We start from the raw sequence: 60,948 nt of genomic DNA, 5'->3' as shown, positions 1-60,948 counted from the left end.
GTATGTTATACATATCATATACTGCATTCTTACAATAAAGTACGCGAGAGAAAAAATGTTATGAAGAAATTCTTAAGGAAGAAAAAATACATTTACAGCACTGCACTGTAAAAAAAGTATAGAAGAGACTGTCTTTTTCCCACCGGATGTTTTTTCCTGCTTTATCAAATATTAGTTGCCCAAAGAGCTGAGGGTCCATTTCTGGGCTCTCTATTCTGTTCCATTGGTCTATGTGTCTATGAAGAAATACAAATGGCTAACAGACACATGAAAAAATGTTCAAAATCATTAGCCATCAAGGAAATTCAAATCAAAACCACACTGAGATACCACCTTACGCCAGTTAGAATGGCAAAAATAGACAAGGCAAGAAACAACAATTGTTGGAGAGGATGTGGAGAAAGGGGATCCCTCCTACATTGTTGGTGGGAATGCAAGTTGGTACAGCCACTCTGGAAAACCGTGTGGAGGTCCCTTAAAAAGTTAAAAATTGAGCTACCCTATGATCCAGCCATTGCACTACTGGGTGTTTACCCCAAAGATACAGACGTAGTGAAGAGAAGGGCCATATGCACCCCAATGTTCATAGCAGCATTGTCCACAATAGCTAAATCGTGGAAGGAGCCGAGATGCCCTGCAACAGATGACTGGATTAAGAAGTTGTGGTCCATATATACAATGGAATATTACTCAGCAATCAGAAAGAACGAGTTCTCAACATTTGCTACAACATGGACGGCACTGGAGGAGATAATGCTAAGTGAAATAAGTCAAGCAGAGAAAGACAACTATCATATGATTTCTCTCATCTATGGAACATAAGAACTAGAATGATCAGTAGGGGAAGAAAGGGATAAAGAAAGGGGGGGTAATCAGAAGGGGGAATGAAACATGAGAGACTATGGACTATGAGAAACAAACTGAGGGCTACAGAGGGGAGGGGGGTGGGGGAATGGGATAGACCGGTGATGGGTAGTAAGGAGGGCACATATTGCATGGTGCACTGGGTGTTATACACAACTAATGAATCATCGAGCCTTACATCGAAAACCGGGGATGTACTGTATGGTGACTAACATAATATAATAAAAAATCATTATTAAAAAAAAAAAAAACACCAAAAAAAAAAAAAAGTATAAATGGACCCATGCAGTTCAAACCTGTGTTACTCAAAGGTCACTTGTATAAATCAGAGCATCCCTGGGACATGTTAGAACAAACATTCTACAAACCATTACGTAAGCACGCCCAAAGTCATGGTCGACTTTTTCACCTCATTCAAGAAGTGGGATATGTGCTGATCTGTAGGGCCTCACAGTGGCTGGTCAGCCTGTCTAGGGCCCATGGGTAGCAGAGCAGGTCAGACTGTGCTCAGAATCAGGGCCAGGCTCCCGAACTCCTGATTTCTTGAAAAGCTCTTGTAATGTCCACAACATGGCACTATTCTGGTTCTTCTCTCCTGCTTGACATCTCTAGTCCCCAGCAGGATCCATTCCCATTCTTGTTCCCAAAGGACTATGATGGTTCTCCTGCCCCAACGCTCCCAAGGAAAAGGACTCCTTTTTACAGACAACATTTGGGGGGGGTGCTCCCCGTTATAGCAGTTGTACTTTCAGTACCTGATCAAGAAAATACATAATGACAAAGGTATGAGTTCAGTAATATTTTAAGTGATTTTGTATTTTATTAACAGCAACAAGCCTATGTACACTTGAAAAATGCCATTAAAAAGAAAACCACAGGCACAAAATGGAGTCACTTATGTTAGGCCATGTCACCAAACCAGGGCTTAAATACCTAACCTAATTGCAGTTTCAACCTCCCACAGAAATGTAGCCTTAACTGGTCTATCAGGAATTTTCTGGTCAGCACCAATAAGGTAACCAGTCCTTTGGGCCCTCTCCATCCCCCAAAGGAAGATGAGGTAATCCAACTAAGACCCTATTTTCCCCAAAGGAAGGTGACCTCACTCAAAATAATCCTTTTTTTCTGTTTATGATTTCCTTGTCCTCCCTTTAAAAACCTTTCCCTTTCTGTGGCCCTTTGGAGCCCCTCTACTTGCTAGATGAGATGTTGCTCAATTCATGAATCATTGAATAATGCCAATTAGATCTTTACGATTTACTCCAGTGAATCTGGTTAACAATACAGTTATATATGAGTCACACATTATGTGTTCTATAGGGTTATTAACAACATATGCAATCAAATGATTGAACTATCTCATCACAAGAGGTATACAAAATTGCTTTCAATTGTTGCCTTCGATCAATCCCTGTCAAATTTCCCACATTTCCCCTTAACCATATTTTGGGCAGAATGGATAACTTCCCAATGCCTAGAGGTTATTCAAAGTCCAGCCTGTTCAATCTCAAATACAAGGTAAACACTTGCCCACTCCCATTGCCCTCTGGGGTTATGACTTAGGACCTTAAGAGGAAGGGTGGGGTGTGGCTGCCTCTTGATTACCCCCCCCCCCAACCTGCATTAGGATCTTGCTTCTCTGATGTTGGGTCATGGAGAATGAAGTAGGGGAAAGAGCAAAGATTTCTCTACCTAAAGGGCCCACTGCTTGTAGTTTCCTTTCAGGCCAACAGTAATTGGTTTTTAAAGAATTTCAGGTATATGTTGTTTACAACAACGTTCACCCATTTTAAGAATATAATTCAATGAGTTTTGACAAATGTAGTCCTGTAAACACCACAATTATGATATAGAACATTCCCACCACCCCCAGAGTTCACCTTGTGTTCCTTTGCAGAGACTTCCCCCAACCCCCCAATCCACAACCCCTGACTGCTGATCTGCTTTCTGTCACTATAGTTTCGTCTTTAGAATTTCTTTGATAATGAAAGTATGTAGCCTTTTGGTATCTGCCTTCTTCCACCTAGCCTATCAAATTTCAGATTCATCCATGGTCTTGCATGTATCAGTAGTTAGTTCCTGTTTTTGCTGAAGAATATCCCATTGTATGGATTTATGTTTACCTGTTCACTAATTGATAACATTTAGATTGTTTCTAGATTTCACTATTAATATTGCTTCTGTGAACAGTTTAGTATAAGTCTAGTGTGGATGTTTTCATCTCTATTGGGTAAATGAGGAGTAGGATTTTTGGTGGGTTGAACGGTAAGCGTATGACAACTTTATAAGAAACCACCAACATGTTTCCAAACTATACTGTTTTGCACTCTTACCCGCCGTGTATTAGAATTCTAGGGTCTCTGCATCTTCATCGACACTTGATGTTGCCCGTCTTTTTAATTTTGGCCATTTGAGTGGATGTGTAGTGATTTAGTGAGTGATGTCTCACTGTGGCTTTGTGTTTCCCTAATGATCCTTCATGTGTTTATTTGCCATCTGTACAAATTCTTTGTTGGAATATCTGTTCTATTTGTAGTTTTATTACAGGGTTAAGTTCTTTATGTATTCTGTATAGAATCCTTTTTCAGATACGTGTTTTGATTTCCTCCCAGTCTGTGGCTTGCCTTTCATTTTCTTAATGGGTCTTTTAAAAAAATAATTTTCTTCGGGTTTATTGCTGTTTAATTTGCGTAAGTAACACTCACCCTTTTTGGGTTTTGAGTTCTACAAAATCTACCACGACAATCAAGATATGGAATATTCCCATCACCTTCCCCAAACTCCCCTATACTCTCTTCCGGCAGGTCCGGTTCTACAGCCCTTTAATAAGTTCTGCTTATATATCCGGTATTGTCTTTACTGTGTGGCATACCAAACACCTCTGGGTCACCTTTGTGCCCTGACTCATAAATTCTAGGGTAACAGGAAAAGGTCCATTAAACATCCTGTTACACACAGCTCTAATAAAAAACAGTAATAATAACACCCACACGCTCGTATGGTGCTTGCTAGGCACCAATCTCATTCTCTTATACTAATTCATTTGATCTTCACAACAGCCTACCCTGTGGATACAATCCCTTACCCCTCCTTCCAGCTGAGGAGACTGAGGCACAGAAGAGGTAAGGTATACTGGCCAAGCACTCAGGGCTAGTGAGCCACAAAGCTGCAGTCAGACTCGGAGTCTGGCTCAAGTCCACAATGCCAGGGCACCACTTGTGCTGCCGTCCACGTGGGAGACAGAAACAAAGCCGAAGTTTCTGCAAGACGGTACGAATCTCAGCTGGTCTCTCCACTTCCGCAGCGACGGTGGAGGAGGAGGAGCCCCGCGCATCCTGACCCCCAGGCGCTCGGCCCACTTCCCTCTCCGCAGCCCGCTCACCTCCCGCCCTCTGCCCAGTACCCCAATCGAAGGACGCACGCGCCCATCCTATGGCGGGTGCTTAGACCCCTTCCCCCGCCGCGGATCCACAGCCTTCCCCTGCGGAATAGAGAAGGAGGGCACAGCGACCGCGCCGGCCTCTCCCGCCGCCTGGAACCCTGGCATTTCCCGGACCGGGGGCAGGTTCCCGACGACGTCAGCCACACTAGCCTACAGGCCGCCGCCGCCGCCGAGCCCGGGGCTCGTCCCAGAGCAGGGGCTGCGCATGCGTGTGGCGTGCGTGGCGGCGCGTGCACGGACGCGCGGCGGGCGGCGGGCGGCTGGCAGCGCCTGCGCGCGGGGCGCGGCCGGAGGCTGGCGGCGCTACCGCCGCAGGTGTTGTGCTGTGAGCTCGGCGGGGGCTTGCCCTTGCGGGCGCGGGACCGTAAACAGCAACTTTTCCCCAAGTTCTGGCAGAGACCAGTTCCAGTCAGTCAAGTGTGGGAACTGAACACCGGGCTCCGCGGCGAGGGAGCCGCAAAGGGGCGGACTTGAGTCCGCAGGAGCGCCAGTGGCCCCCGTGCGGTACAGCTGGGGCCCCCTCCTAAGCCGCCCGCGGTTTCTTACCGCCCTCCGTCGTTTAACTGTTGGTAAATAAGGTTTCTAATCACAGGGTCGAGGGCTCAGCTCTTCCCGACACCGTGGCTTTGGGCTTTGGGCCAGGCACGTCATATTCCTGAGCTCTTTATTCCCATTGTTAAAATGAGGAGGGTGCGCCGCTCTTCAACATCGCAAGTTATTAAATTGAAGGAAACGGGATGGCCACTTGACTGACTCATGCACGCGCTTGCATTGGAGTCAAACCCCGTGTCTGGCCTGGCTCACCTGCAGAGATCCCGTGAGGGACGGAATAGCCTGGAATTTGTGGTGACAGGAGTAATGTTGAAAGTGCGGTAGAGGACAGGGTGGAGGCTGGGTGTGACTTACGCAGGGGAGGGGGAGAGTCAGCGCAGGTTTCACCTAGGAGATGATCTCTGAACTGAGCCTGGAAGGATGAGTGGGGTGCTCCTGGCACAGGGGATGCCTGACAGCTTGCATAAGCAGGCTATCGATGTGTCTAGAGAGTTCTGGGAATAGCTGCGAGGTAAGTGTTGGGTGTGTGGGGAGTCAGTAGGTGGGCCGGAAGGGGAAAAGTGAGGGGAAAGCGTGGAGGGCCTTTAAAACCCCTGCAGGCTGGGAAGGGGAGACTACAGAGGGTCTTTAGGCATGGAACTGACATCAGATGTGTGTTTCTGTAAAGTAATTCTGGCAGGAACCAGACAGGAATTGTAATTATACAAAGGGGATGTTGGAGGAAGGAAGTTAATCTCATAGTCCTGGGAGTAATAAGGGCCTGAGCCTGGGAGCACAGTGGGAATGGAGACAGAAGCAGGATATCAGGGAGATTTTGAAGATAATAATTGACAGGCTTCGATTGCTCCCTGTTACAGCCTACTCTAGGATAACTCCAGGGTCTGGAAAACCAGGGAGGAGTGAGTCATTAAGATATCTGAATTTCTACCAAGTGCAGACTTTTGCCAGGCAATTCAGCATCCAAGATAAAAAAAATAAAGACCTAGTCTCTGCCTTCTAGGTCCTCATAGCTGAATAGAGAAGATAGATATATAATTAGCTGATTATATCTTTATCCATGTGGTGTAGAGCATTACAGATGTCCCTACCTGAGCCTGAGGTGGGGGTGAGGGCAGGGAGGGCTTCTTGGAGGACGGAGGCCTGCGCTTCTGGGAAACGGGAGTTACTAAGCAGCGTGGACATCCAAAGTACAGAAGATGCATGGGTGGGAAGGCCAGGCCATTTGTGATATGCTTAGAGCACTAGGTGCAGATGCTGGAATATAAAACTAGATAAAATAGTGGAACTAGATGCTGGAGTGTGAGATGGGAGGCTGAGCTTGAGTTTTATTCTCTGTAGACTGGGGAGCCATCACAAGGCCGCATTCTCTTGGGATAGCTTGCCCTGGGTGCATTGTGGAGAACAGCTATAAAGGGGAGAAGCATGCGGGGAGGGGCTGTTGCAGGAAGTGCCAGTGAGTTGGAGTGGGGGCTGAAGCTGGGCATGGTGGGGCATGCAGGGAGAAGATTGGTATGGAGGCCGTGGAGTGGGAACTGGAGGTTGGGGGAGGCTCATGGGGCCCTGGGAAGGAGGACTAGAGATACCCAGTGGCAGTTTACTAGCTAAGTGGAATGGCAGTTCACTTAACCTTGGTAAGCTTGTCTTCTCATATGCCAGATGGGAATGGCAGTACCCACTTCATGATGTTGGGGTGATTCACTTGACAAATATTTACTGAGCACTTTCCAGTGTTCTAGGTGTCCAGGATACAGCTGGCCTACTGCAGTGTAAAATACACAGGAAATACATACAGATTAAGTTCAAAAGAGAGGGCATACTTAGAGGTGCAGATTTGGCTACCATCCACCTTTAGCTCCCAGAAAAGAGGCAGATGAGCACTGAGTAAACAAGATTCCCCCAGTTGCAGGGCAAGATGGAGGCTGGCCCCCGGGAGGAACTGAGTGCTGGTCTATGTCTGAATGGTCTTGGCAAGGCCAACTTTAAAAGGATGGTTTGGGACTGGATGATCTCTAAGCTCTTGCCTTGTGTCGTAACTTCTGGTGATCACTTGTGTGCCTCCATTTCTGTGTGTGGAGGAGCTGACTCTGAGTTTAGTTACATGGAACCAAGATCGTAGAGGTCTGCTGGGAGGACCCTGGGCCTGTGGAGCTCTGCCAGGGGCCTGCCTTTCTCTCAAAACATATCAGGTGTTTTCCAAGGATCGTGTATTTGCTAGGTGCCTCAGAGGGGACTATTGACTTTTATCACCACTCTTCAGAGTAGGCTAATTGTTGTTCTGCTTTATAGTTGAGAAAATTAAGGCATAAAGAGATCGGGTACACTGCCAGAGGCTAGACAGTTACCTGAAGGACTTTTTCTTGTCCTTGACCATCTGAGCTGTGTCCCAGACGTATTTCAAAGCTCTGGTCAGGTCAATGTAAATAATACATCAGTGTGATGTTTAAAATGAAGTAGCAGCAATAATTTATCCTATGTTAATTTATAAATAAAGTTGGAGTTTTTATTCATAATTATTAACCAAATTTAAAATCTTCAAAAGCTAATAAAATAGTGGTTAATATTTATTGAGTGCTTCAGAAACATAGTACAATTGACCCATGAACAATGCCGGGGGTATGGGCACCAACCCCCCCATAGTTGAAAATCTGCATATAACTTCAGACTCTCCCAAAATGTAACCACTAATAGCCTACCATTGACATGAACACTTAACACATATTTTGTATGTTATATGTATTATATACTGTACTCGTGTAATAAAATTAGCGGAAAGAAAATGTTAAGAAAAACATAAGTAAGGGGCGCCTGGGCTAAGCGTCTGCCTTCAGCTTGGGTCATGATCCTGGAGTCTCGGGATCGCGCCGCACATGGGCTCCCTGCTCATCAGGGAGTCTGCTTCTCCCTCTGCCTCTCCCCCTGCTTGTGTTCTCCCTCTCCCTCAAATAAATAAAATCTTTAAAAAGCATAAGGAAGAGAAATACATTTATGGTACTTTCCTACATTTATCAAAAAAATCTGTGTGTCAGTGGACCTAATGCAGTTCATACTTGTGTTGTTCAGGGGTCGTGTGGACATAGGTACTTCATATGTATTTTCTCATGTAGTCTTCACAACATCCTCATGAGCTAGTTGTGATCATTACCACCATTTTTACTGACAGTAAAGTTGGAGTAAGGTTGGAGTGAGGTGGAGTAAAGTTGCAGTAAGCTTACAGTGAGGTTAGAGTGAGGCAGAGTAAGGTGGAGTAAGGTTGGAGTAAGGTTAGAGTAAGGTTCGTAAGGTTGGAGCGAAGCAGAATAAGGTTGAAGTAAGGTGGAGAGAGGTGGAGTAAGGTTGGAATAAGGTTAGAGTAAGGTTCGTAAGGTTGGAGCGAAGCAGAATAAGGTTGAAGTAAGGTGGAGAGAGGTGGAGTAAGGTTGGAGTAAGGTTAGAGTAAGGTTCGTAAGGTTGGAGTGAAGCGGAATAAGGTTGAAGTAAGGTGGAGAGAGGTGGAGTAAGGTTGGAGTAAGGTTAGAGTAAGGTTCGTAAGGTTGGAGCGAAGCAGAATAAGGTTGAAGTAAGGTGGAGAGAGGTGGAGTAAGGTTGGAATAAGGTTAGAGTAAGGTTCGTAAGGTTGGAGCGAAGCAGAATAAGGTTGAAGTAAGGTGGAGAGAGGTGGAGTAAGGTTGGAATAAGGTTAGAGTAAGGTTCGTAAGGTTGGAGCGAAGCGGAATAAGGTTGAAGTAAGGTGGAGAGAGGTGGAGTAAGGTTGGAGTAAGGTTAGAGTAAGGTTCGTAAGGTTGGAGCGAAGCAGAATAAGGTTGAAGTAAGGTGGAGAGAGGTGGAGTAAGGTTGGAGTAAGGTTAGAGTAAGGTTCGTAAGGTTGGAGCGAAGCGGAATAAGGTTGAAGTAAGGTGGAGAGAGGTGGAGTAAGGTTGGAGTAAGGTTAGAGTAAGGTTCGTAAGGTTGGAGCGAAGCGGAATAAGGTTGAAGTAAGGTGGAGAGAGGTGGAGTAAGGTTGGAGTAAGGTTAGAGTAAGGTTCGTAAGGTTGGAGTGAAGCGGAATAAGGTTGAAGTAAGGTGGAGAGAGGTGGAGTAAGGTTGGATGAAGATGGAGCAAGGTTGGAGTTGAGGTGGAGTAAAGTGGAGTAAGGTTGGAATGAGGTTGGAATAAGGGTGGAGTGAGGTATATTAATGTTGGAATGAGGTAGGGTAAGGTTGGAGCGAGGTGGAGCAACGTATACAGTAAGGTTAGAGTATGGTGGAGTAGGGTCTACAGTAAGGTTAGAGTAAGGTGGAGTGGGTTGGAGTGAGGTGGAGAAAGGTAGAGTAAGTTGGAGCGAGGTGGAGCAAGGTTGGAGTGAAGTGGAGGAAGGTTACAATAAGGTTGGGATGAGATAGAGTGGGGTGGAGTACAGTTGGGTTAAGTTTGGAGTAAGGTAGAATAAGGTTGGAGTGAGGTGGAATAATGGAGTGAGGTAGAATGAGGTAGAGTAACTGGCCCAAGGCATTCGGTCAGTGAGAGGCAGAACCAGCTATTGAACTCAGGATGTTAGGCCTAGAACCTCAGCTCTTGACCACTAAGCATATCATTCCTGATGTGATTTGTCTTTGAGATCTTAGTAGGAACACTGGTAATTCAGTAGCCAAAATTGTTTTATTTTTTGCAAGATCTTTGTACACCTTCTTATCCTTCTTTGTTGTTCAAGCTAAATAAGAGGCAGCTTTTCTCCTCACTTAACTGAAATGGGAATTTGCTGGAGGACTTGAGGGTGTGCACAAATTGTGCAGCTTTGGGTTTGCCGAAACTGAGGCAGTAAGTAGCATTGGTCTCTGCCCATGGGAAGGAAACACAACTGAGCCGGCGTCCCAGGGTGGGCCTCAGTGTGGTCGGTTCAACGAATGGTGTTAGTGTGAAAACTCACAAAGATTTGGTATATGCGTAGAAGATAACTTTCTGAAATTCCATTTTTTTTCTGAAACATAAGGTCCGGTGACTCGAACACCTCTGAATTTCTCAGCCACTGGCTTAATCTGGGAAGGCTGAGGGCCACCTGCCTTCATTACCATCTCTGACCATGTGGCTATCATCTGGCCTTCCAGACTCTCAGGTATAATGGTAGAACTGGAGCCCAGGGGCAGCTGGGGAATGGGGTCCAGGGCAGCACTCAGAGGAGGGTGTTGAGGGAGTGGAAGGGCTGGAGGTGAGCTGGGGTAGGGGTGCGGGGGCGGTGGGATGGCACAGGAGAAGCACAAACTGGGCTTCTTTGCGGTGTTCTGGGTAGTGTCCTGCTCGGTATATCTGGCTAACAGACTCAGTGGGATGCGGCCATGGAATCTGGGTTGGTAAGTGGATAAGGCATTGGTGCTAATCATCTTTGAATTTATTATTGGACTTAAAAAACCACTTTCACATGCTTTTAAATATTGACTATTAAAAAAAATCTTGTTACTGGGGTGCCTGGATGGCTCAGTTGGTTAAGTGTCTGCCTTCGACTCAGGTCATGATCCTGGGGTCCTGGGATTGAGCCCCGCTTCGGGCTCCCTGCCCAGTGGGAAGTCTGCTTCTCTCTGCCCCTCTGCTCCTCTCCTCACTCATGATGTCTCTCAAATAAATAAAATCGTTTAAAAAAATCTTGTTACTCAAGCCTCTTTTTCCCTCAGACAATTACGTGCCTTTGGCATATGGGATTTTTGCCTGAGCTGATGATGAAGAAGATGTGTGCCATGAGCCCGTACTGCCTCCAAAGTGATGGCTGCCAAAACTAACAGCTGTGAAATTATTTGTGACTGTTACGGATAAACATATTTGTCCCTACTCATTATATGATCCGTAAGTGCTAGCAGTTCCGATCTGTAAAACCGTGATTTATTCTCCCCAGTGTATTTCTTAGTTTGGAAGTGGACACAGAAACCATGGCATCGTTTGTTTTCTTTGGGACCCGAGTTAGGAGTTTGGGCCCCATTATCAGGCAGGCCTTGGCTCCTCAGTCTCTGCAAGATCGGGCTTTCCTGTTTTTGTCATTCTCAGTTTACTTCGTAGGCATGCTTTTGTGTGGGGAAGAAAAATACCCGCGAAGGAAGCTTCTCAGAGGGCGACCAGGTGCACAGTTCAGCCAAGTAGGTGACTCGATGGGACGCGTCTCTTTGTGTTTGTTCGGGCCGGGAAGGGTGTGACAGCGCACTGGGAGATATTCGGCTCACAGCCAAATAACTTTTCCACCTGAGGTACGAGGCCGCTCTTCCGAGGGGTCCAGCCTCAGCTGCTTGAGAAACTTGAGTGTGTGGGAAGCAAACAGCGTACTGCGTGCGTGATGGCCGCGCACCGTGTGCGTGATGGCCGCGCACCGTGTGCGTGATGGCCGCGCACCGTGTGCGTGATGGCCGCGCACCGTGTGCGTGATGGCCGCGCACCGTGTGTGCTCCGAGCAGATACCCGGGGCTGCTCTGCGTGCGCGTGCATGTGCAGACGTGTCACTGTGGACGTACTGAAGTTTCCGTGAGTAGGACAAGAAAAAGAACAAAGAAGCAAAAAGGTGTGAGGGGTGGAGAGAGAAATGGCAGCACGTTGATAGTTAGCGAAGCTGAATGGCGGCCACACGGAGATTCCTTACACTCTTCTCTCTGTATGTATTTGAAAATTACAAACTAAAAAGTTTAAAAGTATGTGCAGTATTTACATCATTTGTGTAAATGTCTGGTCCATACGGTACTTGTGGCACCCCGGGTTTTGCTGCAAATGCTGCGATGGGTGTTTGGGTCAGTGAGAATTCTCTACTTTCATGCTGCTCAGAGCTGATGGGGGACAGATATGAATCTAACATCACTTAAATACTGAATATCAAACAGGTATTCTTTGAAGCACAGAGATGGGGTATGAGGAAAAAGTTGAATAATGGAAACTGCTAGGGGGAGGGAGGACTACTTCACAGAAGGTCTGACCAAGCCAAGGTCTGAAGCATGACTAGGAATCAACTGAATGGCAAGGAGAAAGGGAGAAGAAAGTTCTAGAAGGTGGGACTGGCCAGGGACATGAGGCAAGTCAGGGTGATGGAGCCCAGGGTGATGGTGGCTGGGAGGTGGGCCGAGGCATGTCGCTTGGCCTTGTTGAGGAATTGCACTTGGTCCCGGGAGGGACGGAGAGCCAATGACGAGCTGAAGCAGCCCGTAGCTGTGGCCCCACCTCCCCTTCTCAGACACCATATTGGCTGCAGCACAGAGAGGGAGTGGAGGGCAGAAGTTGACGTGCAGGTGAGACACCGAGGCTGTCTGTGGTGAGGTGGAGGTGCGGCCAAAGGTGTGTCTAAGAGCTAGAATCTAAGCTGGTGACCGTGTAGCTGTGGGTCAGGAGAGGGAGGGTCAGCATGATGGTGGTAGGCTGCCATGTGCTGAGATGCGACACTGGAAGAGAAGGCCTGCTGTGGAGGAGAAGTCCTGTGTTGGGTCTAGTGGAGGTGGAGAGAGATATTGCTAAGGCCATTGGTCGCATGTGTTGGAGCTCAGGGCCAAGATGTGGCAGAGGGAAGAAGCTGGCAACTTCTCGCATGTGTATGTTACTGGGAGCCAGAGCTGCTCGGGGAGAGGCACTGGTGGCAGGAAACCAGGACAGGACAGGAGTGCCCAACTCCAGCCCAGCTTGGGTTTTTTCCTTTTTAAAATTAAACAAGTTGTACTTAAGCATGCTCATCATAAAAATGTTAAACCATAGCAAGTATGTCCAGATACACACCCTTACAGACCCTGTATAGTTATGCACGGGTACGTACGTCTGTGCACACACGGCTTTCTATTTTACCTGTTTGCCCACACCACCAACTCAGCAGCTTGTTTGCTTCGAATTTATTTCTCCTGATTTTTCTGTATTATAAAGTCTCCCCCTAAAACCCTGTCTTCCAGAGGGCATTGCTGTTAACATATTCCTTCAGCTTTTTCTCCTAGGCCTATGTGGTGTCTTCTTATACAGACGCATCATTATTTATTTAATGGTTCCTCTGTTGAAGGACACTTAGGCTGTCTACAGATACTTGCTATTAAAAATAGTGCTGCAGTGAAGGTCCTTGAGGGCATGTCTTCATTTGTGTGCATTTGGGAGTATTTTGGTAGGCTGGAGTCCTCCAGGTAGAATCACTGGGTCAAAGAGCACGCACACTTCAGAGTTTTAACAGATGTTGCCTGATTGCCCCAGCAGGCCTATTCCCCTCCCCCGCCCCACACGTGCTTTAACCAGCATTGGATTTTACCTTTCTGAGTTTTTTCCTAGTCTGTTGGGTGAAAAAGCTCATTTTATCGAAAAGCTCATTTTATTACTTTAATTTACATGCCATCTATTACTTGGAAATTTAAGCATCTCTTAAAATGTTCACTGGTTGCATTCAATTTTCATTAGAAAATTGTATCTTTTGCCTATTTTTCTTTGGGATTACTTTCCTTTTTTTTAGTGAGCTGCAACAGTTCTTTATATAATATGGATATTAATTCTTAATACTTCAACTCTAAGGATGCACCCAACTTAACAGCAGTCTGAGAAAATTCCCTTCTTCTGTGTCACCCCCAGCACCCTGTGTCTGTTGTCACCAGGCCCCACTTGCTCTCCTCTGAATCTTCTTGACAACTCTGTTTTTGGTCCTTTAAATTTGGGGACACATTACAGAGCATCCCCGGCAGTGTACCCATGGGGTAAGGCAACCTGCTTAGGGGCTTATGCCGAGGATAGAGCCCTGGTCTCTGCTTCTACAGCAGCCTTTGGATGATGGGATGGTGGGTGTCAGGCCCAGAAGACCTCCCAGGTCAGACTTCATCTGGGCTATCATGGGTGAGCATCTTGGGACCCATCTTCATTACTGTCACAAGCTTCACCCCTGCTTGTGCTGTTGGTTCAGTTTTCCAGGTGACCAGTGGGGAAAAGAGTGACTATCCACGTCATAAAGATATTCAGTTTGAAAATGCAGGATGCAATTCTCAAGAACGCTTCCAGTGCTCGGTGCTGTGGGCCCCTGGCCAATCCGTTGAAATTAGATGCAGGTTGTGCCATATGATGGTTTCAGGAGGGTGTGAGCCATTGCTAGAAGCTTCTTAGCGTGGGGTGTTGTGCTTGTTGGTTCCATAGAAGGGAGACCAGAATTGCAGTGATTTTCTTGACTATTTGCTCTCTTAAGTTTCTCTGGAGGGTTCTGACATTCATTTTCACTCATTCACATCTTAGGGTGAATTATTTTAATTCAGGTACTTTCTTCTTAACACCTTGAAGAAATCAGCTTAATGTGCTTGGAAGTCCCCAGTCACCTTAGTTTTGGTAATTGGCTTCAGAATGTACTGAGAACCCTGATTCCCTGGCATGTCAAGTGCTGTGCTTGGGAAGCCCTGTGGGAAATATGAGCAAAGTCAGACAAATCTGTTGTCCAGGGACTTTCTCTCCAGTTGTATTCAAGATAAGACATAACTGTACAGTCCCTCTCTGTGCACACCCACTGCAATGACAGTGACTGTGGCCTATGCGACCTGCTGCTCCTCCACTCCCACTGGCCACCTTGGTCCCCAGCAAAATGGCATGTTCCTGCCTCAGGGCCTTTGCATGGACTGTCCCTGCTATCTGCAATGGGCCCTGTCCCCACTTACTTCTCCCGGGTCGCTCAGATGCTCCTTTCTCAGTTCCTAGCACAGGACCTGGTGATCAGTAGGTACATGGTAAGTACCTGCTAGAAGAAGAAGTGAGCAGCTCTAGAATGAATGTGGAAAGTGGGGCCCCACTGGAAGAGTCCCTGGTCTCACTGGGCCTCGGGTTTCTGTCATCAAGAGACCTGTTTCGCTCCTTCATGCACTTGGCAGTTCTGACATTACTGGAGTCCAGGAGAAAGGGGGCCCTGAGAATCAGCCTCTGCCCCCCTGGGGCTCCTCAGAGGGTATGAACCTGTGCATGGGGCTGGAGGCCAACTTCCCTCCACTGCAGAGCCCAGCTCTGTACCCCGAGGATGGCCTGTGTCACTGCCCTCCTTGGGCTGGTTTCTTGGCACCTGTTGGCTGCCAGGCTATGGAGAGGGCCAGAGCTGGGTTCTTCCTGTCTTCTACCTGGGGCTCCAAGGGCCCAGTTGGGTGGAGTCCCTCTTTATCCTTTGGGAAAATAGTAAACTGTGGTTAGGATGTGGTTAGTGATTAGTCAGGCCTGTTTAAAGGCAGATGTCCATGTCTCCTAGATGCAAGCCACGGTCTGTCCAGGGCCTGCAAGTCCAACTACCCAGCCCAGCCTGGTCTGGCCCGGCCACACTGTGGCCTCACAGAACACCCGGCCCCCCAGGACCACCCTCACTCAGCTCTGCTTTCAACTCTGCCCACATTTTGTGCTCCCCACAACTCCCCCCCACCCCCATAGAACACCTGCTCCCCGATGCTCTTCATGACAGAAGAGGACCTGGTACAGTGTAGTTTCACAATAAATACACATCAAGTGAACAAATATACAGAGTTCATTTTAAGACATCTGGCTGAGCTCAGCTACATTAGGGTTGAGTCATTTCTGCTGAGATGATCGCTCTTTAGATTTTGTCTAGAGAGCATTATGAACATTGGATATTTAGAAATATTTAGATATTTTCTCCAAGGAGGAAAAAAGGGAGGAAGCTTCTTTTTAAAAACAACTTTGTTATAGAAAAAATAAATATATGCACAGGCAGAATAGCATATTGACTGCCCATGACCCAGCCCCGGCCCTAACAGGTCCCAGTTGACACCCATCCTGTTTCATCCAGCCCCCCGTCCCCACTCCTGGATTAATTAGAAGCAAACCACAGATATGCCGTCCTTAAGTATTTCAGTTTGTGTCCAAAAGGAGGCTTCCAGAAGGAAAGCCTGAGGGAGAGATGAACTGCTATTCTCATATTCCGCTGGCCCAGTAGGATGGTGCCCAGCACGCTGTGTGACCCACCCTGAGTGGGTGTGTGTGCTGTTTGCATGACATCCAAAAGAGGCAAGCCTGGCTTTAGCCACTGCACAGGTGTCCCCATGATCATTTCCTTCCTGTGCTGGTCAGGGACACCATCACCAGCTCAAAAACTCTGAGGGGTTTTCCTTTTTTCCATTTCCTTTCATGGTTTTAAAACAGGAAGAGCGGTACCTCGATCTGATAACTTCATTTACTATCAGAGTTGGTGCCACATATTTATAAGAAAGTGTGGTCAGAGTCATGAATATCATTAATTTGAGAAATGCTAATGTTCCAGTAGGATAGGAAGAAACAGATTTTGTTCTTTTTTTTTTTTAAGATTTTATTTATTTATTCAACAGAGATAGAGACAGCCAGCGAGAGAGGGAACACAAGCAAGGGGAGTGGGAGAGGAAGAAGCAGGCTCACAGCGGAGGAGCCTGATGTGGGGCTCGATCCCATAACGCCAGGATCACGCCCTGAGCCGAAGGCAGACACTTAACCACTGTGCCACCCAGGCGCCCCCAGATTTTGTTCTTAGGTTATGTACAAGTTGTTTTCTGCCACATTGCTAAACGTGGATTCTTACATGAATGATGAAGAGAAATGTAACTCTCATATTTCTACACATTGAATCACTTCAGTGGAATGTCAATAATTGTTAAAAATTGTGGTGCTGTGGGGCGCCTGGGTGGCTCAGTTGTTAAGCGTCTGCTTTCGGCTCAGTGCATGATCCCAGGGTCCTGGGATCGAGCCCTGCATCGGGCTCCCTGCTCAGTGGGAAGCCTGCTTCTTCCTCTACCACTCCCCCTGCTTGTGTTCCCTCTCTCACTGGCTGTCTCTCTCTCTCTCTCTCTGTCAAATAAATAAATTAAAAAATCTTTTAAAAAAATTGTGTTGAATGGAAGAAAAAATGTGGCTTTGGATATGACATCATTTTTTTCTTTCAGCTTCTGATGCTCAAAATAAAACATCTCTCAGCAAAACCAAGATAAGGAGTGTTTAAAAAAACCAGAATGTTACTCAACAACAAAAAACCAAGCAGCCCGATTGAAAAATAGATAAAGACTTGAACAGGCCTCCCTCCAAAGAAGACATACAAGTGTCCAATAAGCACATGGAAAATGCTCATCACTAGTCATTAGGGAAATGCAAATCAAAACTATGATGAGATTATCACCTCACACCCCTTTAGAATGGCTACTATCAAAACAAAAAAATAACAAGTGTTCAGAGGATGTGGAGAAATTGGAACCCTTGTGCATTGCTGGTGGAAATGTAACATGGAAAACAGTTTGGCAGTTCCTTGAAAAGTTAGACATGGATTACCATATGACCCAGCCATTCCACTCTTAGGTATTTACTGAAAAGAATTGAAAGCAGGACTCAAATAGATAAATGATAGCAGCATCATTTACAATAGCCAAAAGGTGGAAACAACCCAAATATCCATCAGCAGATGAATGGATGAACAAAATGTGGTTTATACGTATGATGGAATTCAGCCATAAAAGAGGAAGGAAATTCTGACACTTGCCACAACATGGATAAACCTTGAATGCATTATGCTAAGTGAACTAGAGTAGTCAAATTCATAGAGACAGAAAGTAGAATGGTGGTTGTCAGGGGCTGGGGGAAGAGGGGGTGGGGATTTATTGTTTAAACGGTAGAGAGTTTCAGTTTGGGAAGATGAGAAATTTCTGGATATGGATGGTGGTGATGGTTGCCCGATAACATATATATATTTAATGCCACTGGATATACACTTTAAAAAAAGGCAAAGTGGTGGAGTAAGATAGATCATGCAAATGTGAATTTTATGGGACTACTGGAGTGGTTATAGTAATATCTGACAAAGTAGATTTCAGAGCAAGGACCATTACTAGAGAAGAGAGACAGATTTCATACCTGTAAGGGGTCAACTCACCAAGAAGACATAATTATTTTAAATATATATATATACCCAATATAGAGCTTCAAAATACATGAAGCAAAAACTGACCAAACTACAAGGATGAGTAGAGAAATGCACACTCATGGTGAGCGATTTCAACACTTTCAGTAAATGATAGAACAAGTAGGCAGAAAACCAGTTTAAGGATACAGAATACAGACTACCTGAGCAACCATTTTAAACAATTTGACTTAATTGACATAGTATGTTCTCTGACCGTAACAAAAATTAGAGATCAATAACAGAAGGACACAAAACCATAAATACCTGGAAATTAATACATTTTCAAATAACCCATAAGTTAAAGAAGTCACAAAGTAGATTAGAAGATATTTTGAATTGAATGATGATGAAAAAATAATAAAATTTGTGCCGCTAAAGCAGTATTTAGAGGGAAACAACTTTAAACTTTTGTAGTGGGTAGAAAGAAATGTCTTAGAAACCATGATCTAAGCCTCATATTTAAGAAGCTTAATAGAGAGAGAGAGAGAGAGCAAATTAAACCCAAAATAGAAGAAAATAGTAAAGAACCAAAACCAGTGAAACAAAACAGACAAACAGTAGGTAAAAAATCAGTGAAATCAATAGCTGGTTCTTTAAAAGAACAATACAACTGAGAAACCTCTAGTTAGATTGATTAAGGAGAAAAGAGAGAAACACAAGTTAGCAATATAGGCAATGACACAGGAAAAAAAGATTCCACAAACACTAAAAGGGAAATAGGAGAACATTATAAACAACCTATACTAATCCAAAAACTTGGATAAAACAATCTACCTTACATACTCCAATTATCAAAATGGACTCAAGAGGAATGAAATAATCTGAGTAGCCCTACAGGAACTAAAGAAATTAAATTTGTATTAAAAAAACCTTCCCACAAGGAAAACTCCAAACCCATGTGGCTTCAATGGCGAGCTTTACCCAACATTTATGGAAGAAATAGTGCCAATCTTACCCATAATCTTTGAGAGAACAAAGGAAGAGGGAATACTCTCCAACTCACATCACGAAGCCAGCACCTCCCTAATACCAAAACCTGACAAAGATATCAGAAGAAATCTACTGGCTGGTATCTCTCAGTAAATAGACATTAAAATTCTTTCAAAATATTAGCCAGTTGAATCCAGCAACATAAAAAAGACTATAAACCATGGACAAGTGGAGTTTATCCCAGTAATGCAAGAGTGATTTAACATTAAAAAATCAATGTGATTTACTATATTAGCAAACTAAAAAAAAAAAAAAAGATCATCCCAATAGTTGCAAAGTGGGGAGGGCATTGGCAGAATCCAATACCTGTTCATGATAAAAAATAAAATAAAAAAATCTCTCAGTAAACCAAGAAGGGAAGAGAATTTCATAACCTCATACAGGACAAATACTAAAAACCTAGAACTAATATCATAGGACAGAAAGAATACTTCCTCCTGAAGTCAGTAACAAGACAAGGGTGTCTGTTCTTGCTATTTTTATTCAACACTTTAGTGGCAATGCTAGCCAGCTGAATAAGACAAGAAAAAGAAAAGCATATAAATTGGAAAGGAGTAAAACTATCTTTATTCACAGACAACATATCCATCTTAGACAGGATGTGATCATGTACCATGAAAACTCCAAGGACTCCACAAAAAAAAGCTACTAGAATTAATAAGTGAATTTAGCATAGTCACAGGATACAAAATTAATACTCAAGAATCAGTTGTTTCTTCAAATGCTGGCAATAAGCAACTGAAGTTGAAATTTTAAGAAATACCATTTACAATACCATCAAAAACCACAAACATTTAGGGAGAAATATAACAGAAGGTATGCAAGAGAGGAATGCTAAAAATTACAAAACATTACTGAGAGAAATTTAAAAAGACTTAAATAAATGGAAAGATATGCCAAGTTCATGAATGAGAAAACTTACTATTGTTAAATTTCTAACTTCCCCCATATTAATCGGTAGATTCAATGCAACCCCAAATAAAAATCCCAGCAGCTTTTATGTAAAAAATGTCAAGTTCATTCTAAAATGTATGGGGAAATGCAAAGAACTGAAGCCAAAATTTGTTAATCAAAATAATTTTGAAAATTAAAAACAGGGGCGCCTGGGTGGCACAGCGGGTTATGGGATCGAGCCCCACATCAGGCTCCTCCGCTATGAGCCTGCTTCTTCCTCTCCCACTCCCCCTGCTTGTGTTCCCTCTCTCGCTGGCTGTCTCTATCTCTGTCAAATAAATAAATAAAATCTTAAAAAAAAAAAAGGAGTTGTAAAACTTACACTATCTTATTTCAAAACTCACTACAAAGTTATAATCATCAAGGCAGTGTGGTACTGGCATTAAGGTAGACATATAGATCAGTGAAACAGAAAAGTCCAGAAATAAACTCACAGATACATAGTCAATTGATTTTGACAAAGTTGCCAAGGGAATCCAATGGGGGAAAGGATAGTTTTTTCCAACAATTGGTGCTGGGACTATTGGATATCCACATGGGAGGAAATGAACCTTGATCCTTGTCTGATAAAATATACAAAAATTAACCAAATGGATTGTAAACCTAAATGTAAAAGTTAACATTATAAAACTTAAGAAAACATGGAAGACAGTATTTGCCACCTTGGCAGATTTCTTAGGAAATGAAAAAGCATAAACCATAAAGGAAAAAATGATTAATTGAACTTTATCAAAATGAAAAACTTCTTTTAAAAGCACCTTTAAGAAAAGGAAAAGATGAGCCAAAAACTATATTTGACAAAGGGCTTTTATAAAGAATATACATGAGGAACTTGTAACACAAAAGTCAGAAGACAAAGAAAACTTCATTATGAATTAAAAGATTTGAGCAGATGTTTTACAGAAGCTATACCAGTGGCCAATGAGCACATGAAAAGATGTTTAATATCTCTAGTTATAAGGGAAATATAAATTAAAATCACAACAAGGGGGCGCCTGGGTGGCTCAGTCGTTGGGCGTCTGCCTTCGGCTCAGGGAGTGATCCCAGGACCCTGGGATCAAGCCCCGCATTGGGCTCCCTTCTCTCCTGGGAGCCTGCTTCTTCCTCTCCCACTCCCCCTGCTTGTGTTCCCTCTCTCACTGGCTGCCTCTCTCTCTCTGTCTAATAAATAAATAAAATCTTTTAAAAAATCACAACGAGGCAGCACTAGACATCCATTGGAATGACCAAAATTTAAAAGACCAACCATATCAAGTGTTGCCAAGGAGATATACATTACTGTTGAGAGTGAAAAATGGTATGATTGGAAAAGCGGGGCAGTTTTCTCATCTCTTAAACATTTATGTGCTGTTTACAACCCAGTGATTCCACTGCTAGATAATACACAATAGAAAACATATGCAAAGATTCAGACAGGAATGTTCACAAGCAGTTTTGTTTAATAATAGCCCAAAACTGAAAACAATTTAAATGTCCATCAACATATGATAAACAATTGTGGCATAGTCATGCAGTGGAATGCTGAGAGCAATAAACCATAGAAGATGCCACAGATGGATGAATCTCACAGACATTATGTTGAGTAAAAGAAGTCAGACCAAAAAAAACGTACAGGCGGTGTGGTTCCATTTATAGAAACCTCTAGAAAGGACAAATCTAAACTGGAAGGACAGGAAACAGGTCAGTGGTTCCCCTGGGCCTGGTGTGGAGGGTGAGGGGATTGACCAGAAAGAGTCACAAGGGAACTTTTTGGGTGTTGGGAATGTTCTGTCTTGATTGTGACAGTGGCTACTTACACAGGCATGCACACTTGTCAGAACTCATTAAACTCACTTACTAAGTGCATTTTATTGTGTGTAGATGATACCTTGATAAAGCTGATTCACAAAAATCCTTCATGTAACTGAGGTTAAAAAAAAACTACTGATGTACAGTATACCTACTCTATATTTTCTTTTTAAGATTGTATTTATTTATTTGACAGAGCTCACAAGTAGGCAGAGCAGCAGGCAGAGGGAGAGGAAGAAGGGCTTGATCCCAGGACCCTGGGATCATGACCTGAGCCGAAGGCAGATGCTTAACTGACTGAGCCACCCAGGCGCCCCCCTACACTGAATTTTCTAAAATAACCACAGTTTATATTAAAAAGAAGAAGAAGAAGAAGAAGAAGAAGAAGAAGAAGAAGAAGAAGAAGAAGAAGAAGAAGAAGAATGGTTCATAAAGATTGCTACCATTTTTAAAGGATCTATTTACCCATATGCTTGTCCATGTCGATCAGTGCACACAATCTTCTTGTAAAGACCCATGGTTGCCCCTGGTGTTGGGGGATAAGTGGAGTAGGAGAGACACTTGAAATTTTCATCATGTGCATTGGTTTCCTAACAGAAACCAAAACTTGTGATCGATCTGTAATTGATCACACCAGAAAAGGTGCCATGCAGCCTGGGACTGGCCAATAAATGACCTGGAAATAGTATTAAGGAAACCAAAGTGCTGGATAGTACAGTCCTAGATTTCTAGTCTGAATGATGAAGGTGAGTCTTCCCAGGAGTAGCCTCCTGTGCCCCCGAGAGCCAGGGGCAGTGTGTGTCCTGGCACCGCCACCAACAGGCCGTGTGGCCCTGGCCAACCCCGTGTTGCTCCCATCCACACTTTCTGAAACACACCCAAGTCACAGCAAAAATCCAATTTGTTTGAGGATGAGGGTTTATTTAACATAAGAGTGTTCACATAAGCCGAGGCTGTGTGTCTCCCCAGTCAAGATGCTGCATTTGTCCCCTTACGTTGTTGACTGCAATGCAGTAGTCCCAGTGGATGGTCGCTCGGTAAAATCCAAAATAATCTAAAATATGTTTCCCAGGGGGTGGGGGAATGGGATAGGCTGGTGATGGGTAGTAAGGAGGGCACGTATTGCATGGTGCACTGGGTGTTATACGCAACTAATGAATCATGGAACGTTACATAAAAAACTAGGGATGTACTGTATGGTGACTAACATAATATAATAAAAGATAAAAATAAAAAAATAAAATAAAATAATCTAAAATAAAATCCAAGAAACGAAACTTTGGTGACTTCAAGAATACAGTTGAACTTATTTTAGGGAATGGGATGTAAGGAAAAGCTCACAGATTTAGAACCGCATATAAGTTTTTTTAAACCTTAAACTCATTAAGTAATAGATTGATGAGGTAGACATGCATGTGACTGCAAAGCTTTGTTACTGGTCAAGTCCATGAACTTCTCTAGGATAATCCCTGCTCCAAAGGAAGAGAATACATTTACCTAAAGTTCTGATTTTTAAAAATTTTCAGGTCAAATTTATTGAAGTACAATTGACATACAATAAAATGCATTTGTTTTAAATGAACCGGTCATTGTTACCACTATCACCATCCAAATCTGCAACATTCCCATTCCCTTGGGAAGTTTCCCGGTGCCCCAGTCTCCCTGAGCCTCCACATTCACAGCCCCAGGCAAACACCTGTTATCAAATTTGTGACACCGGGGATTAGATTTATCTTCTTTGAGCATTTCACGTAAGCGGAGTCATCCAGTGTGCACTTGCCTAGCACCTTTCTCACCCGATGTTCTTCAGATTTGTCCATGCCGCCGCAGGTATTCCTTCTGGTTGTTGAGTAGTACCGTAGTCCTCAAACAATTTTTAAAAATCATTGCCTGCTTCCTCATTACCTGCTAATAACAACTGGAAAAGTGATGAATGAGAGCTTCCTGGAAAATTAAATCAGCATGCAGAGCGGTCACCTGTCCAGTTTACCAAGCCAGAAACCTAGGGATTATTTTTGGTTCCTCCTTCCATTTTCCAAATCCAAGAACCGCCATGTCCAGTCAATTTTAATCTCCTGATCTCTCTCAAATCGATCTTGTCAGCCACTGTTATAAGCAAGCCTTCATTTCTCACCCGTATTACTGCAGAAACCCATTTTGCTTTGGTCTTGCACCCCACCCACCCGTTCTCCATCTTTAAACCAGAATGAATTCAACTGCTCTAGGGACCTCATATAAGTGGAATCATACGGTGTTTGTCCTTTTGTGTCTAATTTATTTCATTTAGCATGTTTTCAAAGTTCATCCACATTATAGCATGTGTCAGAATTTTCATTTATCTGCCTATCTATCTATCTATCTATCTATCTATCTATCTATCATCTATCTATCTATCTATCATCTATCTATCTATCTATCTATCTATCTATCTATCTATCATCTCCCTATCATCTATCTATCTACCTATTTGAGATAGCTAGCAGGGGGAAGGGCAGAGAGAGAAGAAGACTCTCCATTGAACAGGGAGCCAGACACAGGGCTCGATCCCAGGACCCCAGGATCATGACCTGAGCTAAAGGCAGGCACTTAACTGGCTGAGCCACCCAGACACCCCAGAACTTTTTTAATGGCTGACTAATATTATGTTGTATGGATAGACTACATTTTGTTAATCCACCTACTGATGGATGCTTCAGTTCTTTCCACCTTTTGGTTATTACAAATAATGCTGCTATGAACATTGGGGTACAAGCATTTGTTTGCGTCCTTTCAATTCTTTTGCATGTACACCTAGGAGTGGAATTGCTGGGTCATGTGGTAAATTCTATGTTTGACTTTTTGAGGAACCACCAAACTGTTTTTCACAGCGGTTAAACAATTTTACATTCCCACCAGTAGTCCAGGAGGGTTCCAATCTCTCCAAAATTTCTGATCTGGTGAAAAACAATTTCAGGAAACTTAAGCACTCTGTGCCTCAGTTTCCCCAATTCTAAAATGCAGGAGATGATATTATCATCCTAGTATGGTAGTGAAATTTAAATGACCAAATGTATGTAAATGACTTAGGGCTTGCAAACGTGAATGGTATAATAAATGCTAGCTGGTATCATCGCTGTTGTCACTGTTAGTGAGGATCAGATTGCCTGAAATCTGCAAACTTTGCAATCCACCCGCCTTCCCTGGGTCTCCTAGGGCTCCATAGAGACTGTAGTAGAAGGGCAGCACAGTGGGCCAGGGGCCGGAAGCTGGGGTTGAGTCAGACGAACCCCTGGAGATGTGCACAATGAACAGACATCATGGAAGGGGCCACGTAGCGCAGGGGAGTGGCAGCACATCCCTTCCTCTGATGGAGCAGGAAGGGGAGGCTCACAGAGGCTGAGTGGTCCTGGCTCCTGCCCTTCTCTTTTCACACATGCTTTAGGAAGCACAGCAGGCAGTAAGGCGCATTGCTTCTCATGGATGTTAGGTGTGTGCAGAGAGCCTGATGGGATCAACTTAATAGTGAGAGCAAGCCCGAGATGATGCTGCAGGTGTCCCTGACCGCGACCTGAGCATGGGATTCACACACCTGGTTTTAATCAGGATTGTTTTCAGCAATTTGGTGACTGTGGTCAAAGTATATGCATGTTCTCTCAAGATCTCTTGAACAAGACAGTGGCCCAGTGTGAATGCTCTATGTTACTTGGTGCTGTCACCCAACTGTTACTGCTATTCCCCTGGGCTTGTCTACAGTGAAGATCTGTAGCCCTCAAACGGCAAACTTCCAACACTATAGCAGTATAAATTTTCACGTTTTAAAAAATCGGCATTTACAAGGCAAAAATACGTGTGTTATGTTGTGGGGGGTCTGACCAATACTTTTGCATATCTTCACCCCTAATGCATCTGCTGTGCATTTCAGCTCCCCCTGAGGCCACGGACAACACAGGCTCTGACCCTCTGGGTACACAGGAAGTCTGCCAAGAAGGGCTCTGCTCTCACCCTTGTGGGAGACGGTGGGTCACTTCCTGGTTCTTTCCTATTATTTTGTTAAGTTTGAATAGGACTGATGACTGGGTGTTAGGTATTTTTTCTAAAACCTTTTGAATTATTAAAGTTTATTACAGCACTTGAAAAAAATGGAAAAAGTTCATGTCACTCATATTCCCACCATCATAGCATAATAGTTGCCTTTATCTCTCCAGGCTTTCTTCTAGTCTTTTCTCTTATCGACCCATATTTGACATTGTTGTAATCACCATATGTGGGCAATTTAGGTTCTCTCTGCTCAGCTTTGCTCATAAATATCTTTTTCATGTCACTTTATTTATTTTTAATATCTGTATGATAATCTCTAGGGTTAATATATCATCATTTATTTAGACATTCCTCTATAATTGGCATACAATTTTCCCTAATCTGCCATGATCATGAATTTTATTTTATTTACCTATCCTTGGTTTTATGCAGTGTGTAAAAAATATAGACTTAGGTTTAAATTGTTAAAACCTTAATTAAAATGAGCCCCAGACTCAATTGCATTCAAATGACTGACATGATTCTACTGATATCTATTTTGAATAATGAAAATCATTTTTCATAATTTATCCTTTGGAACCTGTGTTTTTTATTTTTATTTATTTTTAAAGTAGGTTCCAGGGCCAGCATGGAACCCAAGGTGGGGCTTGAACTCACGACGCTGGGATCAAGACCTGAGTGAGCTGAGATCAAGAGTCGGACTCTCAACCGACTGAGTCACCCAGGCGCCCCTGGAACTTTTCTAAGTAGGTCAGGTCACAGAATTCTAGCCTGGGTGTGGCCATCCTCCTTCATCCCTCTTTATATCAGACTTCTAGAGAGAGCCACCAGGAAAGCGTGCCTCCCTCCCGCAGCATCATTTTGGAAAGACAGCACCCCTTTAGTGAGGGCCACTCTCAGGGCTGGACACATGGCTCTCTGGGGCGGTGTCTGCATGAAGCTGGTCAAGCACAGGTGCATGACTGGACTGTCCCGGTGACGGACACACTGAAGTAAAGTCAACAGGAGGGGGTAACTGTAGTGCATGTATCCTGCCCCCCTAAGCAACTGGAAACCTGGACATTTTCAGACATTGAAAAGCAGGCAGCACAGAGCTGTGATCCCTGAGAAAAGAAAAGGAAGAAAGGTATGTGCTAATGTTGCCCTGGATTTCTGCCTGGGGCTACTTTGTGGACCACGGCTCGGGGAACAAGGACCTAAGTTAAGTCATGTCTGGTGGCTTAGCTGGCTTTAGGAACAGGAGTGTAGGGACTCAGTGGTGATTTGTGCGACAGAGTCCCGGAGAGAAGGGAATTCTTCAGGGAAGGAGCTCCAGAAATCCTCACAGGGTGCTCTGAGCGTTTGTGAGTCCCTGAGCTGCCCGTGTGTGGTGTGAGATGCCATGAAGATGGACCAAGAGCAAATGCCAGCGAGCTGCAAGGAGGCCAATCCCAAGAGCTCAGCCACAGCGGACAGCTAACTCTCAGTGACCCGCAGACACACCGTAGAGACTCCGCCTTAGTAGTGGGCTGAACAAGCCCTAGGGTGAGTGTACATTCAGCCTCCCTAACAAAGCTTAAAAATAAGCCTTGTAAGGGTCAAGCTAATAATCGCAAGGGTCTTAAATGCCCGCCTAAAGAGGCACAGAAGAAAGGAAAACTATAGATCAAGGTCCTTTGTGAACACAGATGTGAAATCCTCAATAAGATATCATCGAGTCTTAACTCAGCCATGTATAAAAATGATAATACATCATGGTCAGTAGAGTTTATCCCAGGAATAAAAGGTTGGTTCAACATTTGAAAGTCAATCAACATAATTCTTCGTATCAACAGACTCAAGAAGGAAACTTTTATGATCATCTCGATAGATCTAGAAAGAGCATTTAACAAAATTCAACATCCATTTGTGATTTTAAAAGAAACTCAGCAAGCCAGGATTAAAAGAAATTTTCCTTAATCTGGTAAAAGCATCTAGCAAGCCCCTGCGCCTAACCCCATGCTTAAAGGGGAAAGACTGGATGCTCTTCCTCATGATCAGGAACAAGGTAAGGATGTCTGACCTCACTGTTTCTATTCACCATTGTACTGGAGGTCCTGGGAAATGCAAAGGCAAGAAAAAGAAATCAAAGGTGCACAGATTGGAAAGGAAGAAATAAAAACATCTTTACTTGCAGATGACATGATTTTCTATGCAGAAGACCCAATGGACTCTATGCAAAAGCTAAGACTAACAAATAAATTTAGCTGTGTACTAGCAACAACCATCAAAAGTTGAAATTAAAAATGTTTTAATTTATAATAACACCAGAAAACACAGAAAACATGAAATACTTAGGAATAAATCCCACAACATAGGTGCAAAAACTTTTTGCTGCAAGCTACAAAATACTGGTGAAAGAAATCAAAGAATTCCTTGAATAAATGGAATGATATATTGTGTTCATGGGTTGGAAAAGTCTGTTCTCCAAAACTGATGTAGAGATTAAACTCAGTCCCAATCAAAATCTTAGCAGGCTTTTTTGTAGAAATTGGCAAGCCAATTCTAAAATTCACACTGAAAGACAACTTCAGCGGAGAACAACTCTTTCATGGGTTTGCATGGGTCTTTCCAAGGACACACAGCATCTGATCTCGAGACTTACTACAAAGCTACAGTCATTAAGACGGGGCAGCACTGCAGAAGGGATGGGCACACACGTCAATGGAACAGAACACAGAGTCCAGAAATAGCCCCATACAGATATGGTCAATTGATTTTTGACAAAGCACAAAGTCAGTTCAGTGGAGAATGGATTGTTTTGGTTTGAAAATCCTTGCAGGACATCTAAAGGGCAGTCAGAAGGATATATGGTCTGAAACTCAGGGAGGGCTTCTGGGTTCCAGAGACATAATTTGGGAGTCCTTGAGTTAGAGGTAGAAGGGAAAGTTGTGGGAAGGTGGGAAATGCCCAAGTGGGTCGAAAGATGGAGGAGAATGCCAGGGATGGCCTTCTGAGTCTAGGATGGGACAGCGACAGGACCATGAGACACCCAAGGCAGAGACTCACAGGCCTTTATTTAATGCTGAACATATGGGAAGGGGGGAGAGCTCCCACAAAGCACATGCAGGATGAGAGCAGTGGGGGCAGAAGCAGGTGCCCCAGAGATAAAGAAGGGGAAAACGGGTGAGCAAGAACCATCTGAACAATGTGAGTGTCTACAAGTCCAAGCAGCGCCTGCTGCACACCAGCCTGGTGTCACCTGCTCTGCAGGGAAAGAACCAGCAGCCACGGGGTTTTCATTCCTAGTGGCCTTTAAAACAACACCACCACCACCATCCAAAGGGCTTTCTAGGTGCCAGACAGTAGTCTAAAAGCTTCATGAATATTGAATCACTTTGCCCTCGCAACTCTCTGAAGCAGGTATCATTATCCCCATTTTGCAGATGTGGGAACTGAAACCACATTCTGCACAGTGACGCTAGGCTTGGAGCCCATGCCCTTCCATACCGTGCTTCGCCGCTCTTGGGGTGATGAAAACAATGGCTCAGGAGGCCCCTGAAGGTTTGCACCTTGTGCCTGGTCCTCATAACACCCTGCAAGGCCACACACCTGCTACAGGTAGTCCAAGGCCGGGCCTGGGCCAGCCTCGCCGTGCTGCCCACACCCAGCACGGATGGGTCCGTCTTGCTCCCACGGGGCGGAGTACGGGAAGGGCCAATGAACCCTGGTCTCGGGTTTCTGGCCCTGGCTCCCAGCTGCCTGTTTCTCTGCTGCTCAGAAGCAGATGCCCCCCAGTGTCGCTGGAGGACAGCCCTTGGGGACTGGACCCTGGCACCGTGTTCCGCCTTCTGCACTCTGACTCTAGCACCAAACTCGCACGGTTTCCTCCACGGACAGGTTTTGAAGCGGCTAGGTCCAACGGAGTGGCTCAAGGAAATGAAGTATAGGTTTGAATTTCAAAGAAAAAAAAAAAAGAAGCTTGCATTTAAAATGCTGAGGCACATTTATGGGAATGGCTTACTCTTCAAACTGAAAGAAACCCGGAGTTATTTCCAAATTACTTTGAAGAGTGGTGAGCCTTCGAAACGTGTGCACGCGAAGTCTTCCAGGGCGTGCTAAAGGCAAGTCTTTGGGGTTTTCTGCTGGCTCTTCATTTCAAAGTCACCTGGTGTTTTTGGTCTTCGGTACCTTTTGTAACTTCCTCTGAATAAGAGGAAATATGGTTGCCATTTGTGTTTAATTTATTTAAACAAATCAAAGCACTGATCTCTACTTCCTGCCTGTGTAATGGTTGAGCCGCAGGCTTCAAAGGGCAGAGTAACTATGTTCTTGAGTGATTGGGCGTCTGTTGTATTATTTTATAAACAGTTCAAAGTTTCGTATTGTATAGAAGCAAGGGGTACAACATCGAGATATTATTTTCTGTGTGAGTAGCGGCAGAGAACTCTGGGTGACCTTTACATTTATCTTGCGCTAGTTCATAGATTAAATTTAGAGTTTGGTGGAATATATATTTATATAAAGACTCAGAGTTTATTTTTCCTGTTTTCTCTAACACTGCTTAACTTGTTCTCTGAAATGTTTATCGCAAATGGCAGGTTGTTGCAAAGAGCAGTGGAAAGAAAACTAAATACTTACTCATCGCTTGGTTTTCTTGCAGGTTCATTGGGTTTAGGAAACTCCACCTAGATGAGCAGCTTGTTTCAGGGGGGCCTTTCCCCAGACCCGAATTCCTAGGCCTGGGGGCCTGGGGGTTTCGGAATCCCTCGATCCGGGGGATGCACAGGGCAGATGGCCGTCACACAGGTTGTTAGGGCAAAGATGTTAGCATGCCTGCATGCCAAAGCAAGTTCATTTATTTAAAAACAAAACCCCAAACAATAGCTCCCAAGGCTCTGCTGGGGCCTCTCAGCCTCCCTGTCCAGCCCGTGCGACTATGCCCTCTGCCCTGGGCCATGACGGCCATTCGTGTATTTTGCTGCTGGTTGGCATGACGGGCCAGGCACAGAGGAAGATTTGTACGCACATGGCCACCACAGTGCTGCGTGGGCTCAAGCAAGAAGCCCTTCTCTCCTGCTGGGAGGAGCATGGGTGAGAGACTAGGGGTGGGGTCACTCGAGGCCAGCCAAACGCTAATCAGTGCCTGGGGTGCAGGGCACACACAGGTCATGCCCCTGGGCTGGCCGTGGATCAGAGGAGGGGCCCAGCATCACGGTCTGAGGGAGCCATAAAGGGGCCTCCCAGAAAGAGCCCCTGGATGTGCGGGCTCAGCTGAGTGTGTGTGTCACACGCCATTCAGGAGCACGGCTTGCACGGCATCTTTGGCGGGGGGCGGGGGGGGCTGCCATCTGAACTAACGTGAGCTGGAGAGAGGCCATGAGGACCCTGGGTGAAAGTAGCAAGCCCCACGCTCTGCTCAGGGACCTGAGGGGCTGGCGGTGTCCTGGTCCCAGGCAGGGGCAGGCCTGACAGGAAGCGGCTTGGCAGGCTGCGTCGGGTGCTGGGCACTCTAATCTTTTGCCTGTCTTCACTCGGAGGCTGTGAGCGCTCCAATTCCGTTTTCATTTCTTTGGAAGTGCTGATAAGATGGGAACAGAATAAATCAAACGCCAAGTTACATGTTTCCTGGCTTAGGAAGCAAAAAAACTAAGCATAACCTTGGAAATGCTCCCAGACAGTATTTGTTTAAAATTTTCCCCCCAAGTTGATTTTTCCTTCTTGTTTTTTATTGTGGCAAAATATACATAACATTAAATTGACCGTTTTCACCATTTCTAAGGGCACAACTCAGCATTAAGCACATTCACATTGCTGTGTGGCCATCCCACCAGCCACCTCAAGTTTTGCACACTCCCCAGCAAAAACGCTGCCCCCTTGCACATGAACTCCCTGATCCCATGCTTCTCTCCCACCCAGGTACCCAGGGGCTGCAGCTGAGCTGCCATCTCTGCAGGCATGCATGGGGTACAGGGTGGCCCCATGTCCTGGCCCCAAACTCCTCCTGGTGTGGGCTGGCCCTGGGTGGAGCTGAGAACAGCTGTCCCTGTCTTAAGGAAGGGGATCTGTCAGATGTCAGTCATCTTTTTCTTTTGTAAGATTTTATTTATTTATTTGAGAGAGAGACAGAGCACAAGCAGGGGGAGCAGCAGAAGGAGAGGGACCAGCAGACTCCCTGCTGAGTGGGGAGCCCAACACCAGACTCAATCCCAGGATCCCGAGATCATGACCTGAGCCGAAGTCAGAACCTTGATCGACTGAGCCACTCAGGTGCCCCGTTAGTCATCTTTATAGTGGTCCTAGCTGACCTGGATGGAGCGCCTGCGTCCCCAGGCACTGTCCTAAGCCCACTCCATGCAGTTCTTTGTCCTGCAGCTGCCTTCGGTCTCGTCCTTACCGAGCGGATGGAGCAGGAAGCCAGTTCCATTAACCCACACCCTTGACTGCGGGGTGAAGGAGAGGGAGAGGCTCTCTGAGGCCGGGCTGGGGTTTTATTTTATTCTGTGTTAGTCCCAATCCCCACAATGACCCACAGCGACCGTAGATATTTCATTGCCATTTTGCGTCTGAGAAAACAGGCACAGAGAAATTAAATCTGAGGGTGTTTCTTCCAGACCAGGAGAAGGGTCCGTGCCTGGTGATTCCCGCACAAGCTGGGGGCTGGCAGCTGCCACGCGGTCCCAGGTCACACTGCCCCTTGCTGCAGGTGTGTGTGGCTGGATGGCAGGAAGGGAGCGGAGGCCGGGGCTGTGGGCTGGCTGTGCAGAGGCCAGCGAGCCCTGTGCCATGGACGGTGCCCGAGTCTCTCTGGGCCTTTGTCCCTCTGTGTCCTTGGGGCTGGGATGCCACCTGCATCAAGGCCCAGGGTGTGTGCTCAGAGCAGCTTCCCCTCCGGGGAGAGTGACTGACCTGTGTCATTTCTGGGTTAACTTTCTAGTGCAAAGGTCCACTGCAGGCCTTCAGGGACATGAATCAGTACGTGTGTTTTGCGAACGGCTTCGGGAAAGGGAAAGAGTGATGCCGAAGATCTTGGGCGGGGTCGGAGCAGCTGACTCTCTGAGTGACTGAGTGACAACGTCAGCTCTGGGCGCAGGTCCAGGCCGCGGCGTGCGTGGGCTTTGACCCTCTGGCCCTGCTGTCTCTGTGTTTATCCACTTTGCTTCCTCTGCAGCTGATGTCATTGTGACTTCATATTTTGCCCTAGGCTGATCCCCGGGGAGAGGGGTGCTGAGGGCCACCTGCAGGACACCTGCCAGCTGAAGCCCCCCGCCCTGCCCCTCCACCCTCCCACCCTGCAGTGGCTCAGGAGCTCAAAATGGTCACCGCATTGTTAAACGGTTGGAAAAAATTAAAAGAAGATCTCACGACCCCGGCAAATTATATGGAATTGCAGCGTCAGTGTCCATGCTAGTGTCCACGACTGTCAATCAACACGATCACGCATTTGTTTAGGAATCGTCTGTGACGCTTTCTCACTCCAATTAGGGACTGTGTGGCCTGAAAGCCAAAAATATTTCCTCTCTGGCCTTTGCCAAAGTTTGCCAAGCCCAGGCACGGAGTCCTCCTTCCTGCGATGACAGAAATTCAGGTTGGTAGTAAGCATTTCACATGGTCAGCTCAAACTCTGGCTCTTAATGAAAGTGGAAAAAGTGGAAAGTGTGCGGAAGGTCAACCTGCATGATTCCCAGAGAGAGAGCCACGTCATGGGTGCTCCGACGGTCCCTACCTCTAGCTGCTTGGGGCCTGAGACCAATTAGGGGTCACCTGACCTCACTGAGAGGAGCGGGCTGTGCTGCAGGCCCCCGGCAGGCAGTGGCCAGAGCTCATGGGATGCTCTTCAAGGGAGACTTCCCCGTGTTGCCAGGGCAACTCCAAAAGAACGTCGTGGCCGACTTACCTGTGTGTGTGCGCGTTGCTTGTGTGTGACGACAGCCCTTCCGTGTGATGATTTCTCCGGGCCTTTCACAGCACTGTCTGCTCCTACGTTAGCAGTTCTAGATTTGCTGGGAAGCCACTTCTTGAGATGGCAGGAAGAGCTGAGGAACCACTGAGGGACTGGCCAGGCACTGAGCTAGGCAGCCCCTGGTGACTTGCACCTCGTCTGAAAGCGGGACTCCCGCAGAAGGGCCTGGGCCACATGGCATTTCAGCACCCCTCAAGGTTCACATAAAAATCGAGGATGAGGACAAGGTGGGCTTTACAAAGACTCTTTGCCCCCTCTCACTGTGCAGCTTTTTAAAAAATTGTGATAAAATACACATAACATAAAATTTCCCATCTTATCCATTTTCCCCCTTTGATAAATGTTTATTGAGTGCCTACTGAATACCAAGTAGAACGCCAGGTGTCAGAGATACAACAACAAAACAATCGTGACAGATTTCCCGGTCGACCATAAATTAATTAGCAAATGCTTACCCTTAAAGTTGGAGGGGAAGGTCCAGGGTAAATGTAATCGTTCAAGCTCAGAATGTCTGAAATCTCACATGTAAGAAAAAAGTCATGACTCAAGCTTCTTACTTCACAGGGAGACCAGGCTGGTTGTACAATTATCTCCTCAGTAGAAGAGTCTTCTTCGAAGTCAAGTTAGTAATGTATTAAAATGTATTATGTATTAAAAGTAATGTATTAAAGGGCACACTTGTACGGGATCCAGCCAGAAATGCAGTCAGACTCTCAAGCGTCACCGTCCCTCTTCCTGAACGCTATTCCGTTAAAATACTCTTTCTTCAGAAATGTTTCATACACTCTTTGCCGCATCTCTACGGGAACGAAGACCGTTCTCAGCAATCAGACTGTCGGAGGAGTTAAGATGGCGGAGGAGTAGGAGACCCCTTTTTCAGCCGGTCCTCCGAGTCGAGCTGGATAGGCCCCAGACCAGCCTAAACAACCACGGAACCAGCCTGAGACGCAGGAAGACGCATCTGGATCTCTACAAATGAACATCTCCAGCGCTGAGTATTGAGGTACGAAGCGGGGAGCCATGAAACTGTGCACAGATATCGGAAGATAAACGGAAGGGGGAGGGAGCCGCCGTGTTCGGGCGCCGGGAAGCGGTAGCCACTTGCACGGGGGAGCGGGCGGGGCTCGCGGACGGCACCCGCAAAACAGCAGACTGAGACCGTGAGCCGGGTGCGCGCGCCACCAGGCATCTCGCGGAACACCGGAATCCCGGTGCGCTCACTGGATCCAGAATGAGACCGGGAGATCCGGGAGCGCGCGCGGGGCGGCTGGCGGCATTAGAAACACAAAGGACAGAGACGCGCCGGCCCTGGAAGTGAGGGCTGGGACGCCGGGTGTGGGGCGCACATCCCGGGACGCTAGGGTTGAGCAGCACCAACAGTAACGGAGTTAAAGTGGCCAGAACATTAGTAGAGAACGGGCCGCAATCCCTCTGTTCTGAGACAGAGGCTGAAATTCGGCCGCTGCTGCTCTGACTCTCAGAAGAGGCACAGCAGACCGCCAGGGAAAGCCGCCAGAGAACAAAAGCCTGGAAATACCGGCTCAGGGAGTGCCCATCCCCATCCTCCCTCGCAGGGGACGCCGAGACTCTACCCAAACAGGGCTGCCTGAGTATCGGCGCGGCAGGCCCCTCCCCCAGAAGGCAGAAGGCAGGCTGAAAAATCAAGAAGCCCACAACCCGGGTGCCTGGGTGGCGCAGTCATTGAGCGCCTGTCTTCGGCTTAGGGCGTGATCCCGGCGTTCCGGAAAGGAGTCCCTCCTCGGGCTCCTCCGCTGGGAGCCTGCTTCTTCCTCTCCCACTCCCCTGCTTCTGTTCCCTCTCTCGCTGGTTGGCTGCCACATAAATAAATAAATAAAATCTTTAAAGAAGAAGCCCACATCCCTAAGATCCCTATAAAACAAGGGGCACGGCCTGGGACCCAGTCAATAATTTGGGCTCTGGAAACCCTGCAACCTCTCTTCATCAGAATGACAAGAAGGAGAAGCCCCCCCCAGCAAAGAAAAGACAGTGAGTCTGTGGCCTCTGCCACAGAAATAATGGATATGGATGTAACCAAATTATCAGAAATGGAATTCAGAGTAACGATGGTCAAAATGATGAGTAGAATTGAAAAAACTATTAACGAAAAGGTTACTGAGAATATAGAATCCCTAAGGACAGAAATGAGAGCGAATCTGACAGAAATTAAAAATTCTATGAGCCAAATGCAGGCAAAACTAGAGGCTCTGACGGCCAGGGTCGCAGAAGCAGAGGAACGGGTTAGTGAATTGGAGGATGGGTTAATAGAGGAAAAAATGAAAATAGAAGATGGTCTTAAAAAAATCCACGCCCACGAATGTAGGTTACGGGAGATTACTGACTCAATGAAACGATCCAATGTTAGAATCATCGGCATCCCCGAGGGGGTGGAGAAAAACAGAGGTCTAGAAGAGATATTTGAACAAATTGTAGCTGAAAACTTCCCTAATCTAGCAAGGGAAACAAACATTCGTGTCCAAGAGGCAGAGAGGACCCCTCCCAAGCTCAACCATGACAAACCTACGCCACGTCACGTCATAGTGCAATTCGCAAATAATAGATGCAAGGATACAGTATTGAAAGCGGCCAGGGCAAAGAAATTTCTCACGTACCAAGGCAAAAGCATCAGAATTACGTCAGACCTGTCTACACAGACCTGGAATGAGAGAAAGGGTTGGGGGAGCATATTTAAAGCTCTTTCAGAGAAAAACATGCAGCCAAGGATCCTTTATCCAGCAAGGCTGTCATTCAGAATTGATGGAGAAATAAAGACATTTCAGAATCGCCAGTCACTAACCAATTTTGTAACCACGAAACCAGCCCTACAGGAGATATTACGGGGGGTTCTATAAAAGTAAAAAGGCCCCAAGAATGATACAGAACAGAAAGTCACAGCCAATACAAACTAAGACTTTACTGGCAACATGGCAACATTAAAATCATATCTCTCAGTAATCAGTCTTAATGTAAATGGTTTGAACCATCGCATAAAACGCCACAGGGTTGCAGATTGGATAAAAAGAAATGACCCATCCATTTGCTGTCTACAAGAGACTCATTTCAAACCCAAAGATGCATTCAGACTGAGAGTAAGGGGATGGAGTACCATCTTTCACGCAAATGGACCTCAAAAGAAAGCTGGGGTAGCAATTCTCATATCAGATAAATTGGATTTTAAACTACAGACTATAGTTAGAGATGCAGAAGGGCACTATATTATTCTTAAGGGAAGTATTCAACAAGTGGATATGACAATTATAAATATATATGCCCCCAACAGGGGAGCAGCAAGATACACAAGCCAACTCTTAACCAGAATAAAGAGACATATAAATAAAAATACATTAATAGTAGGGGACCTCAACACTCCACTATCAGAAATAGACAGAACACCCTGGCAAAAACTAAGCAAAGAATCAAAGGCTTTGAATGCCATACTCGACGAGTTGGACCTCATAGATATATATAGAACACTACACCCCAGAACCAAAGAATACTCATTCTATTCTAATGCCCATGGAACATTCTCAAGAATAGACCATGTTCTGGGACACAAAACAGGTCTCAACCGATACCAAAAGATTGAAATTATCCCCTGCATATTCTCAGACCACAACGCTCTGAAATTGGAACTCAACCACAAGGAAAAATTTGGAAGAAACTCAAACACTTGGAGACTAAGAACCATCCTGCTCAGGAATGACTCGATAAACCAGGAAATCAAAAATCAAATTAAACAATTTATGGAGACCAATGAGAATGAAAATACAACAGTCCAAAACCTATGGGATACTGCAAAGGCAGTCCTAAGGGGGAAATACATAGCCATCCAAGCCTCACTCAAAAGAATAGAAAAATCTAAAATGCAGTTTTTATATTCTCACCTCAAGAAGCTGGAACAGCAACAGAGGGACAGGCCTAATCCACGCACGAGGAAGCAGTTGACCAAAATTAGAGCTGAAATCAATCAAGCAGAAACCAGAAGTACAGTAGAGCAGATCAACAGGACTAGAAGCTGGTTCTTGGAGAGAATCAATAAAATTGACAGACCACTGGCAAGACTTATCCAAAAGAAAAGAGAAAGGACCCAGATTATTAAAATTATGAATGAAAAAGGAGAGGTCACGACGAGCACCATTGAAATTGGAAGGATTATTAGAAATTTTTATCAACAGCTATATGCCAATAAACTAAGCAATCTGGAAGAGATGGAATCCTTCCTGGAAACCTATAAACTACCAAGATTGAAACCGGAAGAAATTGATTCCTTAAACAGGCCAATTAATTATGAAGAAATTGAGTCAGTGATAAACAACCTTCCAAATAACAAAACTCCAGGCCCGGACGGTTTTCCTGGGGAATTCTACCAAACATTCAAAGAAGAAATAATACCTATTCTCCTAAAGCTATTTCAAAAAATAGAAACAGAAGGAAAGCTACCAAACTCATTCTATTACCTTGATCCCCAAACCAGGCAAAGACCCCATCAAAAAGGAGAATTACAGACCGATTTCCCAAATGAATATGGACGCCAAAATTCTCAACAAGATACTTGCTAATAGAATCCAACAGTACATTAAAAGGATTATCCATCACGATCAAGTGGGATTCATACCTGGGATGCAAGCGTGGTTCAATATTTGCAAATCAATCAGCGTGATACATCATATCAACAAGAAAAGACTCAGGAACCATATGATCCTCTCAACCGATGCCGAAAAAGCATTTGACAAAATACAGCATCCTTTCCTGATTAAAACCCTTCAGAGTGTAGGAATAGAAGGTACATTTCTCAATATCATAAAAGCCATCTATGAAAAGCCTACTGCAAATATTATTCTCAATGGGGAAAAGCTGGAAGCCTTTCCCTTAAGATCAGGAACTCGACAAGGATGCCCACTCTCGCCACTATTATTCAACATAGTACTAGAAGTCCTTGCAACAGCAATCAGACGACAAAAAGGGATCAAAGGTATTCAAATTGGCAAAGAAGAAGTCAAAATGTCTCTCTTTGCAGATGACATGATACTCTATATGGAAAACCCAAAAGAAGCCACTCCCAAACTATTAGAAGTTATAGAGCAATTCAGTAACGTGGCAGGATACAAAATAAATGCTCAGAAATCAGTTGCATTTCTATACACGAATAACGAGACCGAAGAAAGAGAAATTAGGGAATCCATCCCATTTACAATAGCACCAAAAACCATACGTTACCTTGGAATTAACTTAACCAGAGACGTAAAGGACCTATATTCTAGAAACTATAAATCACTCTTGAAAGACATTGAGGAAGACATAAAAAGATGGAAAGATATTCCATGCTCATGGATCGGAAGAATTAACATAGTTAAAATGTCCATGCTACCCAGAGCAATCTACACTTTCAATGCTATCCCGATCAAAATACCAAGGACATTTTTCAAAGAACTGGAACAAACAGTCTTAAATTTGTATGGAAACAGAAAAGGCCCCGAATCTCCAAGGAACTGTTGAAAAGGAAAAACAAAGCTGGGGGCATCACAATGCCGGATTTCGAGCTGTACTACAAAGCTGTGATCACAAAGACAGCATGGTACTGGCACAAAAACAGACACATAGACCAATGGAACAGAATAGAGAGCCCAGAAATGGACCCTCGGCTCTTTGGGCAAATAATATTTGATAAAGCAGGAAAAAACATCCGGTGGGAAAAAGACAGTCTCTTCAATAAATGGTGCTGGGAAAATTGGACAGCTACATGCAAGAGAATGAAACTTGACCACTATCTCACACCATACACAAAAATAAACTCCAAATGGATGAAAGACCTCGATGTGAGACAGGAATCCATCAAAATCCTAGAGGAGAACATAGGCAACAACCTCTACGACATCGGCCAAAGCAACCTTTTTCATGATACATCCCCAAAGGCAAGAGAAACAAAAGATAAAATGAATTTATGGGACTTCATCAAGATTAAAAGTTTCTGCACATCCAAGGAAACAGTCAGAAAAACTAAGAGGCAGCCCACGGAATGGGAGAATATATTTGCAAATGACACTACAGATAAAGGACTGGTATCCAAGATCTACAAAGAACTTCTCAAACTCAATACACGAGAAACAAATAAACAAATCAAAAAATGGGCAGAAGATATGAACAGACACTTTTCCAATGAAGACATACAAATGGCTAACAGACACATGAAAAAATGTTCAAAATCATTAGCCATCAAGGAAATTCAAATCAAAACACACTGAGATACCACCTTACGCCAGTTAGAATGGCAAAAATAGACAAGGCAAGAAACAACAATTGTTGGAGAGGATGTGGAGAAAGGGGATCCCTCCTACATTGTTGGTGGGAATGCAAGTTGGTACAGCCACTCTGGAAAACAGTGTGGAGGTCCCTTAAAAAGTTAAAAATTGAGCTACCCTATGATCCAGCCATTGCACTACTGGGTATTTACCCCAAAGATACAGACGTAGTGAAGAGAAGGGCCATATGCACCCCAATGTTCATAGCAGCAATGTCCACAATAGCTAAATTGTGGAAGGAGCCGAGATGCCCTTCAACAGATGACTGGATTAAGAAGTTGTGGTCCATATATACAATGGAATATTACTCAGCTATCAGAAAGAACGAGTTCTCAACATTTGCTACAACATGGACAGCACTGGAGGAGATAATGCTAAGTGAAATAAGTCAAGCAGAGAAAGACAACTATCATATGATTTCTCTCATCTATGGAACATAAGAACTAGGATGATCGGTAGGGGAAGAAAGGGATAAAGAAAGGGGGGGTAATCAGAAGGGGGAATGAAACATGAGAGACTATGGACTATGAGAAACAAACTGAGGACTTCAGAGGGGAGGGGGGTGGGGGAATGGGATAGACCGGTGATGGGTAGTAAGGAGGGCCCGTATTGCATGGTGCACTGGGTGTTATACACAACTAATGAATCATCAAGCCTTACATCGGAAACCGGGGATGTACTGTATGGTGACTAACATAATATAATAAAAAATCATTTAAAAAAAAAAAAAGCAATCAGACTGTCGACATTCCAGAAAATGTCGGAATCATTCTGAAGGGACACGCTGTTATTTTCAAGGGCCCCGGAGGAACCCTGTGAAGGGACTTTAATCACATCAATGTAGAACTCAGTCTCCTTGGAACAATGTAGAACTCAGTCTCCTTGGAAAGAAAAAGAAAGAGGCTCCGAGCTGACAAATGGTGGAGAGCTAGAACAGACCCGGCTACCGTTCGCACCGTCTGTCCGTGGTCATGTCCAGACCACAGTTGAGGGCGTTCCCCTGGGCTTCCGTCACAAGACGAGCTCTGTGTATGCTCAGTTCCCCATCAGTGTTGTTATTCTGGAGAATGGTTCTCTTGTTGAAATCTGAAATTTCTTGGGTGAAAAATATATCGGCAGGGGTTCAAATGAAGCCAGGTGTTGCTTGTCTGTATCTCAAGTCCAGAAAGTGGAGTTAATTCTTGAAGGAAATGACATAGAACTTGTATCAAACTCAGCTGCTTTGATTTAGCAAGCCACAACCACTAAAAACAAGGATTTCGGAAAATTTGGGGATGGTGTCTATGTTTCTGAAAAAGGAACAGTTCAGCAGGCTGAGGAATAAGATCTAAGCTGTCCAGCTACAGAAACAGCAAGATGCCGGTTGGTTTTTCAGACTTATTTTCGATATTCTAAAGATTCAATAAAAGCTGTACTGATTAGGAGTTTTTTCTTTCTTTCTTTTTTTTTTTTAAAGATTTTATTTATTTATTCGACAGAGATAGAGACAGCCAGCGAGAGAGGGAACACAAGCAGGGGGAGTGGGAGAGGAAGAAGCAGGCTCATAGCGGAAGAGCCTGATGTGGGGCTCGATCCCATAACGCCGGGATCACGCCCTGAGCCGAAGGCAGACGCTTAACCGCTGTGCCACCCAGGCGCCCCAGGGGCTTTTTCTTAAACCAATAATCGTTTCGAACTATTTGGCAATTAAACCATTCAGAAGTTAATAGTAGTGTGCTCAAAACAGTGACAAGGAATAGAACAGGGGATTTTCCTAGTAAAACTTCATAGGAGAAAAAAAAAATGTTGCACGCACCTGAATACCAGAGTTCATTAGGGTCTCTCGTTGGCCTCAGGACTAGCTGTCCATACTGTTTACAGACATGTTTGCCATCACTGTGGTTTTGTTTGTTGGGTTTGGGGTTCTTGTTTGTATTTTTCTCCATTTTTGTATTACGGTAAAATACACATAGCATGAAATTCACCATCTTACCCATTTTTGAGTGTCCAGTTCAGGGCATTAAGCACATTCACATTGGTGCACAACCATCACCACCATCCATCTCCAGAACTTTGTCATCTGCCCAGACTGAGACTCTGTCCCCATTAAACACTAACTCCCCAGGTCCCTCCCCAGCCCCTGGCAACCACCATTCTCTGAATCTGACTGCTCCAGTCACCTCCCATAAGTAGAATCATACAGCATTTGCCCTTTTGTGATTGGCTTCTCTCACTTCGTATAATGTCCTCAATTTCGTCTCCTTTGTAGCAAGCATCAGAAACTCCTTCCCTTTTAAGGCTGAAAAATATACCATCATATGTACATTGTGCCTATCATATGGCCACATGTTGCTTCTTCATTCATCCATTGATGGACACTTGGGTTGCGTCCACCTCTCGGCTATTGTGAATAATGATGCTATGAACATGGGTGTGCAAATATCTTTCTGAGACCCTGCTTTCAATTCTTTGGGGTTTATACCAAGAACTATGATTGCTGGCTCCTAGGGTAGTTCTATTTTTAATTTTGGAGGAAGCTTCGTACTGTTTTCCACAGCGGCTACGCCATTTTGCACACTCCCCTCAACAGCGCACCAGGGTGGCAGTGTCTCCAAACCCTCACCAATACTTGCTATTTCTGTTTTTGTAATATTTTTTTTGGTGGCCATCCTAATGGGCGTGGGTGGGTTTGTTTTGTTTTGTTTTGTTTTGAAATAAGGCATCATTTTCATCCAATGGAACACACAGAGCTTGTTTCGCATTAGAGCAGTTCGAGCAGGTGAACACCCTCATGAAACCCGCATCCCATCAAGAGAGAGAACATTTCCAGCACTCCCGGAAAATTCCCTCTCCACCTTTCCCGTCAGCCCCTCCCACCCCGCCAACAGAGAGCTGTCGCCAGGGAAGGGTTGTGCCCCTCCTCGCACTTAATGTAGCAGGACTCCCACAGTGGGGACCGGGGCGGGTTTTGTCGACCCAAGCTCGCCTCCCTGTGCCCGCTGGGGTCAGGGCCTCGCTCTGCGCCGGGAAGAAGATGCCATTGTGCCGTCAGGGGCCAGGAGAGGGTCTTTGTTTGCAGCGTGCAGAGCTCCCTCCGGCACAGGGCCGTGTCCCAGCCCCTGGCCTCTCCTGGAGCAGAGCTGTGTTTGCCTTCGGAGGACTCAGCACAGGATGCACCGTCCTCTGCGAGATGACAGGAGAGTGATGTCAGCCCAGGTGCTTCCCGGCAGGGCTGGGGGGAAGGTTTTCCGAAGACAGGGCTGGGACACTGAGCCCGGGGCTTGTCAGCGATGCTTACAATAGCTTTTCCCCAAATATGCTCAACTTTGAAAACAGTGCAGTTTTCAGGTTCCTGAAAAGCTGCCGTCCTGTGAGTCCAGGCCGCTGCCCCAGGGTGAGCTGGGTCTCACCTTCACCATGGATTTGCTGAGTGACAGTGGACAAGTCTTTTGCTCTTTCAGAACTTTGCTTTTTCATTGATTTTTCAACAAACGATTATTTCTGGCAGGCACTTGTGACACGGAACTGAGCAGGGCAGATAGGGGGGCGAGAGGCGTGAACAGATGATAGCGTGGTGACGGCCACGTTCAGATCGGGGTGGTCAGGGAAGGTCCCACGGAGTCTCGGGGCTCAGGACGCAGCCATCTCCAGCGTGATGCGTGAGCAGGCAGACCTCTCTGCACAGCCAACAGCTAGCTCAGGGACAGCACTGGGACAGAAAGGGGGGCTGCCAGCCCTGCACTCACTGCTCCTGGGGGAGGGCGGGCAGTGGTGGACACCCAGTGGCCTGGGATAGAGCTCGTGGGGGCAGTGATATTACCCAGAAGCACAACTGTCTTTTTAAGCCTCAGCAGCTGGGACCCCAGGGCCTTTGGTAGTATGGCGGGAAGAGATTAAAATTTCTATTTCAGTTCTCTTCCCTAAAATCAACTTTTCTAACACTGGTTTTGATGACTTTGCCGGGTTTTATGGCTCCTTTTACCTGAAAGATGCCAGGTGGGACTCGTGTGGGGCCCCCCCGGGGGGGAGGAGGCACGGTGTCCATGGTGTGCCAAGATCTGAGGCGGCAGGGGGCCTTCCTTGTTGGTGAACTTTGTCCCCACTCGCTGGCTTCACAGGGACACGCTGCCCCTTTCACTCCGTCACATACACGTCCCCTCTGTACCCAGGCCTCAGCCTGGCTGTGTGGTCGTCTTATGGCCCCGGAGGGTGGCTGGCGACCGCTTCATGCATTCCTCAGAGATCTCATTTCCAAAGCAAGGGTCAGTAAGTGGACACGCTAAAGCACATGACAATGGGGGGCAATGCTGGAAACAGTGGGCTTTCAAGGCTCCACTTTAAATCTTGGGCATCTCCCACCTGCTCGCCTTTGTCTGATTGTGGTAAAATATACACAACATGAAATCTATCATCTTAACCATTCTGGAGTGTAGAATTCAGTAGTGCTAAGTATATTTGCATTGTCATGCAACTAGTCTCTGGAACCCTTTTCTTCTTGCTTGAATGTTAGACACCTTTTAAAAAATAAAATCTGGGGCACCTGGGTGGCACAGCGGTTAAGCGTCTGCCTTCGGCTCAGGGCGTGATCCCGGCGTTATGGAATCCAGCCCCACATCAGGCTCCTCTGCTATGAGCCTGCTTCTTCCTCTCCCACTCCCCCTGCTTGTGTTCCCTCTCTCGCTGGCTGTCTCTATCTCTGTCAAATAAATAAATAAAATCTTTAAAAAATAAAAAATAAAATAAAATGGAATAAAATAAAGAGAGCAATGCTCTCTTCAAAAATCAGCTGCCTTCGCTCGTCGCCTCCCTGCCCCTCCCCACGTGCAGCATGGTGGCTTCCGTGGGGCCAGGGGCACGGCCCAGTGATTGCTGACCAGGCAGATGTGTTCAGGGGCTCGTCCCCATTACCTGCATGCTTCTGAGTACATTGCCGGAGGTACTGGAACTGTTATAAAGCCAGGGTGACGGGAAGGACCTGGACCCCGCCTAGATCCAGTGGATGCCCGCACTTTGGCAAAGCTCAGGGTACAGCTGGGGACCCTCCACACCCTGCTGCTAGCAGAGCCCCCCACTTCTGGTCCTTAATCCCTCTTCAGTTCCACACTGCTTCACAGTGGCCGAATGGCCAGTTTAGGCTGGCAAGTTGGAAGATTTGAGGCCTGGTGATGTCGATACTTTCGCTTTGTGGTTTTTTCACTCATCGTCAAACAAGAGGAAAAAATGCAGTGAACCAGTGACTTCCGTTTGTTTTGAGATTTAATAGTAAAACCCTTTCTTTATGGGAAATCTTTTCTGGCAATGGTGTCATAGGAGAAACCAGCCAATGGTCTCTGGTTGATGGAACTGGGGTGCTTCCCCGTACTGGGGCGCCCCTGCCCCCTAAGGCTCCTCTGATCCACGCATCCCAGTTTCAAACCCCTTCTAAGCTGCACAGGTGCTTCTGGGGGCGGGCAGCAGGTGGTCCCCCACCGTGCTGATGTCCAGTGCCCTGTGAGGTGAGCGGAGCGCACACATGCGAGTCCAGATGGGAACCACAGGCTGGGGGTGACGCTGTTTAACCTTTGAAGGAAGGATGTGCTTGCCCAGCAGATGGAGAAGGTTAGGCGTTACGTGTACATTTAGGGGGGAAAAGACTTTCAGGTTAAGATGGTGGACGGAAGTACAGTTGACCTTTGAACAACACAGGTTTGAATGGCATAGGTCCACTTAATATTTTCAGTAAATTGTTGGAAAAATTTTTGGATGTTTTTGATAATTTGAAAAAACTTGCAGACAAATCGCATAGCCTAGGAATACTGAAAGAATTCAGAAAAATTAGGCATATAACACATATAACACAAAATACGTGCTAATCGCCTGTTTATGTTATTGGTAACGTTTCCAGTCAGCAGTAAGCTATTAGTAGTTAAGTTCTGGGGGAGCCAAGAGATAAACATGGATTTTCAACTGTGAGGGGGGTGGCACCCCACCCCCCATTGTTCAAGGGTCAACTGTATAGAATCTCTTTCCTAATATCTAATAAAATGACTAAAAACTAGTAAAATAAACTTCCCAAAAATTCATCATCAGCAACAAATGGAATCATACTATAGGTCTCAAACTTCAGAAACCGGCGGCCAGGTAGAGATAGGGAAGATGCTGGAAGATGCTAGGCTCCCAGCCCCCCGGCCCTACCCATGCACCCAGGATGCTGCAGGAGTGTCTCCCACCTGCGTGCCAGGTGCTGCTGCAGGTGCTGCTGGCATAGCTGGAGTCCTCAGGGTCTGAGGGTTGCTGGAGGGGAGGTGGGGAAATGGGTTTAACAGGTGATGCATGTTAAGGAGGGCACTTGTGTTGAGCACCTAGAGTTGTATGTAAGTGATGAATCACTAAATTCTCCACCTGAAATGAAACTAATATTGCACTGTATGTTAACTAGCTGGAATTTAAATAAAAACTTGGAGATAAAAAAAGAAATGAAGTAAAAATAAACAGAAACTTGCCGTAATGTGCACCATGGACGTCCTCTATCCTGCCCGATGCCACGCTGAGCAGGGAGACTGACGCGGGGCTCCATCCCAGGACCCTAGGATCATGACCCAAGCCAAAGGCAGAAGCTTAACTGACTGAGCCACCCAGGCGCCCTGAAATTTTATTAATTTGTTCAGCCCAGAAAGGCAGTGCTTGCAATTTACTTAGGTGTTTGCTTAAGCAAGATTTCTTTTTCTTGTTTTTTTTTAAAAATGCAATTTCTTATTGCTGTTGCCTTCTTTTCTCCTCCCTGCTCTCTGTGCTGAGAGGGGCAGAAGGTGCAAACAACACGTCTCCTCCCTCCGCTGCCCCAGCGCCATCCTTCCGTGAGTCACAGGCAGTGTTAGCGGTACCTTGGTGGAGAGCTCGGCCCGAGCCGCATCCTGGATGACTGACCCACAGCGGTTGGGGAGGACGTGGCGGGGGGGAGTTAATATGTTGGAGGTGGGGCACTCCTTGGGTTTGTGTTAGCAGCGATCCCTAGTCACACGATGAGCTGCCATTGAAAGGGAGTCTCTCCCAAACCGTCAGATGGCCACCTCATTCACAGCGGTCTTTGGGATGAAAACTTTTGTTGACTTTGTCTGCATTCCTGGAGGAATGTCGTATCATTTGGGAGAAGTTGGCATTGTCATTTTACCTAAAAGTAGGAAAGTAGGAAGGAGCTGTGTTGCCATTCAGGACACCGCTCAGATCCTGGGGAGGTGTGAGAATGGACTGGGGCGCGATCACTATGGTTTGATTGGTGTATGTGGTACAAAGCAACGTCATAACATTTGCCATCTTAATCATTTTAAGTGTCCAGTTCAGTAGTGTTATGTAGACTTACACTGTTGTGCAACAGATCTTCAGAACTTTTTCATCTTGTAGAACTGAGACCCTATTCCCATAAAACAGTAACTCCCCAATCCACCTCCCACAGTCCCTGGCAACAACCATTCTCCTTCCTGTCTCCATGAGTTGACTCTGGGAGCCTCAGATATATGGAATCATACTGTACGTGTCCTTTTATGACTGGTTTATTTCACTAAGCCTGATGTTTACATCCAGGGTCATCCATGCTGGAGCACATGTCAGAATTTTCTGCCTTTTTAAGGCTGAATAATGTTCCACTGTGGGGATTTGCTTCAGTTTTCTCATCCATTCATCTATCTATGGCTGCTTGGACTGTTTCCACTTCTTGGCTCTTGTGAAAGATCCCACTATGAATGTGAGTGTGCGAATATCTATTGAAGACTGTGCGTTCAATTCTTCTGGGGATATAACCAGAAGTGGGATTGCTGGACCATATGATAGTTCTATTTTTAGTATTTTGAGGAAACTTCATACTGTTTTCTATGGAAGCTGCACTGCTATACTTTCCCACCAGCAATGCACAAAAGCTCTAATTTCTCCGTGTTTTTGCCAACACTTATGATTTCCTGGTTTTTCATGGTAGCCATCCTAACGGGTATTGTAGTCTCCTTGTGGTTTTGATTTGTATTTCTCTGATGGTTAATGACGTTGAGCATCTCTTCATATGTTTGTTGGCCATTTGCATATCATCTTTAGAGAAATGTCTATTCAAGTCCTTTACCCATTTTTTAACTGGGCTATTTGATTTTTTGTTGTTGTTGAGTTGTAGGAGTTCTTAACATAGTCTGGATATTAATATTTGTAAATATTTTCTCTTATTTCTTTTCACTGTGTTGAGTGTGTCCTTTGATGAACAAAAGTTTTGAAGTTCGATGTGGTTCTGCAGGCCTTGGTTTTTGTTAACTATATGCCTGTGTGGACCCAAAACTCCATAGGGGTTCTCTTATTTCTGGTGATGTGTTGTCAAATTGGGGTAGTCTCTGATCACATCTGATCGACTTTTCTTGATTTCCTTCCAGCCTGAAGCTCTTAGACTTGGAATTCATGGAAGTTCTTCATGGCAAAATCAGTGTTGTTCCTGAGATTTTTGCCAAAGCAGATACCCTCACCCAAAGGAGGTTGGGGTTGGCAGCTGGTCCTAGACGTCTTTCTTTGGGATCCACATGGACAGTACAGACAGAGTCAGATCCTAGTGTCAGTTCTAAAAAGAGCAAAGCCCCTTCAGATGAGGAAGCATTATTGGTTTGTTGAAAATTAAAAGTAAAGACAGAAGTTTTGACTAGTATGAGAGAACATCTCCAGAGGTTGCTGACCATCTCTGTTCGGTACTCAAAGGGCACTTGGAGCTCCTGCTGTGTTCTGGGTCCTGGGCTGGGAGCTCTGAGCAGCCAGGGGTCAGAGAGAGTTTGTTCCTGTCTTTGCGTGTTACAGCAGGCCAGCCCTCTTCCCTGCCGCACGTGGGGCTGGCCTCACCCCTCTAGCCACCTTCTCTGTCTCTGTGAGAAATACCACAAGCATAAAACCATCCACAGCCCATGTCCAGCTCATTTGGCTGGCGTTAGAGGGCCTCTGTGGGGATCTTGGAGGCAGACCTCTCTCCCCCATGCTCCCTCTCATCTGTCCATCCAAGCCTGGCCACGCCAACTGAGCCTTAGTGGAAACAACAGCAGGGAACTGGGTGTTAATCTATTCCTTTCTTTTTCCTTTCTTCCTTTCCATTCCCTTCCACAACAGCAAAAAAAAAAATGGCCAAGTTTTTCGGTGTCCCCTTGCTATGGGCTGAATTGTGCCCCCCTCCCCCGAGCCCATGTGTTGACGTTGTAAGTCCCAGTACCTTATAAGGAAACATCACTGTATTTTGGACACAGGGCCTTCAAAGATGTGGTTCTGTTAAAATGAGATCACATGGGTGGGCGCTAATCCAATCTGACTGGGGTCCTCATAAGAAGAGGAGATTAGGACACAGACACACAGAGGAAAGACCGTGTGAGGGGACACGGGCGAGTGACGGCCATCACAAGCCAAGGAGAGAGGCCTCTGGAGAAACCACCCTGCTGCCATCTTGATCTGGGGCTTCCGGCCTCCAGACATGAGACAAATAGGTTTCTGCTGTTCAAGCCCTGGAGCCTGTGGTAATCCATCCCAGGAGCCCCCGCAAGCTAGCACACCCACCCAGGACCCCCACTTTCTCCCAGTATAATCGCACGAGTCACTTACGACCTCCAGCAGTCGTAGGCCACTGTCAGCGCGAATGTGAAATTCTCCCAAGACTCGCTTGTGTGTTGGCAAGGGGCTGTGAGCCGTGAGCCCGGCATCCTGTCGTTGAACGGGTACGTTCCTTATTGAAATGCCACTTTTGGCCCTCTGTTTCCCGGCGCTCTTGGCAAGGGCCCAACATCATGTTCCAAATAGGAAAAGGCGGGTTGATTTAAAGACTTAAGACGTTGTTAGGCGTTACCTTGATTTATGTAAAAATAATATTAACCAGTTGAATAACAATAGCTCACCATTCACCTGCGGCCTGTGAGGCTAATAAAACGGGCACATTAATCTCTATTGTGATGACATCAATTTGTACCAGGGAGTTCTTCCAAGTCAAGAAACGTGTTATGTGGTTCCAAATGTACGTCTGCTTGCTACCGGGTTGTGTTAAGTGGTTCCAAAAAACTGAGCATGTATATTTTCTCTGGGGAAACTCTTGTATATTATTTCAGCTGAAAACATCTCTCGCGCACAATTGCTAATCAGGAGTAAAAATCAGCCTTTCTCCCGCTGGCCCAGCTGGCCCCTCTGCTGCCGGGAGAGGTGGCCGCGGAGCGGTGGCCCGTCCGGGGCGGGCGCTCTGGGTCCCATGCTTTCACGCTGGGCCCCAGGAGCTCGTGCATGCCTCAGGAGGAAGCGCGGCTTGGGGCCGTTCCTGTTTTGTCTTGCTGGAATTCAAAGATAGGTTTTAAGCCTTTTCCCCCACTTGAGTTGAGAGAGCCTGGGACACAGTCTCACAGCTGCGCCGCATAGAACGCTTGAGGAAACCTGCTCAAAAGAATGACTTCATGAGAAGAGAACTAATATTTGCTGTTTCTTCTTGTTTTTCTCATCTCCCAGGGGAAGGCTAATCTGTAGAAACACAGAACCTCTGGAGGCCCATAAAATGGGCCTTAAGAGAAGCGAGATTGTTTCATTGTTGCCACCATGAACTAGAGTTTGTTTTTATTGCTTTTCTTTTTTCCCTTCAGGAAAGCGCTGGGTTAAGAGCCCTGATAGATTTTTCTTGCACCCCCTGGTTCTCGCTTTCCCCCCATTGTTCCAGCTGCCTTTTATCACCAAGATCTGTGTCAAGTTCAATGCCGTTCTTGTTTCATGTACTTGTTCCCGCCGCTGGGCTGCCCGCCCGCCTCTGCCCGGGGTCCCCGAGGGTGATGGTGTGTGGCCCCGTCACCACCCTTTCATGTTGCAAACGGCCTTGAGTGGCCCTGGAACCAGAATGGGGGATCAGCAGGATGGCAGCCTCTCTGGACCGTCCGCTGGGCGTTTCCCAGCCCGGCAGCAGATGGGTGGGCACCTGCCATTGATCCAAAGCCTGTCTTTGCACTTGTGGGTGCCTCGGTGGTGGGGTTCCTCGAGGTCTGGCCTGCTGTGTGTGAGCACCTGGGCTGTCCCTGTGCGTCTGGTCATGAGAAGGCATTTATTGTACAGAAACTTGCAACCAGAGGCAGGAATCACATAACATCGTGGGCTTAGGGCACTGCCCTTGAATGTTAGGACGGAGGTAGGATACCAAGAGCCTCATCCATAGAGCTGAAATGCTTTCATGTGCAAGAGGGCAGTTAAATGTGTGGGAATTGGGTGCAGTTCAACACTGGGGAAGTTTAGGCAAGGAAAGGGGATGGGAGGCAGAAGGTGTGGGGTCTCCTTTCTGCCCCAGTAGCTCATAGATGGAGCCATCCAGTTAACTCAAGCCCCTCACCCTGGCATTTAGTTGCAAGGCTGGTGGAGGGGGCCTCCTGTCCTGCTCACGGAGGCCTGGAGATTCGATTCTGAGTTGGAGGATAGTAACCTTAGAAACAAAAGCTTAGATGAATAATTTGGGGGTCTCAGCATTTAAATCCCTCTGTAACTGCCCAGAAATGGGTCACCCAGGAGTGCCCAGGCCCTCCACTGACAAGGAGCCCAGAAAGCCCCCTCCTGCATCTGCCTGAGCCCCCCCCCCCGCCCCGTCTGACCGTTGTGTGTGCGTCTAACCCCCAGGATCTCCTGAGACGGCTCTTGAGAGCCCCACCCACCATCTGTCTCAAGGTCAACTCTAACATGCTCTCCAAACTGTGTGGAAAGTTAAATTCATCTAGAAGGAGCATTTATCACATGAAAATGTGGTGGTCACAGTTGTCAGCAATGCTCGGCTTGTGTTAAAATGGGATTGTCTTTTAATCTTGGGAGAAGAAAGATGTCACATCTTCCCCAGCTGGTGTGCTGGGGCACAGACCCGATGCAGCGTCAACTCTGTCACTTGGGGCTCCTGGGAGTTTGGGGGTCTGGGAGGGCTGAGCAGAGTGCTGTGCTCGGGGGAATGAGGCCACGGCACTCCAGGAACCCCACCCTGTTTGGGTCTGACCAATCCAAACCTTTAACCTGCAAATATTGAATCGCTGCTCCCAGGGAAAGTACAGCCTCCCATGAGCCACTGGTCACAACACTTCATTCACCATCAATATGTAATATACATGCATTTGTGTTAAAGACACTACATTGAATATATATTGTTAATTCTTTGACATTAAACTCACAGTCAACGGCGCTAACTTAGGCTTGAATGAGACTCATCTAACACATATTTTCTGCATAAGGCTCATCCCAGCCTTCTCGTGCCTAGAACACCAGATACCACCTCACCTGTAAAGTAGAGAAAGCTGATTGACTGCCTGAGGCCGAACAAGACAGCAGCGTGTAGAGGCAGCAGCAGGTGCCCGTGGGGCTGCCTAGGCCCACCCCCAAAGCCACACAGGTGGGTGCCAGCAGGCTCCCAGCACGCAAGGACTCCCAGGTATGTGAGGAGGGGCTCCAGGCAGCATTCATGAGGCCCCAATGCACCCCTGTGGCACACAGCCTCCTGCACCCTGATCTAACATCTGAGAGCCTGAATGTCACACCCACTGGCCTGGGCTTGGCGGAAGCACCTCCCAACACGGGTGTGGCTGCTTTTCCTGTTTTCTCCAGGCCAGGTGACACTGGGGAGCAGCACGGCAGGATCCAGAAGGGATGGCTTTGGTCTGGCAGCCACTTCTGTTTTCCTAAAGATACAGTGCATGTAGGGGCTTGTAGCCTCTGAGACCCTGCTGGGGTGGGAGCACCCTGGGATCTGGCCATCACCCTCTGGGGCTGTCCAGGAGAACCAGCCACAGAAGGGGCCATGTCTCTTCCCTGCTCACCTGCTTCTTTACCCCCACTCTCCTGGCAGCTGGGCCAGGGCTGAGAGTCTCATAGGGAAGCTCCCTGCAGCCACTGGGGGTCCCGAGCAGCCAGCGGAGGTTCCCTGCGCTGAGGGGCAAATTGCCCTTGCAGACAAACTCAATACAGAGGAGCCATCATACCTGCTCCCATTCCAGCCACCTCTCCTTGGCCCCATGGTCCAAGTGGGGAGAATAGGAGGAGGGGGCTCTCCAACCTGGAACACTGTCCCACCTGGCATGCAGGACCCCCTCCCTGGGGTTTGCCATCGTACTGAATGTCACTGTGAGCGTGTGCACACAGCCGACCTCCCAACCCAGGCTCTTGGAAGGATCATTCCTTTTCCAGCCTCCTGGTTCCCTGTAAATGCTATAGGACAGAGAGTTCTTAACCTCGGGGGGGGGGGCACATGAACCCCTAAAGTAGCTTGGTGAACCTTATAGAACCCCTAAAAGTGGTCATCAGTTGCCTACATTCACAGATGGGAGAACTGCTAAATCTTAGTTCGAGGTTGGTGAAAACAAAGACACACGTCTGTGGGTACCCTGAATGCTCTCCATGGGGCACTTAGGAACCATGGGCCCAACTAAGAAGCCCTGGCACAGGGATGTGCAAACATATTGCTGGTCCAGAGGCGTACGCAGCACCTGCGAGAGGCATTTGCGAAGTGTGGGCTCTGCAAACAGGGGCCTACCTCCTCTCTCTCCCAGACCCTTTGCTCCAGACTTGGCCTGCACTCAGGGGTGGGACAGGACTCCAGAAGGCATGATGCGCTCTGAGCTGGGGTTTCACGTGTAGTCAGGGTTAGAGCCCATGTCAGCTGTTAGAGCCTCTGATGGGGTAGGGGGCAGAGCAGGTGCCAGGCTGAGAGGGGCAGGGAGCAGGGGAGCCTAACCTGCAAAAGAAGGCATGTGAGCACCATGGTGGCATGGAGGCCCCCCAGATGGGCTCCAGACCAGTCTTCACCCCTCGTCTGTGGAAGGTTCTGGCCTGGAGGTGGGAAGACTCTGGTGCGGTGGGTGTGGCACCCCTCCAACTGTGTGCATAAACCTCGGGACCTCTGCTTCTGGCCACCTGCCTTCCCCCAGGCCTGCAGAGCATCTTTCCAAGCCGGGACAACGTCAGCCCCTAGGTCTCATGGTCCCTTCCTGATGGAGCCCTGTCCTAAGAGGGGTGCTTTCTGTGTATGGTTATCTTCTGACTATGATAAGAAGTACATAACATAAAACTTACCATTTTAACCATTTGTAGGTGAACAGTTCAGGGGCATGAAGTACATTCACACTGAGCAACCCTCAGCATCATCTGTCCGCAGAGCTCCTTCAGCTCAGCTGCAGCTCGGTCCCATGGCGCACTCAGCCAGCACCCGGCGGCCGCGCTCCTCCTTCCCGTCTCTACGAATCCGACTCCTCTGGGACACCTCATGTGGACGGAATCATGCAGTATCTGCCCTCCTCTGGCCGGCTGGGTTCACTGAGCGCAAGGTCCTCAGGGTCCATCCTCATCGTTGCCCGTGTCAGAATCTCCTTCCTTTTTAAGGCGGAATAAGGTGCCAGTGGTGGATAGACTGCACTTCGTTGGGGGACGGTTGGATCGCTTCCGCCTTTTGGCTGTTGCAAAGATTGCTGCCATGAACATGGGTGCAAGGAGGGGCGCTTTCAGAAGTTTGGAAAGTTCCTGCTTTTCTGGACGCTAACATTTTAGATTTTGTGTACACTTGGAAGGGGTTTGGCAGTAACTCTGGGTCATTTTAGCTCCATGGTTCCGTTTCGTTTTCCTCACGCTTCCAACACGCTTGATTGCCTGGGGGACCGATGAGGTGACCTGGGTGCGCACTTGGGCCGGTGTTCCATCAGCAGCTGGTGTTTCCATCAGGCAGAGGCCAGCTAGATCGAGGCGCTGTGGAGGCCTTAAATCCCAGACCCTGAAAGTAAAAATCAGCCAGATATTCTTCTTACCTTATGAGAGGCCTGTGCTCCCCTGACAGCCCAGGCTGGAAATAGGGATTAGCGGCAACTCCCCCCAGCCCCCAAGTCATCATTGGGCAATGGCCCTTGGCTGCACAGCAGACAGCTCGTTAAGGGCTCCACGATTTGGACAGTGCAGTTATTGAGAGAGAGGTGGTACCCAGGAGCCTTGATTAGAGAGGAGGGGTGCCTGGGGCTATGAGAGGGTTGAAATAAGAGGTTCGAGTGAAATGAGAGAAGCCCCTTTCCCTGCCCTACTGCTGGAGATTACTAGTCAGTAATACCACCACTTGAACTCACTGACTTCTCTGAATCCTTCTAGAATCTGTCCGGAGTCTCAGGTCCCTGCAATCCAGCTCCAGGACATGGTGACCGTGCTGTAGGATGTGTGCACAGAAGGTGGTCTTAACACAGAAGGGGCCTGGGCACAAATGGTTTTCTCCCCTCACTGAGGACGAGAGGAGCACGGGCCCATCCTAGTGATGCCGGGTCAGCAGGGCACCGTGAACAGAGAGGAAAACTCAGAACCTACAGGCTTTCCCTTGGTGAGGGCGCAGTTAAGAGCGCCCCTACCCCCGGGAGGGTCCTGGGCTCTGCGTTCGTGGGCACTTACTGCCCTCTAGTGGTAAGATAGGCGCAGGACATGCTGTGTTTCAGCACGAGTTCACCAGTAAAGTCCCCGGCTGCTGAGTGATTCCATGCAGAACACTGTGATCCTTATCTCCCACTCGCTTTCGGTATACGCCTGAGTTTGTACATGCTGTGTCAGGTGCTGTGGGAATATTAGATAAATTACACATGGTTACAGGCCGAGTTGTGGCCTCTGAAAAGTCATATGTCCTGACCCCCAGGACCTCGGAAGGCGACTTTATTTGGAGATGGGATCTTTATTTTTTTTTTTTAAGTTTTATATATTTAGGTAATCTCTACATCCAAAGTGGGGCTTGAACTCACAGCCCTGAGATCAAGAGTCACAGGCTTTCCTACTCAGCCAGCCAGGTGCCCCTGGAGAAGGAAACTTTAAAGAGATGATTATATTCTTCTCAAGTTCACATGGAACATTCTCCAGGATAGATCCTCTATGAGGCTTCAATAAATTTTAAAAGACTGAAATCACAGAAATTATCTTCTCCAACCACAACTGAACAAAATTTAGAAATCAATAATCAGAAGGAAATTTGGGGAATTCACAAGCATGTGGAAATTAAACACCATTGAACTAAATAAACATTGGGTCAAAGAAGAAATCATAAAAGAAATTAGAAAATATTTTGAGATGTATGAAAGTAAAAATACAACATACTAAAGCTTACATCATGCAGCTAAAATAGTGCTCAGAGAGAAATGTAAAGCTCTGAACACTTATATTAGGAAAGAAGAAAATTTTCACATCAGTAACCTTAATTTCCACCTTAAGAAACTGGGAAAGAAAGGGCAAACTAAACCTAATGCAAGCCGAAGGAAGAAAATAATAAAGATCAGAATGAAAATACACTAAAAAGAATAGAAAAACAACAAAGAAATCAACAAAACCAAAAGTTGGTTTTTTAAGAGATCAACAAAGTTGACCAAGAAAAAAAGGAAGGCACAGATTACTGAAATCAAGAATGAAAGAACAGGGACGCCTGGGTGGCTCAGTCGTTCAGCGTCTGCCTTCAGCCCAGGGCGTGATCCCAGCATTCTGGGATCGAGCCCCATATCAGGCTCCTCTGCTGGGAGCCTGCTTCTTCCTCTCCCACTCCCCCTGCTTGTGTCCCCCTCTCACTGGCTGTCTCTCTCTGTCAAATAAATAAAATCTTTGAAAAAAAAAAAAAGAATGAAAGAACAGCCATTACTACCAATGTTACAGAAATTAAAAAGACCAGGGAGGAATAACACTATGAACACTTGAATGGTGGGCAGCATAATGGTCCCCCTAAGATGTCAATGCCTTAACCCCTGCATCCATGAATATGTTACCTTACAAGGCAAATACGATTTTGAAGATATGACTAAGTTAAGGTTCTCAATGTGGAGGATCTTAATTTGGGTGATCTGGGTGGGCCAATGCAATCTCATGGATTCTTATAAAGAAAGGAGGAGGCAGAAGGGTTAGAGTCAGGGATTTGCAGATACTACACTGTGGCTTTGAAAGAGTACAAGTGGCCTTTGAAAGCTGGAAAAGGCAAGAGGGACAGATTGTACCCTGGAGACTTCAGAAGGTACGCAGCCTTGCTCACAACTTAATTTTAACTCAATGAAATTCATTTCAGATATCTAACCTCAGGAGCTCTACAATATTAAATTTGTGTTATTTTAAGCCAGTAAATTTGCAATCATTTGTTTAAGTGCAATAAGAAACGAGTATATATGCCAACATATTGATAACCTAGACGAAATAGACACATTCCTAGAAAGATAGAAACTACTGAAATTGACTCAAGAAAAAACAGAAAATCTGAGTACACTTACAAGATGAGAGATTCAATTGGTATTCAAAAACTTTCCATAAGAAAAGCCCAGGGCCAGATGGTGAAACTAAGGAATACTACCAAATATTTAAAGAAAGTTTACCACCAATCCTTTCCAAACTCTCCCAAAAAATTGAAGAGGAGGGGGTACCTCCCAGCTTATTCAAAGAGGTCAAAATTACCCTGATTGCAAAACCAGACAAAAACATCACGAGAAAAGAAAACTACCCCCTAAGAAAGAAAAGAAAAAAAGAAAAGAAAAGAAAAGAAAAGAAAAGAAAAGAAAAGAAAAGAAAAATATCCCCTATGAACATTGACATCAAAATCTTCAACAAAAACTAGTAAATCAAATCCAGCGACCTCTAAAAAGGGTTATATACCGAAACCAAGTAGTATTTGTATCGGGAATGTCGGTTCAATAATCAACCAATGCAATAACCGTATTAATGGAATAATGGACCAAAGATAATGCCTGACCATCTCAATTGATGGAGGAAAAAGGATTTGACAGAATCCGGCAAGCTTTTATATTAAAAACAAACAAACTGGGGCGCCTGGGTGGCACAGTGGTTAAGCGTCTGCCTTCAGCTCAGGGCGTGATCCCGGCGTTATGGGATCGAGCCCCACATTAGGCTTCTCTGCTGGGAGCCTGCTTCTTCCTCTCCCACTCCCCCTGCTTGTGTTCCCTCTCTCGCTGGCTGTCTCTATCTCTGTCAAATAAATAAATAAAATCTTTAAAAAACAAACAAACAAACAAACCAACTAGGAATATAAGGGCACTTTCTCAACCTGATCAGGGGCATCTAATGAAAAACTTCACAGCTTACATCACAAGACTGAAAGCTTTCCCCCGATGATCTGGAACAAGATGAGGATGTTCCCTTTTGCTGCTCTATCCAAAATTGTCCTGGAGGTTTTAGTCGGGGCAATTAAGAAAGAAAATGAGGGGCGCCTGGCTGGCTCCACTGGTAGAGCCTGTGACTCTTCATCTCGGGGTTGTGAGTTCGAGCCCCAGGTTGGGTGTAGAGATTACTTAAAAATAAAATCTTAAAAAAGAAAGAAAGAAAATGAAATACAAGGCAGATAAGAAAAGAAAAAGCAAAGCTATTTGCAAATAACAGGATCTCATATATAGAAAATCTTCAGGAATTTTAAAAAACACTTAGAGCTAATAAACTACTTCAGCAAGGTTGCGGGATATAAGATCAATACACAAAAATCAATTCTATGTCTACAGACTCGCAATGAGCAGTAGGAAAATGAAAGTAAAAACAGCTCCTTGTACAATAGCATGAAAATAATGAAATACTTGGAATACATTTAACCAAAGAAGCCCTCTTGCGCTTGTACAAAACATTTTTTTAAAAAAGATTTTATTTATTTATTTGACAGAGAGAGACAGCCAGCGAGAGAGGGAACACAGCAGGGGAGTGGGAGAGGAAGAAGCAGGCTCCCAGCAGAGGAGACCGATGTGGGGCTTGATCCCATAACGCCTGGATCACGCCCTGAGCTGAAGGCAGACGCTTAACCACTGTGCCACCCAGGCGCCCCTCTTGTGCTTGTACAAAACATTGTTGAAGAAACTAAAGAAGACGTAAGTAAATGGGAAGACATCTGTATTCATGGATTAGAAGACATAATATTATAAGGATGGCAATACTGCCCAAACTGATTTACAGACCCAGTGCAATCTCTGTTGAGGAAATTGACAAGCTAACCTAAAATTCATATGGAAATTAAAGGGGCCCTGAATAACCAAAAGAATCTTGAAATAGAAGAAGAAAGTTGGAGGAGTCACACTTCCTGATGTCAAAACTTACTACAGAGCTGCAATGATCAAGACTCTGTGTTATTGGCATGAAGATAGATAGATACGTAGATCAATGGAATAGAGTCAAGAGTGCACAAACAAACCCTCACATTTATGGTTAATCAAATTTTTGATAAGGGTGCCAGACAGTTCAGTGGGGGAAAAGAAGACTCTTTTCAACAAATCATGCCGGAAGAACTGGATATATCCACATGCAGAAGAATGAAGTTGGATTCCCATCTCACACCACATACAAAAATTAACTCAAAACTGATCAGGACTAGTAAGAAATAAACTATGAGAACTAAAGTAAGAACTTAGAACCAGGGTAAGAACTAAAACTATAAAACTGTTCAAAGAAAACATAAGTATAAATTGTCATGACCTTGAATTTGGCAATGGTTTCCTAGATAAATGTCACCGAAAGTACAAACAACCAAAGAAGAAAATAGATAAACTGGACATCATCAGAATTTCAATACTTTTGTGTTTCAAAGGATACCAACAAGAAAGTGAAAAGACAGGGGCACCTGGGTGGTTCAGTAGGTTAAGCGTCTGACTCCTAATTTCTCATAATCATAACTCACGTTATGATCTCAGGGTCGTGACATTGAGCCCTGTGTGGCTCAGTGCTGGGTGTGGAGCCTGCTTGAGGTTCTCTCTCTCCCTCTCCCTCTCCCTCTGCCCCTTCCCCCATTTAAAAAAAAAAAAGAAAGAAAGAAAGTGAAAAGACAACCCCTCACAATATGGGAGAAAAAACTTGCAAATAATATATCTGATGAGGGACTGGTATCCAGAATATGTAAAGAGCTTTTACCATCCAAAAACAAAAAACCAAATAACCCAATTAGAAAATAGGCAAAGGACTTGAATAAACATTTCTCCAAAGAAGATATAAAAGTGGGCAATAAGCACATAAAAAGATGTTCAACATCATTAACCATCAAGGAAATGTCAATCAAAGCCACAATGAGATAGATATGACTTCGCACACATTACGATGGCTGTGATGAAGAAGATATACTGTAACAGTACTGCGAGCACACGGGGAAATGAGAACCTTCATACATTGCTAAGGAGAATATAAGCTGTGTGGAAAACAGTCTAGTAGTTACTCAAAAAGCTAAGTAAGGCTAACCATGAAACTCAGCAATTCCACACCTATGGATATACCCAAGAGAACTGAAACCATCTGCCCACGCGAAAACTTGTACACAATTGTTCCTAGCAGCATTTTTCACAATAGCCAAAAGACGGCAATGACCCAGATGTCAATCCGCGGAAGTCTGGATAAACAAAACGTTGTATGTACATACGATGGAGTATTATTCAGCTGTGAAAAGGACTTCAGTCTGATTCATGCTACAACATGGATGAACCTTGAAAACATGCGAAGTGGAAGAAGTCAGACATAAAAGGCCACATATGTATGATTCCATTTACTGAATGCCCAGAATAAGCAAAGCTATAGAGACAGAAAATAGATTAGCGGTGGGCAGGGGAGAGAGGAAAATGGGGAGTGACGGAGCTTTGGAGGGAGGTGACGAAAAGATGCTGGAACCAGAGAGTTTATGATGTTGCACAACTTTTAAAATATACGAACAACCACTGAATCATATACTTTAAAACTGTGACTCATGGCGGACGAATTACATGCCATTAAAACACACACATGGAAATCCAAAGCAAAGAGAGAGCGCGCCTTGATCCGACTAGAAGGATCGTGGGCGTGTTGTGGGGGTGGGGCTGGAGAAGTGAGGGAAGTCTGCACATCCGGGAGCCCCTACGGGAGGTGTGCCTTGCAGACTTGAGGGTCCTAATATATAGACATGGACCATTTTCCTCATAAATAAGAGATCAGTACCATAAAAAGCAGTTTGGATGAAATGCTTTGTATTTCTTTCTAAACTCTTTCAAAGTAAAATAAATGTCTTTTGGTTATGAACAGGCTTGCTGGAGTGTATTTGCGCCTGGTGGAGCGAAGGTCGCCCCACCCCCGGCCTCTCTGGCGGGCGGAAGGAGCCACACGGGGGCGCTGTCTGCCGCGCTGCCCCCACTGTGGGCTCAGGAGCTCCCAGGTGGGGCCTGGTCCCACAGCGAGGTTCAGAATGTCCTCACCCCATGGCAGAGGCGCACCTGTGGACCCTCGCGGAGCAGCCAGTGCCAGCTGGTGTCAGAGGACTGAAAGGAATTGTGTTCTATTTGCTATGCCGTCTGATGTGATGATGGGTTTGGGGTA

At 45.9% G+C, this 60,948-nt stretch overlaps 1 long non-coding RNA gene and 1 pseudogene across 2 annotated transcripts; both read left to right on the top strand.

Moving 5' to 3' along the window:
- The first annotated feature begins 11,118 nt into the window (after positions 1-11,118).
- Positions 11,119-28,746, top strand: LOC148107475 (uncharacterized). Of its 2 annotated transcripts, none has more exons than XR_015722301.1 (3): positions 11,119-11,463; positions 25,343-25,436; positions 26,073-28,746. It is a non-coding gene; the product is annotated as an uncharacterized LOC148107475 (long non-coding RNA). The 2 variants fall into 2 exon arrangements; XR_015722300.1 differs by having other exon boundaries at positions 26,070-28,746.
- Positions 28,747-40,398: 11,652 nt separating this feature from the next.
- LOC123803594 (large ribosomal subunit protein uL6 pseudogene) lies at positions 40,399-41,020 on the top strand (annotated as a pseudogene).
- The last annotated feature ends 19,928 nt before the right edge of the window (positions 41,021-60,948 follow it).

The sequence above is a fragment of the Ursus americanus genome, chromosome 30 (genome assembly GCF_024610735.1).
Source record: "Ursus americanus isolate L20-20 chromosome 30, mUrsAme1.1.p, whole genome shotgun sequence".
Taxonomy (NCBI): Eukaryota; Metazoa; Chordata; class Mammalia; order Carnivora; family Ursidae; genus Ursus; species Ursus americanus.
Note: the sequence above shows the minus strand (reverse complement) of the source record. Positions and strands in the feature narration are given on the sequence as shown.